The sequence below is a fragment of the Scyliorhinus canicula genome, chromosome 10 (genome assembly GCF_902713615.1).
Source record: "Scyliorhinus canicula chromosome 10, sScyCan1.1, whole genome shotgun sequence".
In the NCBI taxonomy this organism is placed as follows: domain Eukaryota; kingdom Metazoa; phylum Chordata; class Chondrichthyes; order Carcharhiniformes; family Scyliorhinidae; genus Scyliorhinus; species Scyliorhinus canicula.
The window spans coordinates 149312955-149385043 of record NC_052155.1 but is presented as its reverse complement, the minus strand read 5'-3'; positions in this window follow the sequence as shown (position 1 = coordinate 149385043).

Sequence of the window (72089 nt, the reverse complement as noted above, 5' to 3'; positions counted from 1 at the left end):
GGGCGCTGATAGTGGCACATAAAGAGATTAGAATGTGTGAATGGCAGAACAAAGGTGAGCAGTATGTCAAAGGGCAACTAGGACAATTGGCCCAAGTGAAGTGAGGGGAAGGGGAACAATGATGAGGGGAAAACAGATCAATGGGAGAAATGAAAAGAAATTGTTAGAAATAAAAAAAGGGGGTGAAGGTGGAGGACCAGAGGTGTTCTGCAAAGTGGTCACCCAGTCTTATAAAGACAATGAAACCATTGTTGATTGTCGTAAAAACCCATTTGGTCCATTAATGTCCTTTAGGGAAGCAAATCTGCCATTCTTACCTGGTCTGGCCTGCACATGTCACCAAACTCATAGCAATGTGGTTGACTCTTAAATGCCCTCTGAAATGGCCTAGCAAGCCACTCAGTTATATTCAACTGTGACAAAGGAATGAAACCAGGCGCACCACACAGCATCATCCCAGGGATCGACCCAGGCACTGGAAATGACAATAGCAAACCCAGCCCTATCAATCCTGCAATTCTGCAACTCTAGCCTTGGTTCAAACATGGACAAAAGAGCTGAATGCTAGAGGTGAGATGAGAGTGATTGACCTGGGCATCAAGGCAGCCTTTTACAGAATATGGCATCAAGGAGAACACGCAAAAATGGAGTCCATGGAAATCAGAGGGAAATCCTTCACTCTGCTGGTTGGAATCATACCTAGCACAAAGGAGGATGGTTGTGATGGTTAGAGGTAATTCATCTCAAATCCGGGACATCACTGCAGGAGTTCCTCAGGGTAATGTCCTAGGCCCAACCATCTTCAGCTGCTTCATCAATGACCTCCATTCCATCATAAGGTCAGAAGTGGGTATGTTCGCAGATGACTGCACAATGTTCAGCACCATTCACAATTCCTCAGATAATGAAGCAGTCTACGTCCAAATGCAGCAATACCTGGACAATATCCAAGCTTGCGCTGACAAGTGGCAAGTTACATTCGCGCCACACAAGTGTCAGACAATGACCATCTCCTACAAGAGAGGATCTAACCACCGCCCCTGACATTCAATGGCATTACCAAACTTGGCATTAGGGCAGCACGGTAGCATGGTGGTTAGCATACATGCTTCACAGCTCCAGGGTCCCAGGTTCGATTCCCGGCTGGGTCACTGTCTGTGCGGAGTCTGCACGTCCTCCCCGTCTGTGCGTGGGTTTCCTCCGGGTGCTCCGGTTTCCTCCCACAGTCCAAAGATGTGCGGGGTTAGGTGGATTGGCCATGCTAAATTGCCCGTAGTGTCCTAAAAAAAAGTAAGGTTAAGGGGGGGGGGGTTGTTGGGTTACGGGTATAAGGTGGATACGTGGGTTTGAGTAGGGTGATCATTGCTCGACACAACATAGAACATAGAACAGTACAGCACAGAACAGGCCCTTCGGCCCTCAATGTTGTGCCGAGCCATGATCACCCCACTTAAACCCACGTAACCCGCAACCCAACAATCCCCCCATTAACCTTACACTACGGGCAATTTAGCATGGCCAATCCACCTAACCCGCACATCTTTGGACTGTGGGAGGAAACCGGAGCACCCGGAGGAAACCCACGCACACACGAGGAGGACGTGCAGACTCCACACAGACAGTGACCCAGCCGGGAATCGAACCTGGGACCCTGGAGCTGTGAAGCATTGATGCTAACCACCATGCTACCGTGAGGCCCCAAGGGCCAACATCGAGGGCCAAAGGGCCTGTTCTGTGCTGTACTGTTCTATATTCAATACCATCACTGAATCCCTCATAGTCAACGTCCTGGGGGTTACCATTGATCAGAAACTGAACTGGACTAGTCACATTAATACTGTGGCTATAAGAGCCAGTCAGAGGCTAGGAATTCTAAGATGAGTGACTCAGCTCCTGACCCCCAAAAGCCTGTCCACCATCTACAAGGCACAAGTCAGGAGTATAATGGAATACTCTCCAGTTGCCTGGATCAATGTAACTCCAGCAACACACAAGAAGCTCGACACCATCCAGGTCAAAGCAACCCGTTTTATTGTTCCCCCTTCCACAAACATTCAAACCCTCCACGACCTACGAACAGTAGCAGCCGTGTGTACCATCTGCAAGATACACTGCAGTAACTCACCAAGATTCCTTAGTCTGCACCTTCCAAACCCACAACCACTACCATCTAGAAGGACAAGAGCAGCAGCTACCTGGGAGCCCCCCCACCTGGGCGTTCCCCTCCAAATCACTCACCAACCCAACATGGAAATATATCGCCGTTCCTTCACTGTTGCTGGGTCAAAATCCTGGAACTCTCTCCCTAACAGCACAGTAGGTGTACCTCCATTTCAGGCACTGCAGTACGTAAAGAAGGCAACTCATCACCACCTTCTGAAGAGTAACTGATGGACAATAAATGTTGGCCTAACCAGAGACGCCACATCCCGTAACTGAAATATTAAAAAGGAGCTGTTCAGGCAGCACGCTGAGTGTAAAAAAATTTCAAGGCTAACGTCACAGGAAAATGGTAAGCTGATTGGTTGGTGAGTAACTGATATTAGGGACTTCCTTTAAATAGCTGAAACTTAAATAACTGAACAAGATAACAGTTAGTGAATGAAGCTGGAAGGATAAAGGAGTAAAGAAAAAATGTATCTGAGGTGTCTAGAAAGACTACCAGAAAGCGTACTGCAAGTTTATATCTCCTCCAGAAAGCAAAATAGTTGATTGGGTGAGTACAGTTATATATTCTATACTAAGAAGGAGCAGAGAAGAGCCCGAGTTAATATTAGTTGATACCAGTTAATATTATTTGATATTAAAGGATTAATTTGTCTTAAAGGGGTAGGATATGGCAACAGAGCTCCAAGCAGTGGTTTGCTCTTCTTGCTCTATGTGGGAGACCAGAAATATTTCCAGTGTCCGGGACCAGCACATGTGCAGGAAGTGTCTCCAGCTGCAGCTCCTGGAAGCCCGGGTTTCAGAACTGAAGCGACGCCTGGGGCACTGTGGAGCATCCGCGAGGCAAAGAGTATCATGTTTAGCATGGATAGAGAGGTGGTCACACCGCAGGTTCAGACCTCACGGGCAGGAAAGAAATGGGTGACCACCAGGCAGAGCAAGAGGGCTAGCCAGGCAGTTCAGGAATATCCTATGGCTGTTCCCCTGCAAAACAAGTATATCGTTTTGGATATTGCCAGGGAGGATGGCTTCTCAAGGGAAAGCAGCAGCAGCAGCCACGTCTATGGCACCGCACTTGGCTCTGCTGGACAGCAGGGGAGGAAAATGACTAAGTGAGCTTCAGTGGTGGGGGATTCAATAGTGAGGAGAACTGACAGGCATATCTGTGGCTGTGAGCATGACTCCAGAATGGTATGTTGCCTCCGTGGTGCCAGGGTCAAGGATGTCATGGAGCAGCTACAGGGCATTCAAAAAGGGAAGGGTGATCAGCTAAAGGGCATAGTACACGTTGGTACAAATGTGATACAGATGCTTGACTTAAAGATGCATGCCCATTAATCATCCATGAATCAAAAATCATAATGGCAAAATTAAAGAAAAGGGAAAAAAGGGAATAAGCAGGAATGACCCTTAAACTTACAATTTAAATCCCTTAAATTCAATTTATTTGAATTTTTTGAGGAGATGACTAGATGTGTAGATGAGGGTAGTGTGGTTGATGTAGTCTACTTGGACTTTGACAAAGGCCCACATGGGAGGCTGATGAAGAAGGTTAGAGCCCATGGGATCCAGGGCAATTTGGGAAACTGGAACCAAAACTGGCTCAGTAGTAGAAGGCAGAGGATGAGCTGGTTTAGCAGGGACTGAGCAAGATGAGTCTTGCTGATGTCCTGCCTCCTCCACCACTTGCCTTTGTTGAGAGTTCTGAGGTTTTGAGAAACTAGGCAGCCAATCAGAGAAGTTCAAAAATTTCAGGTCCCGTAACACTCAGAAGCATTATATCATTTTCAGAGATCCCACCTTTCAGAAGAAATATGAAACCCTCTTTAAAATCCCATTCTTGAAGAGCAGGAAGTTCTGTTTCGGCCCTGACCAACTTTTATCCCTCAAACAAAATTATTAAAACTGATAACCTGATCATCATCTCATTGCTGTTTGTGAGACACTTGATATGTTTCAAAAGTTGATTAAAGCACTTTAGGACACCTTAAGGTCATGAAAGGTACTAAAAGAATAGCATTTTTTCTACCTTTATTTCATTGAAAGGTTCAAGACATAAAAGAAATGTAATTATCCTTGTTGTTCATGAATCATTCAGCACAAGGATGTTCCTTTCCTTGAGGAATGCTTGTGTCCAATTGACTGCAAAGGTGCTTGATTCAAAAGACTTACCTATGGGAGGCTGCGAACCCATATTTGGAATATTTAGCAATCCTGCCGCTGGATATGCCAACTCACTCAGTGTTTGCTTGATTAAGAAGCCCTAGCCTTGAGCACGATTTAGAAATGACAGGATTGCTTGAAGACCGGGAACATTGTGCACTGTAAATTTATGATTCAATGCAGAATCTAATTGTTCAAAAGCTATTCCTTCAAATTTTTATTTAATAATTGTTCTACAGGTTTTAAACGAGGTCAGAGTTAAAATATCCCATTCTCACTGATGCTGTCCCTTCAGCACAACATAAAATCTACTGGGCTGTTGACATTGTCTTAATAAAAAAAGCAAAAATATACGTACATTCTACTAAAATCGTAAAGTCAACTCTTGAGCCTTTTTTCCACTGTAGTTCTTCATTTAATATTCACCGACCATTAACAAAACTACAATTTCATAGAATCATGGAACTTTACAGCACAGAAGGAGGCTATTTGGCCTGTCAGTGCCTGTGCTGGCTGTGGAAGGAGAAGTCATGCTTTGTCCCATATCCCTACTTTTTGTTGGGAACATTTTAAAACTATTGATGGAATCGGCTTCCTCCATCTTTTATTTTATTTTTAATTTTTAATTTTTAATTTAGAGTACCCAATTCATTTTTCCAATTAAGGGGAAATATTAGTGTGGCCAATCCACATACCCTGTACATATTTGGGTTGTGGGGGCAAAACCCACGCAAACACAGGGAGAATGTGCAAACTCCACACGGACAGTGACCCAGGGCCGCGATCGAACCTGGGACCTCGGCAACATGAGGCTGTGCTAACCACTGTGCCACTGTGCTGCCCTGGGTTCCTCCATCTTTTCAAGTTAGGTCATAAGATCATAAGACATAAGAGCAAGATTAGGCCATTTGGCCCATCGCGTCTGCTCCACCATTCAATCGTCGCTGTCCACCATTCAATCATCGCTGATATGTTTTTCATCCCCATTCTCCTGCCTTCTCCCTATAACCCCTGATCCCCTTATTAATCAAGAGCCTATCTATCTCTGTCTTAAAGACACTCAGTGACTTGGCCTCCACAGTCTTCTGCGGCAAAGAGTTCCACAGATCTACCACCCTCTGGCTGAAGAAATTCCTCTTCATCTCCATTTTAAAGAATCACCCTTTTAGTCTGAGGCTGGGTCCTCGGGTTAAGAACATAAGAACATAAGAACTAGGAGCAGGAGTAGGCCATCTGGCCCCTCGGGCCTGCTCCGCCATTCAATGAGATCATGGCAGATCTTTTGTGGACTCAGCTCCACTTTCCGGCCCGAACACTATAATCCTTAATCCCTTTATTCTTCAAAAAACTATCTACCTCTATCTTAAAAACATTTAATGAAGGAGCCTCAACTGCTTCACTGGGCAAGGAATTCCATGGATTCACAACCCTTTGGGTGAAGAAGTTCCTCTGAAACTCAGTCCTACATCTACTTCCCCTTATTTTGAGGCTATGCCCCCAAGTTCTGCTTTCACCCGCCAGTGGAAACAACCTCCCCGCATCTATCCTATCTATTCCCTTCATAATTTTAAATGTTTCTATAAGATCCCGTCTCATCCTTCTAAATTCCAACGAGTACAGTCCCAGTCTACTCAACCTCTCCTCGTAATCCAACCTTCAGCTCTGGGATTAACCTAGTGAATCTCCTCTGCACACCCTCCAGTGCCAGTATGTCCTTTCTCAGGTAAGGAGACCAAAACTGAACACAATACTCCAGGTGTGTTAACACCTTATACAATTGCAACATAACCTCCCTAGTCTTAAACTCCATCTCTCTAGCAATGAAGGACAAAATTCCATTTGCCTTCTTAATCACCTGTTGCACCTGTAAACCAGCTTTTTGCAACTCATGCACCAGCACAACCAGGTCTCTCTGCACAGCAGCACGTTTTAATATTTTGTCATTTAAATAATAATCCCTTTTGCTGTTATTCCTACCAAAATAAATAACCTCACATTTGTCAACATTGTATTCCATCTGCCAGACCCGAGCCCATTCACTTAACCTATCCAAATCCCTCTGCAGACTTCCGGTATCCTCTGCACTTTTTGCTTTACCACTCATCTTAGTGTTGTCTGAAAACTTGGACACATTGCACTTGGTCACCAACTCCAAATCATCTATGTAAATTGTGAACAATTGTGGGCTCAACACTGATCCCTGAGGGACACCAGTAGCTACTGATTGCCAACCAAAGAGAAACCCATTAATCCCCACTCTTTGCTTTCTATTAATTAACCAATCCTCTATCCATGCTACTACTTTACCCTTAATGCCATGCATCTTTATCTTATGCAGCAACCTTTTGTGTGGCACCTTGTCAAAGGCTTTCTGGAAATCCAGATATACCACATCCATTGGCTCCCCCTTATCTACCGCACTGGTAATGTCCTCAAAAAATTCCACTAAATTAGTAAGGCACGACCTGCCCTTTATGAACCCATGCTGTGTCTGCCCAATGGGACAATTTCTATCCAGATGCCTCGCAATTTCTTCCTTGATGATAGATTCCAGCATCTTCCCTACTACCGAAGTTAAGCTCACTGGCCTATAATTACCCGCTCTCTGCCTACCTCCTTTTTAAAAAAGTGGTGGCACGTTTCCCAATTTCCAATCCGCCGCGACCACCCCAGAGTCGAGTGAATTTTGGTAAATTATCACTAGTGCATTTGCAATTTCCCTAGCCATCTCTTGTGGCACTCTGGGATGCATTCCATCAGGGTCAGGAGACTTGTCTACCTTTAGCACCATTAGCTTGCCCATCACTACCTCTTTAGTGATAGCAATCATCTCAAGGTCCTCACCTGTCATAGCCTCACTTCTATCAGTCGCTGGCATGTTATTTGTGTCTGCCACTGTGAAGACCGACCCAAAAAACCTGTTCAGTACCTCAGCCATTTCCTCATCTCCCATTAGAATATCTCCCTTCTCATCCTCTAAACTTTAGAGTCTAAAGGACCAGTATTTATCTTAGCCACTCTTTTTTGTTTTATATAAAGGTCTAGTTCTCCCACTGCATTCACTCTGTCTAGGTTGAGCATTTAGATTCCGAAAATGTGGACTAAATAGTTGTCCAGTATTTTGGTCATTGTCTAGATTTTGTTAATCAATATACGACATTACTTCTTCTGGTCAGGAATTATTCCAAGGTTATGAATGATGTTTCAATGTACAGACTGAGGAAAATAATGTGAAATCCAATCCCTTTCATGCTGGCCTCAGGAATAGAAAGCTGGTTTCAAGCGCCAGCGTTCAGTATATTAATTGTGAATACTTTGATCTGTTTAAAACCTATTGAGCTGCTGACAAATGCTTCAGGATGAGATGCTATTTGTGGCATTTTTCTCATTTTCCCCCTCGCTCATTGACAGCTCAGAATTCAAAATGATCCTTCAAAGCAAAACACTTAATGACTGCTGCTCTACTAATTAGAACCACTTTAGTTACCCACATGATAACGCAATTCAATAATTTGTTAAAAATGAAGATAACCCATGAATGCATGTTATATTGTTCATCAGCGGTATGCTAGCAATGTTTACCTGTGCTGAAACAAATAAATCAACTCATTAATATTCTTTGGAAGTGTATAATAGTATAAAAAGCTAAAATGACATGATATCTGTAAATGTTTCATTTTAATTAATTATTATTCCAGAATGTTAACAGGAGTGGCTTTAGATATCTTCACTTGTGTTTTGTTTAACACAGGCTAAAGGAAGTAGGTGAGGCGGTGCATGTGAATTGAGCATCTAATCTCGGTAGTCACTCCAATGCAATGCAGAGATAATACTGCATTGACAGAGGTGCTGTCCACTGGGTGGAATGAGGAAACCAAGATCAAGCCTGTCTGTTAGTCCAAAGAAGCGCAGAGCAGTCTTGATAACCTGGAAAACATTTAATGCTTGGCCAATCTGATTAACTGGAGGATTAATTGTTGTTTGGAGGATCTTCCTGTCAATAATCTGACTGCCATGTTTGCCTACACAATTGGAATTCCAATTTTATGAAGTGCTTCAAAAACCTTCTGGGAGGCTCATTCCCGTGCAGTGACATGTATTAATTTATTATTGAAGCACGTGGGGAAGAAATTCATTTGCATAGTGCTACCATGCAGACTTAATCATTTCCCAAGGAGAAAGCAGTGCTATGGCTGCACAGCACTGATATCATCGAAGAACACCACACAGATAGTAGCCCATGTGTTGCCTGCCCTAATTAATTGACATTCGTCTGGTGGAACTATGTAAGTGATTTCTCCCCTGTAATATTTCAATTGCCAACCATTTAAATTATTTGTCCTCTTTAAAAGAAAACTTTCCCACAACTCTTCAACATTTGTTAACTTTAAACCTTAGTAAGTCAGTCCAGTGATTTAAAAAGAAAATATGGTGGGGTTGGACCCAGAGAGTTTTGGAAATCCCTAAAACTCTCCTGCCATAGAGGACTAAACTCCCTTATAATGGGTATAATGATAGTTATGGCTATTGTCACAAGAAAGAGATATTAGGAAATTGGGTCTTGAAATGCTACCCCAATGAAGCAGGCAAATTAGCAATTAAACAGACCGAGGGGAAACAAAAACTTCTCGCATAGAGCCAGAGAGATACATCCACACCTGGCATGGGTTACATTATCCCATTCAGACTTAACATCATTAGTGGGAATACAAAGGGTGGCCCAGTTCAGCAAGAGTGAGTCGCTCAAGATCCATTGTCCTTTAGGACATTCCTGCTGACCAGCTATTAGCCCATTACCGCGTCTGATAGCCTCTTTGTCTATCAATGAGAGGTTAGTTGCTTATCACATCCAAGATGCCAAGAGAGAATATCAAACTAAGCTAGAGTCACAGACAGACTCTCGGCGGTTGTAGCAAGGACTAAATAACATAACGGGCTACAAAGCGAAGCCGAGCAGTATCTCTGGCAGCAGCGCCCCCCCCCCCCCCCCCCCCCCCGATGAACTTAATGCATTCTATGCTCGGTTTGAGCAGGCAACCAACAATCTGCTGTTGAGTGCCCCAGCAGCCCATAATTCACCCATACCCACCATCACAGTTTCCGAAGTCAGATCGGCCTTCCTGAAAGTGAACCCACGGAAGGCGATGGACCCGGAAGGGATCCCTGGTCATGCACTCAGAGCCTGCGCATACCAGCTGGCAGAGGTATTCACAGACATTTTTAACCTATCCCTACTCCACTCCGAGGTCCCCACCTGCTTCAAGAAGACCACCATCATACCGGTACCAAAGAAGAACCAGGCAACATGCTTCAATGACTACCGCCTGATGGCCCTGACATCAGTTGAAATGAAGTGCTTCGAGAGGCTGATCATGAAGCGCATCACCTCCATACTCCCGGAACGCCTTGACCCACTTCAATTCGCATACCGTCGCAACCGGTCCACATCAGACGCCATTTCCCTGGCCCTACACTCATCCCTAGAGCGTCTAGAAAACAAGGACTCCTACATCAGACTCCTATTTATTAACAACAGCTCCGCCTTCAACACCATAATCCCAGCCAAGCTCATATCAAAGCTCCAAAACCTAGGACTTGGCTCTCCACTCTGCAACTGGATCCTTGACTTTCTGACCAACAGACCACAGTCAGTAAGAATGAACACCAACACCCCCTCCACAATAGTCCTCAATACCGGTGCCCCACAAGGCTGTGTACTTAGCCCCCTACTCTACTCCCTGTACACACACGACTGCGTGGCAAAACTTGGTTCCAACTCCATCTACAAGTTTGCTGACGATACGACCATAGTGGGCCGGATCTCGAATAACGATGAGTCCGAATACAGGAGGGAGATAGAGAACCTAGTGGAGTGGTGTAACGACAACAATCTCTCCCTCAATGCCAGAAAAACTAAAGAGCTGGTCATCGACTTCAGGAAGCAAAGTACTGTACACACCCCTGTCAGCATCAACAGAGCCGAGGTGGAGATGGTTAGCAGTTTCAAATTCCTAGGGGTGCACATCACCAAAAATCTATCCTGGTCCACTCACGTCGACACTATCACCAAGAAAGCACAACAGCGCCTATACTTCCTCAGGAAACTAAAGAAATTCGACATGTCCACATTAACCCCTACCAACTTTTACAGATGCACTATAGAAAGCATCCTATCGGGCTGCATCACAGCCTGGTATGGCAACTGCTCGGCCCAGGACCGCAAAGAACTTCAGAGAGTCGTGAATACCGCCCAGTCCATCACACGAACTTGCCTCCCATCCATTGATTCCATCTACACATCCCGGTGCCGGGGGAAAGCGGGCAGCATAATCAAGGTATCCCTCCCACACGGCTTACCCACTTTTCCAACTTCTTCCATCAGGCAGGAGATACAGAAGTCTGAGAACACGCACGAACAGACTCAAAAACAGCTTCTTCCCCACTGTCACCAGACTCCTAAATGACCCTCTTATTGACTGACCTCATTAACACTACACACTGTATACTTTAACCGATGCCAATGCTTACGTAGTTACATTGTATATCTTGTGTTGCCCTATTATGTATTATCATGTATTTTCTTGAATTTTGTTTAATTCCCTTTTCTTCCATGTACTGAATTATCTGTTGAGCTGCTTGCAGAAAAATACTTTTCACTGTACCTCGGTACACGTGACAATAAACAAATCCAATCCAATCCAATCCAATCCAACTAGCATTCCTCTCTTCTTTTGTGTGAGGGGCTAGGCAGAGCTTAGATAGAGGGAGAGGAAATCCTGCTTTGAACAAGTACAGGAGAAAGTTTTGGAAATCAACCGAGCAGGTCATGAAAGTTGTCATGAAAGCTTTGGAAAAAAGGTTCAGAACTAATTTCTCTACCAGAAGAAAAATTGCTTCGTAAATGCAAGTATTGCCTTTGTCTTCCCGTGAAAGTGACATGAGAGTTGTATGTTCTGTTACAGTATTGTTTAATGGGAACTAATTAAGGTTAAGAAACTGCATGCAATCTGTTATTGTTAGGGTTTAAGGTTAAAAGTTTCAATATTTTTTTCTTAGGTTTTAATAAAGTTTGTTTATAACATAACCAAGCTCTATTTCTTATATTATCACTCCTGGAATGAATTGATCTCTCCGCACCACCTTAAAACTTTAAAAGGTTATGGCATCTAGTCCAGTTTCTTCGCTACTATTGAGAGTTGACCAGGCATCAGTAACACTATGGAAGGAGCATTCAATTAACTAATGAGTCCTCCTTCTAATTCAAGCTATTCTTGAAGGAAAGACTCCAAAGCCATAAAATTGATAACTATTTGTCTACTTTTTCCGAGTGTGGATTGGACAGTATTGCCATTTTGGATACATATGGATGAATTGTGTCCCAGGTTGCTCTGGGAGGCACGGGTGGAGATTGCCGGGACTCTGACCTAAATGTTTAATTCCTCCCTAGCCATGGGGAAGGTGCCAGAGCTAATGTGGTCCCACTATTTAAGAAAGGTTGTCGAGAAAAGCCAGGGAAAAACAGACCAGTGAGTCTCACGTCACTGGTTGGGAAACTACTGGAGAAGATTCTATAAGGAGAAAATGTATCATCACCTGGAGAGGCAAGGTTTGATCAGGAATAGTCAGCATGGCTTTGTCAGATGGAGGTCATGCCTCACAAATTTGACTGAATTTTCTGATTATGTAACCAGGTGTGTAGACGAGGGTCATGCAGTTGATGTAGTTTACATGGATTTCAGCAAAGCCTTTGACAAGGTCCCACATGGGAGACGTATTAAAAAGGGAAATGCACATGGGATACAAGTAACTCAACAAGGTGGATTCATAATTGGCTTAGCGGTAGGAGCCAGAGGGTGAAGATAACTTTAGCGTCCAGTAGCCAGTGACCAGTGGTGTATCACAGGGATCCATGCTGTGGCCCCTATTGTTTGTCATTTATATAAATTACATAGATGACTGTGTGGGGAGTAGGATCAGTAAATTTGCGGATGACAGAAAGATTGGCCGGGTGGTTAGCAGTGAGGTTGAGTATCTTGGGTTACAGGAAGATATAGACGGGATGGTCAAAAGGGCAGATGGATTTAACCCTGAAAAGTGTGAGATGATACACTTTGGAAGGAGTAATTTAACAAGGAAGTGCTCAATGAATGGAATGACACTGAGAAGTTCCAAGGAACAAAGGGACCTTGGCACGTTCATCCACAGATCTCTGAAGGCGGAAGGGCAGGTTATTATTGTGGTGAAAAAGGCATATGGGACATACAATTTTATCAATCGGGACATAGATTACAAAAGCAGGGAGGTCAAGTTGGAGCTATATTGGAGCTATATCCACAGCGGGCTATTCTGGTTGCCACACTATTGGAGGGATGTAATTGCGCTGGAGGGGGTGCAGAGAAGATTCACCAGGATGTTGCCTGGGATGGAACATTTACATTCTAAAGTTATAAGGAGAGGTTGGACAGTCTTGGGCTGTTTTCGCTGGAGCAGAGATGAGGGGTGACCTGATTCAAGTGTACAGATTATGAGGGGCATGGATAGGTGGATAGAAAGCAGCTGTTCCCCTTAGTTGAAGGGTCAGTTACAAAGGAACACAAGTTTAAAGTGTGGGGCAGGAGGTTTAGGGGGGATTTGAGGGAAAAACCTTTCACCCAGAGAGTGGTGACGGTCTGGAATGCACTGCCTGGAAAGATGGTGGAGGCGGAATGCCTCACATCCTTTAAAAAGTACCTGGATGAGCACTTGGCACGTCATAACCTTCAAGTCTATTGGCCAAACGCTGGCAAGTGGGATCAGGTGGGCAGGTCAGGGCCTTTCACGCATCGGTGCAGACTCAACGAGCCCAAAGGGCTTCTTCTGCATTGTAGTATTCTGTGATTCTGTGATTAATTAAGGTGGTGTTTGTAAATAAAACAAATCTGATTCAATACACTATGAGCTGTACTCATTTTTTTTGTGACCTCCATTTTCCACGCCATTGTATGCAATATGTTCCCTCTGGGAAATCTGTTTGAAACCTATGGTGCCATCATGGAACGCCAATGTTCATCCCCAACATTTGAAAGAAAAAAAGAAATACTTGCATTTCTTTCAGGCCATTCACACTGGTGTCATGTAGGAAACATGGCCACCAATTTGCACACAGCAAGATCCCACAAACAGCTGTGTGGTGATGACCAAAGACCTGTTTTCGTGCTGGTATTTGAGGATTAATAATTGATTAGGATGACAGGAGAACTTCTCTCCATTTCTCTGAATAATGTGAAGATGGGCAGATCCTCAATTCAACATACTTGGCAAAAGCTGGCACCACAGACAGTGCAGAAATCCATTAGCACCTCATCAAAGGGCCAGCCGAGAATATGTGCTGAAATCCCTGAACTGGGATGTGAACCTTCTGACTCAAGGCAGGAATCAAATTTCAGCTCGAATGAAGCATCGGTCTCAGAGAGAGTGCATTATTCTTCACCACTTAGGCATTAAAACACTTTCTTAATCCTTACATCCTTCAAGTAAATTAAGCATATGACACCTTTCATCTGATCAGACTGTAGAACAGATAGTAAACATAACTCAAAATTGATATCAGGAAGAAATGAGGCATTTCTCTTTCTTTTATGCTATGCGATAAGCAGATTTTTAAAAAAAATTGTTCCGACTTGCCAGCTGGACTGAGTTTTATATTCTGCTTTGGTTGCAGTTATTGAATCAAGATTAATTAGTATCCCGATGAACGATGTTTGTATCCAAAGTAGCAGTTGCTTCACTTGGCAAAGTATTGTTGTTATCTCAGCTACCTCATTTTGAAAAAGAAAACAATACCAGGAAGGGATAGTGGATTGGTAATGATAAGGGTTAATATGTTACATTTTAAACCCAAGGCCCAGATTTCCACTGTGTCGGAGAATGTTTCCATTCCAATGAAAATTGTGGAAGCCTTCGGAAATCCTAAGTGCCCTCACGAACATGGCATTTCCCATTTTCGAGGGGATGGATTGAAGGCCGGCTGAATGCACATTCTCAGAGGCAACTGGCCGTTCAAATCGTAAGTGAAACCTGTTTAGCTCACAGGGCTAATCGCTGGCTTTGAAAGCAGACCAAGGCAGGCCAGCAGCACGGTTCGATTCCCGTAACAGCCTCCCCGAACAGGTGCCGGAATGTGGCGACTAGGGGCTTTTCACAGTAACTTCATTTGAAGCCTACTCGTGACAATAAGCGATTTTCATTTTTCATTTTCATATCGGCATCCCTGTTGTCTGGAACCCCAAGTGTGCAGAGCAGAGCAGGCCTCTTCTGAGTGCATTTGTTGTTGATAGCCATGGAGAGGACAGGTACCCCCATGGAGTAATCTGTAAATTTGTGTTTACTGGCCTAGCTGTGTCTGGAACATAACCCAAGGGAGTGGGAGGGTGGGACTGCTGGTCTGCCATTCAACGTTTTGCTACACCCACTGTCTGTTGCACCCAGTGCAAGGAAAACATTTGGGCTTGGAAAGTGCATGTTGTGCTCCGACTGAGGGAGCATAGAGGATGGGTATGGAAACCACTCGCACCTAGGCCATTGAAGCCAATCAACGTGAGCAGATGGAGCCCAGTGGGAGTGCCAAAGGTCAGGAGGAAGAGGCTGTGGCATGGGCAGCAGCAGGAGGAGAGGGGAAGGACAATCACATTCTACCCGAGGACATCATACCGCAACATAATGGAAAACTGGAGGAGTGCTGGAGGAGGCTCAGATTTAATGATGATGTTGTAGCAGGTATGGTCCAGCAGCAATTAGAGCAACAATCCATTGACCCCCCCATGACCTGCTAAAGGGGTGACATGGTAACACAGTGGTTAGCACAGTTGCTTCTCAGCTCCAGGGTCCCAGATTCGATTCCCTACTTCGTTCACTGTCTGTGCGGAGTTTTCACATCCTCCCCGTGTGTGCGTGGGTTTCCTCCGGGTGCTCCGGTTTCCTCCCACAGTCCAAAGATGTGCAGATTAGGTGGATTGGCCATGCTAAATTGCCCTTAGTATCCAAAAAGATTAGGTGGGGTTACAGGGATGGGGTGGAGGTATGGGTTTAAGTTGTGTGCTCTTTCCAGGGGCTGGTGCAGACTTGCTGGGCCAAATGGCCTTCATCTGCACTGTAAATTCTATGATAATGGCTGTGAAGGTAACCACTAAACATCTAAGCCTCAGCCTCTTGCCAGGGCTGCGGAGACCTAGCTGATACATCCCAGTTAGCAGCACACAGCGCATGAAGGCAGTGACTTATGTCCTGTTTGCTTCTCAGACTCAGTCTTTGGTGTCTCAGACTCAGACAACCAGAGCCTTTGTCCAAATTGCAAGCTTCCCTAAGATACAGAGCATCACCAACTGCACCTATAATTCAATAAATGTCCCAACTCTGCATGTTCCTGAATCCCAAATCCTTTCACTAAATCAATTCCAGGTAGCATGAGACCCAATAAGATGTGGTGAATGCAGGATTTTAGATATATTGGATTTTAAACATTTGGCAATTTCAGGTGTGTTTGTCTGCAGTAGCCATGTTTTTAACAGAAGCTTGTTTTGCAAGACCTGCCCACTGCCACCTCCTAAAGCCCCCGTCAAGTCCCCCCGGAACAAACTGGTGATTATCACAGATCGGTGACCCCACTGAGGCCGCCTCCAATCTCATGTGGTGTCTCCATCATCCCCACGCCCACAGGGCTTGTGGAGTACCGAGCCGGCGGGAATGGCAGGGGCACCGTTAGTAAAGCCTCCAAACTCATACCCTTGCAAGATGCCGCCTCTACTCACTCCCACACTGACCCCTTCCCCACTAACCACTTCCTAACCATCGATATGTTGGTGGCCCAGTACAGTAATAGTTAATAAAATTCAGAAGGGCCATGCCACCCTCCCTGCGCCCCCGTTTCAGCAGTACCTTCTTCACCCTCGGGGTCTTACCAGCCCATACACAACCCATGATTGCCCTGTTCACCTTTCTGAAAAAAGCCTTAGGCGTAAAAATTGGAAGACATTGAAAAACAAACAGCAAGCTCAGGAGGACTGTCATCTTCACAGTCTGTATCCTCCCCGCCAATGACAGCGGGAGCATGTCCCACCTACGGAAGTCTCCTTTCTTTTGCTCGACCACCCTGCCCAGATTTAACTTATGGAGCTGACCCCAGTCCCGATCCACCTGGATCCCCAAATACCTAAAACTCTTTCCTACCACTTTAAACGGTAACTCCCTCAGTCTCCTCTCCTGTATCCAGTCCGTCTATCACCTCCCCAAGACCTATTGGGTCTCCCCAGCCTTCCACCAGCTCCTGATCTACCCTCGGGAACTCCAGCACCCCCCCCCCCCCCCCCATCCCCCAAGAATCGCTTCATACCCTACACCCCGGCACGGGGTTCCAATTTATAAAGTCGGCAATAAAATTCCCGAAGCACAAAATTCACCCCCTCCAGGTCCACAACCACCTTTCCCCTTATATCCTTTACTTTCCCAATTTCTCTCGCAGCCTCCTGTTTCCTCAGCTGATGTGCCAACATCCTGCTGGCTTTTTCCCCATATTCATACATCGCCCCCTTTACCCTCCTCAGCTGCCCCTCCGCCTTACCTGTGGACAGGAGCCCAAATTCCATTTGCAGTCTCTGCCGCTCCTTCAGGAGCCCTTATCCGGAAACTCTGCATATCTCCTGTCCACCTGTAAAATTTCACATACCAGCTTGTCCAACTCCACCTGTTCTGTCTTCTCCTTATGGGCCCGAATTGTGATGAATTCCCCCCTCATAACCGCCTTCAGTGCCTCCCACACCACCCCTGACGAGATCTCACCCATATTATTAATCTTTATATATCTCCGAATGGCTTCCCTCACCTGCTCACACAAACCTGCTCACACACCTCATCCTCCGCTAGCAGCCCAACATTTAACCTCCATTGCAGCGGCTGGGCCTTTCCTTTGCTCACTTGCAGGTCTACCCAGTGTGGGGCGTGGTCTGACACCATAATTACTGCGTATTCAATAACCACCATCTCCGCCAGCAGCGTTTTGTCCAGCACAAAGAAGTCTATCCGGGAATACACCTCATGCACATGGGAGTAGAATGAAAACTCCTTACTCCCTGGCCTCCCGAATCTCCACGGATCCACCCCTCCCATGCGCGCCATAAACCCCCGCAGCTCTTTTGCCATTGCTGACACCTTTCCGGACCTGGAACTTGCCTGGTCCAGTCACGGATCCCGGACCATGTTCCAATCTCTCCCCATAATCAGTGGGTGCGACTCCAGGTCCGGAATCTTCCCTAGCACCCTCCTAACGAACTCAACATCATCCCAGTTTGGAGAATGTATGTTCACGAGCACCACAGCCATTCCCTCCAGCTTCCCGTTAATCATAATAAATCTACCCCGTGTCTGCCTCTATCTTCCCTACCTTGAATGCCACCTTTTTGTTGACCAGAATTGCCACCCCCCTCATTTTAAAGTCCAATCCCGAATGGAACACCTGTCCAACCCATCCCTTCCTCAGTCTGACCTGGTCTCCCAACTTCAAGTGTGTCTCCTGCAACATGGCCACGTCCGCCTTCAGTTGCCTCAAGTGTGCGAACACATGGGCTCTTTTGATCGGCCCATTCAGTCCACGAACGTTCCATGTGACCAACCTGGTCCAGGGGTACCCTACCCACCTCCCCTGTCGATCAGCCATAACCTCTCCTGGGCCAGCCCTTGGCCCATACCCCGCCCTCCGGCAGCTACACTCATCAACTCTTCTCATCCATCACCTTAAAAATCCTCTCCCCGGCAGCAGTCTAACCCCCCCCCCCACCCGACACCCCTCCCCCGCCCATCCCCCCCATAACGATGGTCTTCAGCTCACCCCCCACTTTGCTTCCTTGAACTAGCCCTCCAAGCTAGTTCCAAGCCCTCCAACTAGCCCTCCAAGCTAGGGCACCACGGTAGCATGGTGGTTAGCATCAATGCTTCACAGCTCCAGGGTCCCAGGTTCGATTCCCGGCTGGGTCACTGTCTGTGCGGAGTCTGCACATCCTCCCCGTGTGTGCGTGGGTTTCCTCCGGGTGCTCCGGTTTCCTCCCACAGTCCAAAGATGTGCGGGTTAGGTGGATTGGCCAGGCTAAATTGCCCTTAGTGTCCTAAAAAAAATAATGTTAATGGGGGTTGTTGGGTTACTGGTATAGGATGGATACGTGGGCTTGAATAGGGTGATCGTTGCTCGGCACTACATTGAGGGCCGAAGGGCCTGTTCTGTGCTGTACTGTTCTAATTCTAATTCTAAAAGCTAGCCTGGCAGCCCTGCCCCTGGCACCTAGCTTCCTACCCCCCCACTGGTTCACCTCTCCCCTGCTCTTCATGCAAACTCTCAAAACAATGGCTAGAAGCAAGAACAAACAAACAATTCCTGGCCCGAGGACAAAAGCCCGCCTCTCCTCCCTTAACAAAGTATTATCTATTCAGCTAACTCCACTCAGAACCAAATGAAAAACGGAAAAAGAAAATATATATACAAAGCCTCAAATGTCATTCCGAACATCGCAAATTGAACATTGAAAGTTTAAAGTTTTACAAAACATAGCTCATCGCTCAGTTCCCCACAGTCAAAGCTCAAGGTCTTCATTCTCCCATCAGCTTAATGTCTTTCATAAAGTCCACCACATCCTCCTGCGAGCTAAAGTACAATTCCTGACCCTCATAGGTCACCCATAGATGGGCCGGGTAAAGCTGTCCAAACTTTATTCCTTTTGCATATAGGGCCGACTTGACCTTGTTGAAACTCGCCCTCCTCTTTGTGAGTTCTGCTCCCAAGTCCTGGTACACCCGGATCTCAGAATCTTCCCACATACACCGCCTCGTCTGCCTGGCCCATCTCATAATATGTTCCTTGTCTAGAAACTGATGCCGTCGTACCACCGTCACCCTCGGGGGCTCATGACCCTGGGGCTTACGCGTAACTGTCCTACGGGTCCACCTCCAACGGCTTGGCGAACAAACCTTTCCCCATCAGCTTCTCCAGCACCTTCCCCACATATGCACCAGCATCCGATCCTTCTTTTCCCTCCAACAGACCCATGATCTGGATGTTCTGCCTCCGAGAACGGTTCTCCAGGTCCTCCACCTTCTCCAACAATTGCTTCTGCTGGTCCTGCAGCATCCCTATCTCTGCTGCCATCGAGGTGGACTGCTCCTCATGCTCCCCCGCCAGCTCCTCCAGCCTCTGGGTTGCCTGTCCCTGGGTCGTCAGTCTCGGCGGTCAACCACCACCTTAGGTGAGTCCACCACCCTGGACAGGTCCTCCGCACACTCCTTACGTAGTTGGGAGAACTTCTCATTTAGGAAGCTCACCAACTGGTCCGTCGACCACTGAGCTGGTGGGGCCGGAACCTGCGCATCCGCCATTTCCACACTCAAAATCTGGTCCTCACTCTTCTGATTCCCCCTTTTCCGATTTTTCCTGGGCCGCAGCTCCATAAACTGGGGGCGGGGGGGGGGGGGGGGGGGTCCCTCCTCCTGTTCCTGCTTCTACACCTTTACTTCACAAAATTCCTACAACAATCTGGCGTAAGAGCCACAAACACACCACCATGAGCGAGAGCTGCCACATGCGCGACCTTTCACTCCATGGCCGCCACCGGAAGTCATGGTTTGTGCATCTCTGCATGGGCAGCCATGATCATTGGCAACTGTGGATCAGATGAGGGCTCTGGCGAAAAGGCGAAGGAGACAATCGAAGATATGTGTTCTGAGGAGCTCTTGGTACCTTCATCCTCTTCAGTGACCTGCACAACCCTGGGTTGGCCTTCAGGTAAGGTTGAATGGGCTGACTGCTGGTGTCCAGCAGTCATCCGTTCCAGCAACTACAGGGTTAACAGTGCAAACACCATATTGAAGATACGCAGCTCCTCATGGATTCCATGGATGTCAGTGCTCACACTCTGAGTGGACCAATCCAGGCTACTAAGCACTCTATCCTGACCAAGGTAAGAAGTCTTACAACACCAGGTTAAAGTCCAACAGGTTTGTTTCAAACACGAGCTTTCGGAGCACGGCTCCTTCTTCAGGTGAATGGAAAGGCTTGTTCCAGAAATGTTTATATAGACACAGTCAGAGATGCCCCGGAATGCGAGCACCTGCAGGCAATCAAATCATCAAAGATGCAGAGAGAGAGGTAACTCCAGGTTAAAGAGGTGTGAATTGTCCCAAGCCAGTTCAGTCGGTAGGCCTCTGCAAGTCCAGGCTTGTTGGTGGGGGCCGAATGTAATGCGACATGAATCCCAGATCCCGGTTGAGTCCGCATTCATGCGTGCGGAACTTAGCTATAAGTTTTTGCTCAGCAATTTTGCGTTGTCGCGTCTCCTGAAGGCCTCCTTGTAGAATGCTGACCCGGAGATCAGAGGCTGAATGTCCTTGACTGCTGAAGTGTTCCCCAACTGGAAGGGAACAGTCCTGCCTGTTGATAGTCGCACGATGCCCGTTTATTCGTTGTCGCAGTGTCTGCATGGTCTCGCCAATGTACCACGCTTCGGGACGTGTCCTCCAGCAGCCTCCAACACATCATCAGCGAGGATGGACATCTTGCCAAGGTCATCCCCACACCCCCCACTACTGGCCTTCAAACAACCGCGCAACCTCAAACAAACCATTGTTTGCAGCAAATTACCCAGCCTTCAGAACAGCAACCACAACACCACAAAACCCTGCCAGGGTAATCTCTGCAAGACATGCCAGATCATCGACATGGACACCACCATTACACGTGGAAACACCACCCACCAGGTACGCGGCGCATACTCGTGCGACTCGACCAATGTAGTCTACCTCATACGCTGCAGGAAAGGATGTCCCGAAGCGTGGTACATTGGCGAGACCATGCAGACACTGCGACAACGAATAAACGGGCATCGTGCGACTATCAACAGGCAGGACTGTTCCCTTCCAGTTGGGGAACACTTCAGCAGTCAAGGACATTCAGCCTCTGATCTCCGGGTCAGCATTCTACAAGGAGGCCTTCAGGAGACGCGACAACGCAAAATTGCTGAGCAAAAACTTATAGCTAAGTTCCGCACGCATGAATGCGGACTCAACCGGGATCTGGGATTCATGTCGCATTACATTCGGCCCCCACCAACAAGCCTGGACTTGCAGAGGCCTACCGACTGAACTGGCTTGGGACAATTCACACCTCTTTAACCTGGAGTTACCTCTCTCTCTGCATCTTTGATGATTTGATTGCCTGCAGGTGCTCGCATTCCGGGGCATCTCTGACTGTGTCTATATAAACATTTCTGGAACAAGCCTTTCCATTCACCTGAAGAAGGAGCCGTGCTCCGAAAGCTCGTGTTTGAAACAAACCTGTTGGACTTTAACCTGGTGTTGTAAGACTTCTTACTGTGCTCACCCCAGTCCAACGCCGGCATCTCCACATCATATCCTGACCAAGACACTGCTCTTGCATCCATTCTGATTGCTGTTGTATCTGTCTCTCCATGAGGTTGGCCAATCCCTCATGGCCAGAGCTCATGCAGTTGAGCCCTTGGGACAATATGGAACTCATGATGGCGATGAACTCCTCCATTCACAGTCTTAGAATTCCCACTGCCTCTGGGTACTCCACAAGATATCCACACATCTACTGCTGATTATTTAGATACTGTACCCCATATGTTAGCTTGATATACAGCGCTCTTCACTGCGACTATGCCTCACAGTGGCTGTTCACATCTGCTTTGTAGACAGTTACATGAGCAGTGGACACAAACAAGATTCAAAGTTGAATCAGAGCCATGTGTCAGGTCTCACATCTTTGCTGCAGAATGCAAATACAGCCCTTCCCTTGGGCTTCTGTATGGGTGAGTCCAGCCATACGTCTTGTCGGAAAGCAGAAGGTCATTGAACCTGTTCTGGCACTGCATCCATAATCTCTCATGGTCTTATGTGACGGTCATCGCTGTTAACATCTCAATCCATGCCATTTTGATAGCCAACTGGGTGTTTGATTTCTCTTCTCGGTTAGATCTCCTCTGCTAGTACCTGCAGATCCAGGTCAGAAAAGAGTAGCGCAGCTGGCCCCATCCCTTCCAAAGTAACCCCTCTGTCTGACATTCTGTTAGTGAGAATGTAAGGCGAAAAGGCTCTTGAGTAAATCAGAATACATTGCTCTAATTCAACTTTGCATGCTTACACGCACTGACCATTCACATCATCTCGTCTGTGAGTACTATTAACAGTGCAATTGAAAGAAGGACTCCTCACACACACTTTGTGTCTTGTGTGTGCAGTGCTCAGTGACAACTGGTAACCCTATTGGCTTATTCCATCTTATTCAGGCTGCGATGAAGCAACACAATGCAATTATGAGAAACGTGGCCAAGGGTCCACAGTGGCTGTTTAGCACAGGGCTAAATCACTGGCTTTGAACGCAGACCAAGCGGGCCAGCCTCCCTGAACAGGCGCCGGAATGTGGCGACTAGGGGCTTTTCACAGTAACTTCATTTGAAGCCTACTCGTGACAATAAGCGATTTTCACTTTTTCACAGTGTGCGTGACAATAGGGCAAGTAGATGGTATCATGAGCATGGCAATGCTGTTCATTCATCCATGGAATAGGCAGCTTACTAAATCACTGCATATTATCTGCATCAGGTAGTGGTGGGAAGATGGCACCATCTCCATGGCTGTGTCTTCAGAATCTACTCAGTGGTTTGGGACAGCACTCCTTGATTAGGAACAACAATGACAATCCATCATAGGGAAAGCCCATGATGGGTCATCCCTTCTCGAATAATGTAACAGTTGAATAACATTTACAGCTTTGATCCTCACCTGACAACCCAGTGATGTCTTCTCCATAGCTTGGGGAGCACCATTGAGGACATACTTTTCAGGGCACAATTCAGAAGGGGTGCTTTTTATATGTAGCTGAGTTGTCAGACCCCCACTGGCCCACTTCTGACCCCTCACGACTTGTAGACTTCCCAGCTCGATGTCAAATCCAGCCCGTAACCCTCTCCCCAAGTGAAAATTGGACAGCCAGTTTTAAATGTTGAGTCTGCAGAGATGGGAGAATATTCCAGCATCTGTCCGGGAGCGAAGATCTAGCCCAAGAAAATCAGCACAGTGTGCTTTTCTGTTGGATACAGAGGAATATTCATATTTTCAACTGCAATACATTGTATATATTATTGTTAAATATTTCATTTTCCCACAATTAAAGCCAAACTCAGGCGTTATTTATGGTCTTGACCAAGTTTTCCTTAAAAAGTCCTCTTTAGTTTGCAATTCTCTCTAATTTGGGTTTGGAAGGTGGAGACAAGGCAGTAAGATGCTACAAATATGAGCTGACAAGCATAAGTTTTAAATCCTTTTGATTTATGAGGATTTATCAGTTGGAGCAGACACTCTGGCTTCTTCCTAAGCTGAAGTGAATACATTACAAGAATCATGCAGGGTATGAAGGCATATTATCACAAAATAAGAAGAATCTATGAGATTTGTTTTCATTGGCCTGCACAATCAAGTTCTTGCCTGACATATATCCACAGTAGGGGTATGTTAGCTGCTGTGAATACTTGAGCTACAGGGGCAAAGGCTAGCTCAGGAAAAACTGACCTGAAAATTTTATTTGTGGCGCAATCTGGAAAGTCGATTGGGAAAAAATATCTGCAAGCAGGGTGCCATAAATATAACTCTGCATGCTCCAGAGGGAAAGAATATCCAGAACAACCGATATCTAGGGACCCGGGAGGGAGGGGGCTGCTGGAAGGTGTGCTGAGTGACCCCTCCAGAAGGTTCCCAAACAAGGACTGAACAGGAATTGCCTGGGAAGTTTGGGGGCTGGATTCTCCTTCGGCGGGATCCTCCGTTTTGCCGGCAGTGCACTCACGCCTGTGGATTTCACAATGATGTGGGGGTGCCCAGAATGGGAAACCCCATTGGCCGGCTGCCGGGACAGAGGATCCAGCTGCCGGTGGGGGCGCGCCTCACCAGAAAATGGGTGTGGTGAAGCGGAGATCCCGCCCAAGACCTTTGATGGGCAATTGTTCTGATTTAACAACAAACTGAAACTCCGATAGTACTGACCTCAAACCCCATCATCCTCACTCCACCCCCCCTCAACCACCCCATCAACTTGCCCCTACCCATCTCAGCCAACCCCCATCCGCTAATTACCCCATCAACAAAGCAGACTAAGCAGGCCAGCAGCACGGTTCGATTCCCGTACCAGCCTCCCCGGACAGGCGCCGGAATGTGGCGACTAGGGGCTTTTCACAGTAACTTAATTGAAGCCTACTCGTGACAATAAGCGATTTTCATTTTTCAACAATACTTCTCACCCAACGACCAATCCTACCACCTACTGGCCCCCTGATCACCTCCCCGACACCCGACTACCCACCCGACCTCCTGTGCCGACCCCTCCCCCCCTCCGACTACCCAACATCCCTGAACCTGACCACCCGTTCCCCCCAACCATCCTAACGCCTCACCCATGCGTCTTACACACTTACCTTCTTCTTGGCTCTTCAAAGTGGCCAAGACCTTTAAATTTAGCTGGTTTACAGTCGCTAGTTCAATAAAGCGGTGGTGTGGATTCATTCCCCCGATGCTGCTGCCCTACACTTGAAAGCCTCAGGAACCAAGTACGCTGTACATTTCTCCCGAGGCCTGGGTCAGAGGTCCAGGCAAGAAATGTGCCGCTCCCGACCTGGGTAAATGAAAAGGAGCAGAATGACAATTCAACTCTGATTGCCACTCCATGGAAGTTGTGGCAATTGAGAGCTAACTTAATTAGGAGGGTGCAATGGCATGAGGGGGCTGGTGAGGAGGGGTTTCTCTTTCCCATAGAACCCCGACAGTGCGGAAGGAGGCCATTTGGTCTCCACCGACTCTCTACCTCGGGAGAGGGAAAAGATCAGCTGGACCTACCACACCTCACCATCACAGATCAGATGGTGCTGGATCTGGTTGGTGGGGTCGGAGAGCGTGCAGCCGCAGAGGCCGAGGTCGGCATCAAACCCCCTCCCCACCCGCGGTCTCACCATACACCTTGTCTTATGTCTTGCAGGTTTACCTGCCGACGACGGATCCAGCTGGAGGGCGGACGGTCGAGGCTGGCCTGACCTCAGGGACTAGCTGCTATCCAGATGGGTCTCGGGCTTCTGGCAAAAGTGGTCAGGGATTACATGAAGGGGTGTCAGCCACAATCCACGCTTGCAGGTACAGGTGGAGATGTCCAACCACAGGGCCAGGAGGTGATGTGACAATGGGTGCCACCCTCGCCAACACCACACGAGTGGCATCAGTGGTGGAGGCATTGGGTGCGAGGATATCGGCCATGGGCCAAGTTGTCCAACGCCTGAGGCACTCTGTGCGGGCGGTGACTGAAGCACAGGACAGGGCGGCCATGTCACAGGCAGCTATGTACCAAGGCCACATAGACATTGCTGAGGCACTTCAGAGCTTGGTTCAGTCACTGGCCGGGGCTGGTGTTGGGAGGGAGAGGTTGTTTGCCCTGGCCCCCTAGTCGATGAACCTGGTGCAGATTAGATTGACCCAAACGCGGTGGCCCTGGCGCTCACGTTGTGCAGCCTCCTGTTGTTGCCCGGGCTCTATGTCCCACCCAACTTGGCCCTCCTCTGCATCCTCCTCGACGGATGAGGCCAGCGTTCACCCTCCTCCCCCAGTATGTCGCTCCTCTGCTGAGCAATGTTCTGGAGGATGCAGCAGACCACCTCCTGGGCGATACTGGAGGCATCTGAACTGCAGCTTGATCACACCGATGCACCACTTGATCACACCCCTAGTCATGGCATGGGCACCATTGTAGCAGGACTCCATGTTGGTCTGTGGCCTCCGGATAGGCATCATCTGCAACCATAGTGCATAACCCACCACCTGCCAGAGCACCTTGAAAGTGTTGGACACTGTCGAGTGCGCCAGAATGAGGGCGTCATATACGCTGCCTGGGTATCAAGCGCAGACATGCATGATGTGCATAAGTTTTCACGTACCAACTGCTTGTTTATGGAGTGATGCCCTTTGGGATTTGTGAAGTGTATCCCTCATGTGGTGGTACTCATAGGGTCCTGCTGATCACCCCCTGGACCTGGGGCATTCCGGAGATGGTGGCAAACTTCCCTCCCGGGCAACCTGGAGGCTCTGCGGCCCCTGTCCTACACCCTTCTGTGGGGTCTCCTGTGGGCGCCCTCCTTGGGTGGGTTGCATGATGCCGCCAGCAGGGTGACGCCCTGCTGTGGAGGGGGGGGGGGGGGGGGGGGGGGGGGGAGGGAAATCGGCCGGTGACTCTCTGTGCAACCATGGGCCATGGTGGGTGGTCGGTAGGGTGCACAGCCACGTGGCTGCCTTATAGGCAGCAGCAATGGTGGTCCAGGCCTGGACACCCTGGCTCCACGGCCAATTCCCTGGCCACCCCCCGCTACTCCCCGCAGTCCTGGCAAACAGCTTTGCAGCATGCGGCAGGAATGGCAGCCCACTGCTGCGTCTTTGGGATCATGTCTTACCTTCTCTCTCACCTTCATCAGTCACACCACCTGTTTCCCGATTTCAAATACCACAAGTGAAAGGTGCCGTCGGTGCTTTGCCTGGGGAGGCGGAGAATTGCGGGAGGCCCGGAGAATGTTGGGTCGGGCCCAGTAATGATATGTCAATGGCCTTTACTGTACAATATGCATGACCACGCCGGTGTGGGGCTTGGAACACATTCACGCCGCTGTCAAGGCACCCGAGCCTGGCATTCAGTTGGACTCTCAGCTCCGGCCTCAATTTTCAGCTCACGCATGATTCCAGCATTTTGTGATTCCAGCATCACTGGACAAAGAATCCCACCCAACCCTGGCCAATTACAAGAATATGAAGACAGAGTTAGTGGAAGTGAACTGGGAAATTAGGTTTCAAGGACAAGACAGCAGCAATGCAATGACAGATATTTAAGGAAATATTTCATAACACTCAGTAAAAATACATTCCCGTGAGAAAGAAAGACTCTTGGAGAAAGATGCACCATCTGTGACTAACTAACAAAGTTAAAAATAATGTTAAATCGAAAGGAAAAGCAATTCATACAAAGATTCATTGTTGGTCAGAAGTTTGGACTGAATTTAAAAACCAGCAAGAAGTGGTTAAAAATAAAAGAAGGGACATTTGGCAATAAGCGAAAGGTCTCTAGAAATACAAAACAGATAGTAAGAGTTTCTACAAGTATTTAAAAAGGAAAAGAGTAACTAAAGTTAGCGTTAGTCCTCTGGAGAGTGAGAATGGAGAATTGATGAAGGGTAACAAGGAAATGTGGAAGTGTTGAGCTGATGCTTTGTGTCTGTCTTTACTGTAGATGACACAAATAACATCCCAGAAATACGTGTAAACCAAGAGGTGAAAGGGAAAAAATGAAAATCGCTTATTGTCACAAGTAGGCTTCAAATGAAGTGACTGTGAAAACCCCCTAGTTGCCACATTCCGGCGCCTGTTCAGGGAGGCTGGTACGGGAATTGAACCTTGCTGCTGGCCTGCCTTGGTCTGCTTTCAAAGCCAGCGATTTAGCCCTGTGCTGAATCAGCCCCTAAACAAGGGAGGGAGGAACTTAAAATAATCACCGTCACTGGGGAAAAGGTACTGAGAAATCGACTAGAAATAAAGGCTGACAGATTCTCAGAAACAGATGGCCTGCATCCTAGGGCCTTAAAAGAATTGCTGCTGACATGTCGATGCATTGGCTGCCATCTTCCAAAATTCCTTCAATTCTCTGGAAGTCCCAGTGGATTGGCAAATAGCAAATATATCTCCTTTATTCAAGAAAGGGAGGCAGAAACTACAGGACAGTTAGCCTAGCACCTGTCATTGGGAAATATATTATTAAAGAGGTTAAAGCAGGGCACTTAGAAAATCTTAATACAATCGGGCAGAGTCAAAATGGTTTTGTGAAAGAGAAATTGTGTTTGACTAATTTATTAGAGTTTTTTGTGAAAGCATCAAACAGTGGGGATAGAGGGAAACCTGTAGATGTGGTGTATTTACATTTTTAAAAGGCATTGCATTGAAGGTTACTACACAAAATAAGAGCTCATTGTGTAGGGGGCAAGATATTAGCATGAACAAAGGAGTCATTAGCTAACAGGAAGCAGAGAAGTAGGGATAAGTGGGTCATTCTTGGGTTGGCAAGCTGTGACTAGTGGAGTATCACAGCGATAAGTAATAATAATCTTTATTGGTATCACAAGTAGGCTTACATTAACACTGCAATGAAGTTACTGTGAAACTCCCCTAGTCGACACACTATGGCACCTGTTCGCCTGACAAGCATGTCTTTTGGAACTTGTGGGAGGAAACTGGAGCACCCAAAGGAAACCCATTCAGACAGAACATGCCGACTCCGCATATACAGTGACCAAAGCCAGGAATCGAACCCAGGTCCCCGCTGTTGTGGAGCAATAGTTCTAACCACTGTGCTATCATGCCACCCTTGCTGGTCCCTCAACTATTTACAATCTATCTCAATGGCTTGGTTGCTAAATTTGCCGATGATGCAAATATAATTAGGAAAGGAATTTGCAAAGAGGATATAAGGAGACTGTAAATGGCTGTAGATTGGTTAATTGAGTGGGCAAAGATTTGGTAGATGGAGTATAGAACATAGAACATAGAACAGTACAGCACCGAACAGGCCCTTCGGCCCTCGATGTTGTGCCGAGCAATGATCACCCTACTCAAACCCACGTATCCACCCTATACCCGTAACCCAACAACCCCCCACACCCTTAACCTTACTTTTAAGGACACTACGGGCAATTTAGCATGGCCAATCCACCTAACCCGCACATCTTTGAACTGTGGGAGGAAACCGGAGCACCCGGGGGAAACCCACGCACACACGGGGAGGACGTGCAGACTCCACATAGACAGTGACCCAGCCAGGAACCGAACCTGGGACCCTGGAGCTGTGAAGCATTTATGCTAACCACCATGCTACCGTGCTGCCCTATTTTGGGAAATGTGAACAACCTGTCCACTTTGATCAGAAGAGTAGAGCACATTATTTAAATTGAGAGAGATGGCAGAACTTTGTCCAACAGAGCTGGATGCCCTAGTACACAAATCTGGAAATGTTAATGTGTAGGTAGAACAAGTGATTTGGAAGGCAAATGCGCTGTTGTCATTTATTGCCAGGGTAATTGAATATAAAAGTAGGGAAGTTTTGATATAGTTGTTTCAGATGTTGATGAGACCACATCTGGAGTGCTGTTTCGAACTTTGGTCTCCCTTCTTAAGAAAGGATGTAACATCATCAGAAGCAGTTCAAAGAAGGCTTACTCAACTGATTCCTAGGATGAACGGGTTATCTTTTAAGGAAAGGCTGAATGGGTTGTGCCTCTATTCATTGGAGATCAGAATATTGAGAGGTGATCACAGTGAAACATGTAAGATCCTGAGGGGACTGGACATTGTAGATGCTGAGAGGATATTTTCCCTTTTGGCAGAGTTAAGAGCCTTTAACATCCAGTGGAGTGGCAATTGAGTTGGATCGCCACTCCACTTGGAGTTACTTAACTTGAAACCCAGCCGTTCCTAGCTTGCCTCACCTTCCAACTCAAGCCAGATGAGATGCGTGTAGTGCAGCAGGTTTCCGAGGACTACAGTCAAGGGAGGCTCTGTCGCAGGTAAGTCACATCCCCTTTTGATGGCACTAGCCTCCACACACCAGGTAAGTTTGAAGGTCTTCAGCAAGGCAGGGAGAAGGTAAGTGTATAAGGTGAGAGGGTAGAATTTGGCGGGGGTGGGGGGGGTGGGGGGGGGGGGTTGGGGGGGGAGAGGGGGATGTTCAGATCAAGCCAGGCCTGGATAAGGGGTGATGTCAGGTCAGTCCTGGGGAGGGGGCTCCGAGACAGGTGTGTGAGGGGAGTCGGTCTCGGCCTGGAGGAACATGGATGAGCCAGGCATGATGGAGGGGTGGGCATAGGGTGGTGACAGTGCAGGCGCGGGGAGTCTGGTAGAGGTTGGATAGATGTTTGTTCAGAATGAGTTGAGATGGAGTGGGATAAATTATTGCTTGTTGGTGGGGGTGGGGGGGGGGGGTGCTCTGGGAGGTCAAGGGGTGGTGGGGGGGGAGACAGTGAAGGTAGTCAGGGGTTGAAAAGAATGGGTGGTGGTTGGGCAGGCTAGGGTGTTATCCTGTAGGTGTCGGGGAGAGAGGGCGATAGTTTTGGGGAAGTGGGGGAGTCAGTGGGGTGAGATGAGTAGGGGGTGGGGGGAGCCTCCTGGGTGGTTGTGGGTGCCACATGGCTTCAGTGACATAGTTACCCAGAAGCCAGAAGTGGTTTTAATTCATCTAACTTTTTCTGTGTAACTATACCTGAGAAAGTCGGAACCATCCGAATTTTGCGATTTAGTTCTATTTTTGGATGGTTCCCAGTGCAGGGTAATTACCTGAAGGAAGTTAACTTCCGAGGAACGTCTGGGAAGTAGGGGGTTCACTGCCCATCTTTGGGGTATCTCCCCTATCATAACTTCCAGAAACTGCCTCCCTAACCCCCCCCCCCCCACCCCCCGCACCCTGCCAACTACCTTTCACTGACCACAAAGAAGATGGCCATTAAATGATCAGAGAGCTCAGAAATGTGAATCTGAGGCCTCACTCGATAAATAGCAAGAACAAGGGAGCATACCAGTGAATTGATAAGCAGCAAAAAAAACAATAATTGTATGAGTGCTACTCTGCACTGATAAGCATTAACAATGTCATACCAACAATTAGAAAGCAGCTTCACCAGCAGTTGCCTGTCACCAGGCTCTAGGTTAGACAAGGCAATGAAAACAGGCCTCGAAACAAGGTGCTGTGGCAGTCATCACTTCAGGTAGCAGGCTCCAGGCATGGCAAGGCAACATTATAGGTTTAGGATCAGCAATGATGTGTTTCAAGAAGCAGGTCGCACTCTGATCTGTTCCTGGAACCTGCTGCCTGATGTACGATCTGACAAGCACATTATTTTTCCCGAGCCTGCTACATTGCCTTCCCAAGCCTGGATGGGGGCAACAGCTGCTGTAGTTTACCAGTGGCCTTGTTGTAGTTCCTCATCTTCCTGTTTACTGAACGAGACTTCAGAACCACATTTGCTTCCGCAACCAGGCTCAGGAATTGGAGTGCTTTGGCAGAAAGGCTTCATTTCCTCTCCAGGCGACACTCCAGTGGCTGGGTGCAAATATAGGTGTGACCAATCGAGTGCAGAGGGACCACTGCACCTTATCAGTAATCACCCTGACACTCCCTTTGGATGATATCCTCAGGGAATTTCTGGATGTTGCTCGCGTGTTGGTAAAATCTTGACGAAGTATCCCAGAAAGTATCCTGATTTGTTTCAGGGGTCCATCTGTCAGCTCCAACAACAATGGCCATGAGATGGTGAAATTTCCTTTAACTGGTACCTCTTTAGCCAGCGTTTAAAATTGACACGAGGGCCACATTTTCTCCCAAATGGCTGCTCCCTTAGGAAAGGTGTTATTTGAAATACTTTTACCGGCCAGGGCCTAGAAACTCCAAAGTGTCTTATGAAGTTCACCTGACCTACAACCTTTATGTTGAATTTGGCGAGGATGAGCACAAAAGCTTTCGCAGCAGGTGTGATTCATCAGACTTCCTGGACACTTTAATCCAAACAAGGTTATTCTAAGAAAGTAGTTAACATATAGATATATAAACACAGCAAGAATTTTTATCAATTACAAACATAAAGACACCACACAGCTACAGTAATCTATGTATAACACAATGAATTCCCCCTTAGCTGTTCCAATTCAATGACAAAATCCAATAAACCAAAAACCCCTTTTCAAGGGCATGGCACAGCACACTATATTCTCACTTGATTGGGACTGATCCTTTTCCTGAAATTCTGAGCCAATTCTAAACAGCCGATTCAAACACCTTCTGGAAAACAATTATATCTTTAAAGGTACCAAGGCAGTTAACCACACCCAATGTGTTTTTTACTGGAACAACATTTAAAATGAAAACAGAGAGAAACAGGCAAAACACTTCTTTTCTCTTTCTGCAGTCCACTGGAACCCTCTCTCACCTCACAGCCACAGCCCAGCCCCACCCATAAAATGATATCACTGAAGCCATGTGATAAGATAAAAGCCTTTCTTAAAGGGACACTCACATGACAATACTAACCACCTAAAATGCTGTGCAGTTTCTTTAAAGAGCAGGCGCTTTAAAGGAAATCATCCTTTTAGTTCTGCCTTCAACTCCTTTACCAACAAGCTTCTGGACTGGGTAAAAGTGAGAGAATCCCAATTTGCACATATCTTTGAAGCGGATAAAGAGCAATCTGATGAAACCTGCAGATCGAGCCATGAGCGACTGCCTCCATTTTTCATTCTGCTCAATTTCCGGCAGGCAGCGTGAGTTAAAATCCCCTCCTTGCTGGTTTATGTCTGTAGAAAGAACAGGCTTGATTAGCCAAATTGTCTTTGGTGGCTGCATACATTTTTCTCTTCTTGTGAGAGTAAAATTGGTTTTATTAAAGAATGTGCATCAAATATTCAGATGTTAATTGATATGATTGCTCAGGTAGTCAGGGGAAAGAGTGGGAGCTTTGATAAATCACATGAACAATTTCACTTTATGGCATCTGTATATAGTTGCTGTTTTGCAATAATATGTCGACCCAAATGAATTGCTAAGTACCATTAAAACTTAATTTATTTAGTTCAGAGAAAAAACTTTAATTGGGCTAGTATAATTGCTAAAATATAATGTCAGCTTTTTGATGAAAGAACCGATTAAATATTCATCTAAGGATATATTGTAACAGAAAATTGCCCAGGCTATTTCACAAACTGTTCAAAGAAATCTTTAGATTTTTGGAGTTGACCCAGTTTAGGTCACCATTGTGTGGGACATCTTTAAGATGTACATTAGATACCACACGTCTGCGCACTAATGCATACTAAACTGCTAATTACAACGCAGGCCAGTGTGTTAATGATTTAATGGTCTTTGGTATTACAGTTTGTTCGAGCTAACTATTGTAAGATTTTGCAAGCTGTATAAATTCTGTTGATACTTTTAAGATGGTGATTGCTGCATATGGTTGATTTTAAGCGGCAGAGACAGGATCTGGCCAAAGTGGACTGGGAATAGCTACTGGTAGAAAGATCCACATCAGAACAGTGGGAGTCATTCAACAAAGAAATAGAGAGAGTACAAAATCAACGGCTGGGATTTTCCATCCCACTGCACCCGTTTTCTGGTGTGGCGCGCCCCATTGGCAGTGGGATCCTCTGTCCTCAGCAGCCGGCCAATGGCGTCTCCCATTGTGGGCACCCCCATGCTGTCAGGAAATCCATGGGCGGGAGTGCGCTGCTGGTGAATCGGAGGATCTCGCCGACGGAGAATCCAGCCGGACATGTTCTCTTAAAGGTAAAGGGTGTGACCAAAATGCCCAGGGAACCCTGGATATCGAGGGATATATAGGATTGGGAAAAGAAAAAAAGGGAGGCTGATGTCAAATACAGGTGGCTCAAAACAGTGGACTCACTAAAGGAGTATAGAAAGTGCAAGTGAGTACACTTAAAAAATAAATTAGGAGAACAAAGAGGGTGGGGGGGGGTGTAAAAAACACTGGCAGGCAAACTAAAAGAAAACCCCAAGGTGTTTTCTAAGCTTATTAAGGTTAAAAGGGTAACCAGGGAGAGAGTAGCATCCAACAGGAACCAAAGTGGCAAAGTGTGTGTGATGCTGAAAGAGGTAGATGAGGTATTAAATGGATATATTGCATCTGTGTTCACTATGGAGAAGGACGATTGAGGTATAGGAAGCAGGGAGGGGGGCTGTGATATAATTCAACAGATTAGCATGGGGGAGGGGTGGAGGTGTTAGCGGTTCGAACAGGCTTGAAAGTGGATAAATCCCCATGCCCAGATAGGGAGCACGATTTATCGGCCTCGTCGTGCCCGACTTGGTGACGCGACGGCCTCTCGCAAAATTTGCGACACTGAGACATCTTGCGAGATTCATCTGAACCTCGCGATACATTGCCATCAAATCACGCCCTCAATTGCGGGGGGGGGGGGGGGGGGGGGGCTGGGGGAGAGGCAGGGAAGGGGGTGCGGGGTGACATCAGATGGCCTGGCCCCATCAGGTGGAGATCCTGCGAGACATTGGACATATGGTTGGTGACAGGGAAGGATCATTTTGTCTGGCATGAACAACTCACTTGAGGCAGATCATCTGAGTGAAGGGGCAATGGATCTTCACCTCTGTGACGCGGGCCAACCTCGCTGTCAGTGACTGCTCTCCTCGGCTAATCCGTGATCTCCGGGGCCCGTTCCTCAAAGGGTGTGAGGACTCTGATGCCCGGAACCCCACTGCCCATCTGGGCCCTTTCCTGCCTATTATGGGCTGACGTCTCCTGCGGCGACAGAGAGAAAGCATTATGAGCCCAGAGAGGACGAGATCCAGATTGTGATGTTTCGTGAGGTCTTGTTAGATCTCACGAGATGTCCTGAGCGTAGGTCCCATGAGAGGCCTCTGACAAGACGGTAGCATGGTGGTTAGCATCAATGCTTCACAGCTCCAGGGTCCCAGGTTCGATTCCAGGCTGGGTCACTGTCTGTGTGGAGTCTGCACGTCCTCCCTGTGTGTGCGTGGGTTTCCTCCGGGTGCTCCGGTTTCCTCCCACAGTCCAAAGATGTGCGGGTTAGGTGGATTGGCCACGCTAAATTGCCCGTAGTTTAAGGTTAATGGGGGGATTGTTGGGTTACGGGTATACGGGTTATGTGGGTTTAAGTAGGGTGATCATTGCTCGGCACAACATCGAGGGCCGAAGGGCCTGTTCTGTGCTGTACTGTTCTATAACCACATATAGGAAGGGTGTGTTTGCAGCCGAAAGGGTGCAGAGGGGATTTACCAGGGTGTTTCCAGCGCTGGAGCATTTCAGCTATGAAGAGAGGATGCATAGACTGTTTTTTTTTTTCCCCCTCTGGAGCAGAGAAGGTTGAGGGGAGGGGTGAGGGTGAGAGGGGGGGGGGGGGGGGGGGGGGCTCATCGAGGTGTACATAATTATGAGGGACATAGACAAGATAGATAGGAAGAAACTTTTCCCCTTAGTGGAGACGTGAATAATCAGGGGGCATGGATTTAAGGGATTCAGAGGGGATTGGAGGAAAGGATAGTGAGCATCTGGAACTGACTGCCTTGGTAGAGGCGGGAACCCTCACAACATTTAAGAAGCATTTAAATGAGCACTTGAAATGGTATGTAAGGCTATGGACCAAGTGCTGGAATTAGAATAGAACATAGAACATACAGTGCAGAAGGAGGCCATTCGGCCCATCAAATCTGTACCGACCCAGTTACCTCCCTATCTCCCTAACACAATAACCCCTCCTAACCTTTTTGGTCACTAAGGTCAATTTATCCTGGCCAATCCACCTAACCTGCACGTCTTTGGACTGTGGGAGGAAACCGGAGCATCCGGAGGAAACCCACACAGGCACGGGGGAACGTGCAGACTCCGCACAGACAGTGACACAGCCGGGAATCGAACCTGGTGCTGTGAAGCCACAGTGCTATTCACTTGTGGTACCGTGCTGCCCTAGATAGGTGCTTGATGGCCGGCACAGACACGATGGGTTGAAGGGCCCCTTTCTGTGCTGCAAAATTAGTTTTTTGTCCTGCTCTGGGAGCATGACTGTCAAGGCCAACATTTATTATTCAACCCTGGCTGCCTTGGACAACTGAGTGGCTGGTTCGATCTCTTCAGAGGGCAGTAAGGAGCCAAGCACTGTCGTCTGGTAATTGAGTCCCATGGAGGCCAGACCAGATAAGAATGGAATATTTCCTTCCCGAAAGGACAAACCAGTTGGATTTGAAAATGTCACAGTTCCTTTTACTTGTTGTGCTATGTAATTTGGAATAACACAAGCTGCCATTTGATGCAGTTTTGAGTAAAAGATGCTCCAGACTTTGAAGTGAGTTCAATGTGTTTTATTGAACTATTAGCACAGTTCTCAATGAGTTCGACTCTCTGCTAATCTAAATGTAGTAACTCAGTCTAACTGAACCAGCCTTGCTCTAAGCCACGTGCTGGGTGTAATGCTGAGGATACACCCTGTCTCACTCTGTAGATGTTGGTCTGTGGAAAGAGGCGGGGTGTGAGTGCCTCATCCCTTTTATAGTCAGATACCACCCCTGAATGTCCTGACTGCTCATTGGTCGTGTCCTATTCTATGTGTTCATTAGCTGCATGTTTGCATATCATGACATGTCCCCTTTTTTTATGTTTTGTTGGTGTATGTGAATGTATTTACATGTGAATGAGTCTGTCTAACGTGACTGACGGAGGACAACAGAACAGAGCAAACAAAACAACATTCACAAGTCCAGTCTCTGAGGTTTGCGTCTGATCCTGGTTGACCGCCGGAGAGGTGGCGGAGGGGACGACTGCGCCTTGACAGGCGGGATGGAAGCCTGACTGGTGGCCTCGCGGTGCGAGGTATCAGGAGGTGGCAATTCGACATATGGAAATGGAGAAGAAAGTGGTTGTGGGCAGGCAACTTTGCGCAGTGCCCGTCGATTCCTTCGCACGATGGAGCCATCAGCCATACGTACAACATAAGAGCGGGTTGTGGCCTGTCGAACAATGACAGCCAGGGCAGACCACCCACCATCCGGTATCTTGATCCTAGAACATAGAACATAGAACAGTACAGCACAGAACAGGCCCTTCGGCCCTCGATGTTGTGCCGAGCCATGATCACCCTACTCAAACCCACGTATCCACCCTATACCCGTAACCCAACAACCCCCCCTTAACCTTACTTTTTAGGACACTACGGGCAATTTATCATGGCCAATCCACCTAACCCGCACATCTTTGAAATGTGGGAGGAAACCGGAGCACCCGGAGGAAACCCACGCACACACGGGGAGGACGTGCAGACTCCACACAGACAGTGACCCAGCCGGGAATCGAACCTGGGACCCTGGAGCTGTGAAGCATTTATGCTAACCACCATGCTACCGTCCTGACAGTGTCTGCCGGGGATGGCACAGCCGGATCGGTGGCATGGGCATCATAGCCCTGCTTATGACGGTCTCTGAGCTGCTGCATCTTCTGCAGCACCGGGAGTTGATCCAGGTTGGGCAGGTGTATGGCTGGAAGTGGCGTCCGCAGATCCCTGTTCATCAGGAGTTGAGCTGGCGACATGCCAGTGGACAATGGAGTCGCCCTGTACACGAGCAGTGCAAGGTGTATGCCGGAAGCAGAGTCTCCGGCCTTGCAGATGAGCTGTTTCACAATGTGCCCCTCTTTCTCGACTTTTCCATTGGACTGCGGATAGTGCGGACTGGAGGTGACATGCTGGAAATTGTATGACCTGGCAAAAGTGGACCATTCTCAACTGTTAAACCGTCATTGTCGCTCATGACGGTGATTGGGATGCCATACCTTGAGAACATCTCCTTACAGGCTTTGATGACGGTTCGAGAGGTGAGGTCCGGAGCTTCAGCACCTCAGGGTAATTCAGGAAATAGTCGATGATCAATATGTAGTCGCGACCATTCACACAAAAGAGGTCGATGCCAACCTTGGACCACGGAGAGGTCACTATGTCATGCTGTTGGAGCTTCTCCTTGCTCTGCGCTGCCTGGAACCGCTGACAGGTAGCACAGTTCAGGACCATGCCCGTGATGTCCTGGTTGATGCTGGACCAGTAGACAGCTTGCCGGGCTCTGCATCTGCACTTCTCGGTGCCCAGGTGTCCCTCATGAATCTGGCGCAGCACCAAGCTCTGGAGACTGAGCAGAATGACAATCCTGTCCAGCTTGAGGAGGATACCATAAATCATCATCAGGTCATCCTTCACATTGGATAATTATGAGCACTGCCCTTTCTGCCAGCTATTGGTGAGGTTGTGGATGACACGCTGAATGAGGGGGACTTTGGCTGTCTCATCACGGATGAGAACTACCTTCCCATCTGTCGCTGGGAGAGAGCTAGCACACAGCTGCACCTGCGATTCGATGTGCTGGATGATCTCCAGCGGCTGACAGGGCGAGGTGACGGAGCGGGACAATGCATCAGTGATGATGAGCTCCTTGCCAGGTGTGTAGACCAAGTTGAAGTCATACCTCCTAAGTTTAAGCAGGATTCTCTGCAACCGAGGCCCTTGTGGATGATGTGGACCAGAGGCTATGAACCGTCTCGACAGTGAATGTCAGCAGGCTGTAGACATAATTATGATATTTGAGGATGTGAGAAGACCCAAGCACTCCTTCTCAATCTGTGCATATCTGGTTTCAGTGGGCGTCATTGCCCTTGATGCGTAGGCTACTGGTGCCCAGGATGATGTGTCATCTCATTGAAGCAACACCACACCGATGCCATCCTGACTCGCATCTGTGGATATCTTTGTTTCCCGGTCCGGGTCGAAGAATGCCAGGACTGGTGCACTGCTGAGCTTGGCTTTCAGCTCCAGCCACTCTGTCTGGTTACCACCTTCCAATCAAAGGCAGTTGACTTTTTCACCAAGTTGTGTAGGGCAGTGGTGTGTATGGCCATGTTTGGAATGAACTTGCCCAGAAAATTGACCATACCCAAGAAGCGCAGCACCGCCATTTTGTCCTCAGGGACCTTCATCGTCGCGATAGCCTTGATTTTGTCTGTGTCCGGGCGCACACCATGCTGTGAGATCTGGGAGCCTAGGAACTTGAGCATCGATGTGCTAAAACAACATTTGGACCTGTTAACTTTAGGCCGTTGGCATGTACACGATGGAATGCTTCTGGAGACGGGACACATGCTCTTCAGGGGTCGTGGACCATATGATGATGTCGTCCACGTACACACAAACCCCTTCAATGCCTTCCATCATCTGCTCTATGATGCGATGGAATATCTCCGATGCCAAGATGATGCCAAATGGCATGCGATTGTAGCAGTGTCTGCCAAAAGGCGTGTTGAAGGTGCAGAGCCTTCAGCCGGACTCTTCCAGCTGGATTTTCCAAAATCCCTGTGATGCATCCAATTTGGTGAAGAAGCGTGCGTGTGCCATCTCACCTGTGAGTTCCTCCCGCTTCGGGATGGGGTAGTGTTCCCGCATGATATTCTTATTGAGATCCTTGGGATTAATGCAGATGCGCAGGTCCTCCGAAGGCTTCTTTACTCGCACCATCGAGCTGACCCAGTCAGTCGGTTCGGTGACCTTGGATATGATGCCTTTTTGCTGAAGATCCTTGAGCTGTGCCTTCAGGTGGTCTCTCAGTGGAGCAGGGACACGTTGTGGTGCGTGGACCACTGGCTTGGCATCAGGGCATAGCAGAATCTTGTATCGATACGGCAGCATGCCCATCCCATTGAACACATCTGGATACTGGGCGAGGATGTCGTTGATGCCGGCCTGAAGATCCACATGGGAGGGTGTTGTGGTGTAAACCCTTTGAATGAGGTTCAGCTACTTTCAGGCGTGCGCACCTAGTAGGGATGCCCTGTCCGGCTTAACAATTTCAAAGCGTAACCGTGCTTGTGTGTGTTGGTTGGCTACATGCAGATGGCAGGATCCCAGTGCCGTGATGGCATTCCCGTTGTAATCCAGGAGCTTGCTGGCAGCTGGAAGGACCGTGAAGGGCTTCTTAATGCATCTGAAGCCTGCCTGTGAGAGGAGGTTGGCAGAGGGACCTGTATCCAGCTCGAACTGGATGGGGCAGTGATTAACCTTCATCACTGCTCATCATTCATCCTCAGAATCCACAGCTAGGATTGACTGGACTTGTGATGAGTCTGGTGTGGCATATTCACACATTGTAATAATGCCCACACGGTAGGCGTTGTCTAGGCATTCAGCATCTGGATCCGTTGCACTGCCGGGATCAGAATCCTGTAGGTGTTGTTGGACACTCCGGATGCGCCGCCGTCGGAATTGGGAGCGCTGGCTCCTGACTGGCGGTGCAGATCTGCAAAGGGCTGCATAGTGGCCTGGCTTCCCGCAGTTTAAACAGCGTCTGCCTCTTGCAGGGCAATGTTTCTTTAAATGGGCGGTGCCACAGTTCGAACACGTCATGACGTCAGCGTCCTGACGCCCCGTGCGTCGTTGCACATGCGCAGTGCGGTTCTCAGGTGTCTGCGCAGTGCGGGTTTCGGCCGCTTCGTTATCCTGTTCGCATCGTGTATGCGGTGGGCCCCGGGAAGAGCGCACGAAATGGGCGCTTTCGTCAATTTTGAGGCGCTGCATCCGGGAGATGGCCGGCACCCTCTCCGCCTCATGGGAGGCTAGTTTATCATTTACTGCTGTTTTGTACTGGGAATAGCGATTTTCAGCGTGCTCATACACTGTGCATGTTTCAATCGCGACTGGCAGGGTCGTATGCTTGATCTTCAGTAACTGGTCTCTCAGAGAATCAGAGTGAACTCCAAAAACGATTTGGTCTCTGATCATGGAGTCAGTGATATCACCAAAGTTGCAGGATTGTGCTAGCAGTCTAAGGTTAGTTAAATATGAGTTGAAGGATTCGTCTTTACCTTGCAATTGCTGCTTGAATATGTAGCGCTCGAAGATTTCATTGGTGACCACCTCACAGTGGCTGTCAAACTTGTTCAGGATGGTCTGAAACTTTGTCTTGTCCTGGTCTTCGGCGAAGTGAAAGGAGTTGAATATTTCCAAGGTGTGATCCCCCACTGTGGTGAGGAAAAGAGCTATCTTCCGGGCATCAGTCGCACCATTAAGGTCTGATGCTTTGACGTAAAGCTGAAATTTCTGCTTGAGTATCCGCCAGTTGGCACTGAGATTGCCGGAGGTCCTGAGCTGGTGAGGAGCCGGAATCTTTTCCATTGTGCCGGTATACATTCGCTGGTCATCACGGATCTTGCTGAGTTGAATTAACTAGATTGAACAGACTCCTGGTATCAGGTTGTGTTATGTAATTTGGAATAACTCAAGCTGCCACTTGATGCAGTTTTGAGTAAAAGATGCTCCAGACTTTGAAGTGAGTTTAATGTGTTTTATTGAACTATTAGCACAGTTCTCAATGAGTTCGACTCTCTGCTAATCTATGTGTTCATTAGCTGCATGTTTGCATATCGTGACATTACTGACCCCAACTTTATATTTTCAGATTTGTAAAACTGAAGTCAAATTCTCAAACGACTATGATGGGATCTGACTTGAACTTTACCGGGTTGAATTTTAGCAGCCGTGGAGGGCTGGTAAATTGGCTGCAGAATGTGTCAGAATGGAACACCAGCGTGTTCCCGCTGTCAGTGTGCCAGCGGGCATGGGTTGTGTGGAGCTTGAGTGCCTTGTTACCCATAAGGAGGTGAGAGTGGCTGAAGCAATTCGGAGACAGCTATGTTTTGCCACAGGAAGGGAGAATAGCAGTAAAGAGCAGGAGGGAGAAACCGGAGATACTGCCAAGTGGGGGAACTCCCCATCGGCAGATTTTGGCATGGGTCTCTCCAATGTGTAAAGCATAACTGCAGATTTAGGGTTTAGATTTAGATTTAGAACAGTACAGCACAGAACAGGCCCTTCGGCCCTCGATGTTGTGCCGAGCAATGATCACCCCACTCAAACTCACGTATCCACCCTATACCCGTAACCCAACAACTCCCCCTTAACCTTACTTTTTAGGACACTACGGGCAATTTAGCATGGCCAATTCACCTAACCTGCACATCTTTGGACTGTGGGAGGAAACCGGAGCACCCGGAGGAAACCCACGCACACACGGGGAGGACGTGCAGACTCCGCACAGACAGTGACCCAGCCGGGAACCGAACCTGGGACCCTGGAGCTGTGAAGCATTGATGCTAACCACTATGCTACCGTGCTGCCCCAAAGGTATTGAAACACTTTGAGATCTTAGCGCAGCGTTTAGCAATGGCTCTCCTTCACATCATTGGGTTGTGGGGGTAAGACCCATGCAGACTGGGGAGAATGTGCAAACTCCACACAGATAGTGACCCGGTGCTGGGATTGAACCCAGGTCATTGGCGCTGTAGTAGTGCAGTAGTGCTAACCACTGCACCGCCGTACTGCCCCCAGGTTCATGAGGGTGAATGGGAAAGCAGACAAGGAGTGTGGACACTATCATGATTGGAGATTCATAGTCGCAGATGGTGCTATCCTGTTGAAAGTGTTTACTGACAATGACCCTGCTGTAATGGAGTGTCTACAAAGGCTATGGCTGCCCAAGCAGGTGGTGCTGGAGCTGCACACAATGCTGGAGGAGGATCCAAGGACTGTGGCAGTGTGCGTCACTATGGTCCTCAACTTCTCAGCCTCAGAGTGGTTAATGGATCCTATGGAGACCTCTGTGGAGTCTCCTAGTCAGTGGCCCATCACTACATCAAGATGGTCATGGATGCCTTTTACCATTGGGAAGACCAATCCAGACACTTTTGCACAGATCAGATCAGTCTGACCATGACCGTTTGAGGATATTGCTGGATTCACCCAGGTGTAGCGGGTAATCAATGACATCAATGGCATGCACATTGCCATCAAGGCTTCTGCATAGCAACTAGGAGCCTTCATCAACTGGAAGGGTTTACACCTTCTGTCTGTACAGCTAGTATGTGACAACTAAAAATGGTTCCTACTGGTGTGTGCAAGGTTTTCAGGAAGCCATCATGACTCTTACACTCTGGGACACCCCCAGGTGTATCACCTTTTCAGGCCACCCGAGCACCTCCGTGGATGAATACTGGGTGACAAGGGCCACGCTCTGAAACATGCCTCCTTACACCTGTAGGACATTCTGACCCAGGCAGAGAGGATAGCTGCAAGCTGTGCTACACAATCCCAACAGCAGAGTAGAGAGTCAAGGATAGGTGCTCCTATCAGTAACAGGTCAAACCGGCGGGTAGTTGCAACTGCCGTAATTTAGACCTAGGTAACATTTTCATCTCTGCCCACTTCTCACGTCCCTACTCTTTCCCACCAGTTGTGGTCTGTGCGTACATAATGGTGAATAGTTATTTCCAGGGCTCCAGAACAGGATCCTCAGCTGCTGTCAGGACAATGCCGGTGGAGCTACTGGAGAGGTTTTTCCAGCAGTTACTTGTGGGTTTTTCACCTTGGAAGATTTGAAAGCTTAAGTACATGCCATTGTAACTCCTGCATTTATGGCCTGTTGCTCCTTAGTGCTGTTCCTATCGCTTCTTTATGAATAATACATTCCCTCTTTAAGCTCCTGTTGTAAGTCATTGACAAGTGACATTACTGCCCAATCTTTCACCTCCAATTTGATAAACTGCATATTGGGATTGTGTTTCACACTGGCAGTTCACCAATACACGATAACAAGATTATACCCTGAAAATGGCAACAGTTCTACTCTGAATCCTCTGGGCAGCCACTGAGCCTCTTGCCTGCTCAATGTCATTAAAAAAAGTCTGCCCATTATCTCATTTTTATTTTGGGAAGTTTACTATAGTCAAACTGGCCATGAGCTCCTACTGTATACAGTGGCCATTGGTGCAGTCTAACAGCCATGCCGTGCCCGACTCGGGACATGATGTTGCCGGTAAATCCCGCGAGGGGCCGCTCACAGCGTTTACCCAGCTCGCCATGCCTCGTGACATCTAAAGGGATCTCACAAGACGTCGCTATCTGTGTCCCGCCCCTAATCCGCAGGGCCTGAATTTGCATATTTAAGTGTGAAGTTAGGCACACTTAAATATGTCTCAACTGGAACTAACCAGCCCCTGGGATCTAATGGCCTCACCGAGGAGATCTCAGCCGGGCCCATTTAGCACTGGTCGCCACAAACAGGAACCGGGCGGAACGACACTTGGCGAGGTCTGCCAGACGATCGGAAGCCCCTGGGTGGTGGGCCTCTGGGCAAGGTGGCACCCTACCACTGCTGATGCCAACCTGGCACTATTGATGCCAGCCTGACACCCTGGCAGTGTCACCTGGGAACGCTGGCAATTCCACCTGGGTGCTAACCTGGCACTGGCAGGGGAACTGCAAGGGCGCCACGCTGCCAATGCTAAGGTGGCATTTTGCCTGCGCCGGGGATCAGGCCCAGGGGTGCCCTGCCCTTATGAGGTGGGTGCAGGTAATTTGGGGGAGGATCTGGGGGTGGCATTGGGAGATCGTGAGATCGGGGCACCATTTAAAAATGACTCAGTGCAGGAAATGAAGCCCCATCAAGGCCCGAAAGAAACAACAGAATCCCGCTCGATAGCGGGGTCGTTAGCACGATACAAACGCCAGGAAACACCCCACTAAACCCGGGACTCTGTTTTTGTTTTGTTATATCACGCCCTACATTTCAAAAATTATTTCATTGACTGAAAAGCACTTTAGGATCACCTGAGATTGTGAATGGCACTATATAAATGTAAGTCTTTCCTTCTGTCATTCTTAATGACAGTGGATCAAAAAACATATACTGAAATTATGAGGAAATATTTTGATTTACTCTAGCCTCCATTTTACGTACGCAGGTTTTTGACAATACACTGAGGCTATTTTTTCATCTTTGGCTGCATTCACATTCCACAATGTGTGTAACTGTCTTTTGGAATAACTGAGCAAGACACTCAGTTGTATTAAATCAAAGAACAAAGAACAAAGAAATGCACAGCACAGGAACAGGCCCTTCGGCCCTCCAAGCCTGCGCCAACCATGCTGCCTGTCTAACCTAAAATATGAAAAAACGAATAAGAATAGAGTTGGACAGCCAACCGGTATTGGCCGAGGCACAGGATATGATGACACATCCAGCTCATTGTCCCTGCTCACTGATATCTGGAGATTTCTGGAAGAGCTGACAGTCGGCAAATTGTCCAGTAGAGCCAATGTCCTGGACTCCTCCATCACCATGGTGATGGTGTCACAGTGGAACACACTCAGGAAGGAGTATTCCTGGGAGCTCAGAACATTGATTCTGGACCCATGAAGTCTCAGGAACTCAGACCAAGTGTGAGAGGGAATAAAATCTCCCGCTAATTACTAACTACAGCCTTTCCCCAACTGGTGAATCACTAATGTTAATCATAGCACACATTTGACTGAGCTACTGCGTCTTGAAGGACACATGGCAGCAAGGCCATTCGATCTATTGCATTCCAGACCTTAATTGGGAGAATATCGGATTAGATTAAGCAGCTCAAAGCTGGATATCCATGAGGCGCTGAGGGCCATCTGATCTGCAGCAGCCGAATTGTGTTCCCCCACAATCAGTAATCTCCTGACCTGCCATATCCCTTACTCTACCATTCCCATCAAGCCAGAGCAACAAGCCTGATTCAATGATGAGTGTAGGAGCGCGCCCCAGGAACAGCACTACACATATCTGTGGTAAACCACTGTTACAGCTGTATTAGGTGATGTAAGGTAGGACCTGTACTACAGGTTCGCCGGTAGCCCCTGCCTGCTGGCTCCGCCCAGTAGGAGGAGCATGTCCTCTATTCAGCAGCCATTTCGCCAGCTGCTGTGGGAGGCCACACATCTTACTGCAATAAAGCCACAGTTGTATCCAACCTTAGTCTTTGTACAATTGATCGTGCATCAATTTACTGCAGGAAGATTTTCGAAAAGATGGACCTCCGAATCAAACCACATTGCCTGCAGCTGGATCCGCAATCAAGCGATGCCAAACAGGACTTTAGTCACTGGCTAGCTTGCTTCGAGGCCTATATCAACTCAGCGACCACCCCTCCGATGGAGGCTCAGAAGATACAGATCCTGTACTCAAGATTGAGCTCCAACGTGTTTCCACTGATCCAGGACACCCCGAATTACACAGGCGCCATGGCGCTCCTCAAAGAAAACTACGCACAGAAAACAATAAGATCTTGCGGTGGCGAATTGAGTTCTCCACCTATAATTACGAGATTTTGTATCGCCCCGGCAAACTCAACGAGCCCCCAGACGCCCTAACGAGCCCCCAGACGCCCTATCCCGAGGTACATGTGCCAGCGCACAAGTAGACCGCCTCCGGGCCCTACACGACAGCCTTTGTCACCCAGGGGTCACATGATTGTACCATCTTGTCAAGGCACGCAATCTGCCCTACTCCATCGAGGAAGTACGGACAGTCAGCAGGGATTGCCAGGTCTGTGCGGAGTGCAAGCCGCACTTCTACCGGCCGGACCGTGTGCGCCTGGTGAAGGTCTCCCGCCCCTTTGAGCGCCTCAGCGTGGATTTCAAAGGACCCCCTCCCCTCCACCGACCGAAACACGTATATTCTCAGTGTGGTCCAGATTCCCCTTCGCCATCCCATGCCCCGATAATGTAGAAGTGGATTTCATTTGGAACTTCGCTGATAGGGTTAATATAACAGTTCTGAAAAGCTCGGTGAAAGAGATGTCAACAGGTCAAGGGATGAAATAAAGGGAGTGTGGCTTTGGTACTATTTAATGTTCTGACCCGCATCTGTGAAAGCAGAGAGGTCAAAAAGTCAAAGAATGGAATGAATGGGAAGCTTACTTTATTGCAGAGATAACGCACTTAAGCTCGTTTGACCAGTTGAAACAAATAAACATTGAAATGTAAAAGGAAGGGCCTTGGAATGAGATAAGCCAGATGGCCATGGGATACAAAAACCTTTGTATTAATATTAATAGTGACTTGTGCTAATGATTATGTCAAAAATAACCTCCCGACCTCGAAGAATAATTCCATATATGTACATGTTCTGGATCCTTGCCAAATCATAGGTGTATCTAGGAATTTAAGGGGACCACCCCTAAGCTGTAAAATGTATAAAAATACAGTCCTTATTCTGGGATTTTGGCACTTCTCGAAGGTAGTTACCCGACTGCTTAGAGATTTGTCCCGGCCTTAAATAAACGAATATTCGTTACTGACGTGTTCGAGTGTTTTACTTCTGGACTGACGATCAGATACGTGAAAGCGCAATTCACATTTGGCGGCACGGACGGGGTTCTCCAGAGGGGTCTGCGCAACTAACCGGCGTAATCGACTGAGCTCGTTCAAAGTAGAGGACGAATTTGGCCCCCAACGTGAGTAAAAATTTGTTTTCCACCTTGGTATTCGCCTACTACCAGTTTGATCGTTGCTCAGCCTTGCCGTTGGTTTGTCGAGAAGCCTCTGCGAGATCCAGGTCAGTCCAGCGAACCCGTTTTAAAGAGGGTAAGTGAGTGAACCCTGCGGTTATCGTCTCTAGGGGCAGCCTGGGACTGCCGCCGTGATTCCAGGCAGCGTTCGCTGGAGTTACGGACGGGGTGGCCAGGACTGCTAGGGGCAGCCTGAGACTGTCGCCGTGATTCCAGGCAGCGTTCTCTGTAGTTACGGGCGGGGTTATCAGGACTGCTAGGGGCAGCCTGGGACTGCCGCCGTGATTCCAGGCAGCGTTCGCTGGAGTTACGGGCGGGGTTGCCAGGACTGCTAGGGGCAGCCTGAGACTGCCGCCGTGATTCCAGGCAGCGTTCGCTGGAGTTACGGGCGGAGTTCTCAGGACTGCTAGGGGACGATTCCGGGCTGTGGGCTCCGGACGGGACTGCCGCCGTGATTCCAGGCAGCGTTCTCTGGAATTTACGGGCGGGGTTCTCGGAGCCTATCCCCCGGTGTAACCCATACCTTCACTGAAGAATTTTACCTACTTACCCCTTAATAGCATTGGTGTCCTGGGTCCTGTGTTATTAAGGAAGTGAAGTAAGCTAATAACCACTTAAAATCTGGTCTTCTTGAGTTGTATTAGCTGTTTAAACTCGGCTGCTTTCCTTGTCTTTCTCCAGCAGGCTGTGTCTCTCTCTCTCTCTCTCTCTCCTGTTGCTGTTGCAGAGTGCTGGTGCTTCTGCTCCCTGGGTTTATATTCTCTTTCGAAGAGTTATTAAGTTTTAACGACTGTATTGTATATGGGCTTGTTTCACTTTGATAGTTTAAAAGTATCTTTGATGTAAACATCTTACTACAACTCGCTATTCATTTCAGGCATATCGTCTCCTCTCAGATTTGATTTAAAAAATGCTTTTGTTTCAATAGTTAACTTTTATTTCTGTGATTTCAAATCGTTTAATTTTCCAATTGTCCCCAGTTCATAACTTTGCCTTTGATTTTGACTTAAATGATGTTTCTCGTAGCCAGGTCATCTCCAATTTTCTTTTAATTAACTTGATGTTCGTAGAATTTTACCCCTTAAATTGACACTAAATTCGACTGAGCATCTTCCATTCTTTCCAGCTGTTTACTAAGAGAGTTTATTTCAATTAAGGTGTGAAACTTTGCTCTTAGCTGTATGCTAAAATTTAACTTGGTTGTGACTTGAAAGACTTGCCTGTTTTAAACATTCGTCACTTAATGCAATTGAAACTCTCATCCATGCTTTTCAGATGCTTCCTGAGATAGTTACATTCCATGAAGGTGTGAGCCATTGTTTTAGCTTACCACATGAAGCCTGTGTGCCTGCTGAAACCTGCTTGTGAGCAAGAATCTGCATTTTATAACCCTGCTCTTTGCAGCTGCTATTAACCTTTTGTGGGATCTTTCCCTGTACCCTCTTAAACCAGATATTGCCAGACTTTCATGTTTCAAATGACACATTTTTCTGTATTATCAAGAACCCACCGCAAAGAAATTAATTGCCTTGTGGAGGGAATACTGTCAGTTAATGAAAGATGCATCTATACTGGCTAGCTGGCAGGCAAATGCCTCAAAATTGGGTATTGGCCTCACCAAAGGGGGAATTGTTAAAACAGTAGAGGGCTTACAAAGGGAATGTCAAGAATATAAGAAACGTAAGAATGCTAGTCCTACCCCGGCGCCGGTCAGCAATGCGAAGCAAGGTTGGGAGGAGGGGGACGATGGGGATGAGGAACATCTGTTCAATTGCGGGGGACGTCAGAAGCCCCCACAGCCCCCACAGCCTCCACAGCCCCCACAGCCCCCACAGCCTCCACAGCCCCCACAGCCCCCACAGCCACCTCCGCCACCGCCCCTGGAATGTGATCAGTATTATGAGTAACTCAGTATGTTCAGAACTACATTGGTCTCAGAATAAACAGATAAAGAATTTGTGCTGGGCAGTTTCGAAACTGCTGCGTTGAAATTGACACTGCATGGCTCCGCAGGGTCCTAGTGCCCGCTGATCACAAACAGTCACTACCAGAACCGCCTCAAGGAGGCACTCCTCCAGGCCCCTGCCCTTGGTCGACCCTTATATGATCGCCCTTTTCAGCTCTATTGCACAGTCCTTGCCGACTGCGCCACAGCTGTCCTGACCCAACGCCACGGCGACCGCTGTCGCCCGGTTGCATACTACTCCTCTAAACTCGATCCGGTAGCCCTTGGCTATCCTATCTGTACCCAAATTCTTGCAGCTATCTACAACAGCCTGCAATCGGCTGCTAATATTACCCTCCAACAAGATATCACTGTCTATAGTTCCCATTCTGTTACGGCCCTTTTGGGACAGCTACAGACTCAGCATCTCACGATGGCTCGTCAGGACAAATATGAGATTGCTCTCCTTAATAACCCGAAGATCCAGTTTGCCCACTGCACCACTATCAACCCTGCTGACTTTTTGACGCATCCTCCCACAGACATGCTCGACCCAACTCATGACTGTCTGCAACTGTTGCAAGAAGTCTCCTCGGTTCGAGACGACCTCTCCGATATACCCCTCCCAAGTGCAGATTGTTCCTTTTTCACCGATGGAAGTTCTTCCGTCGGCGAAAGGGGGGATAGACAATCTGGCTATGCAATCATCGATCAAGATGGTGACGTAGTAGAAGCAGCAGCATTTGAAGTTCCCTTTTCTGCCCAACAGGCAGAATTGTTTGCATTAATACGAGCATGCATATTGGCACAGGGGAGGAAGGTTAATATTTATACAGATTCCCGATACGCCTTCGGGGTAGTACATGATTTCGGGCAATTATGGAAAAACAGAGGATTTCTAACCTCCGCTGGTACACCCATCTCACACCAGCAGTTAGTAACCCAGTTATTGCAGGCCCTTATGCTCCCAGACAAGATAGCGGTGATAAAATGCGCAGCGCATACAAAAGGCACGGGACTGGTGGAAACGGGCAACAGGAGAGCGGACGAGAAGGCAAAGGAAATTTCTAAATCTGGCAAACTAATGGTGCCTAGAATGATGAGGCAGACTAAAACCCCCCCGGAAAAGTCTCCCTCTGAAAAACCTATGCCAACCATTGCTGACATAATCCAAATGCAGGAGGACGCTCCTGCAGCTGCTGTAAATATGTGGAAAAACTTAGGATGTATATATGATAATGAAAATAAGCTGTGGGTCACCCCGGTAGGACAAACATGTATGACCGATGCATTAGCAGCCTGGGTGACCGAATGTGTACACTTTGCAACTCACTGTGGAGCTCGTGACACAGGGGACATATTGTTAAAAAGCTGGTGGCACCCACGACTGCAAGAAATGGTCCAACAAATTAGCAGTCGGTGCCTAATCTGTCAACAGCACAACCCCGGTAAGGCCGTCCCCTGTGATCCTGGCACAACCCCCTTACCTGAGGGTCCATTTGAGACCCTACAAATGGATTACATTGAGTTGGAAAGATGCAAATGCTATAAATATGTGTTAGTCATTGTGGACACTTTTAGCAAATGGATCGAGGCCTACCCGACTACGGATAACAAGGCCTCGACAGTAGTTAAGGTGTTAATGCGAGAAATTGTTCCGCGATTTGGAATTCCAGCCCGGCTGAGCTCTGACAATGGTCCCCACTTCATAGGTCAAATCAATAAGGAATTCTGTGCTCTGCTTGGAATAAAGCAACAGTTTCATTGTGCCTACAGACCACAAGCCGCTGGAGTGGTGGAAAGGGCTAATCAGACTCTAAAGACTAAACTCGCTAAACTACAAGCAGACACTGGGGCCACTTGGCTCAAACTCCTGCCTTTAGCACTCTTCCAGCTACGTGCCACCCAGGAAGAAGTCCCATCCATTACTCATGACGTCTCCATCAACCCTGGGGATTATGTCCTAATTCGAAATTGGACACGTAAAGGTTTGGAACCTCGATGGGATGGTCCCCTACAGGTTCTACTCACTACCCCCACTGCAGTAAAAGTGGAGGGCCGGAACGCATGGGTACATATGCACCATTGTAAGTTAATTAAGTATCCATGATGTTCTAAACTTTTCCTTTAAGTCCTAGGAACACGAGTACCAGGATGAGGCCCCTCTTCGCCGTCACAATACTCGCCACCCTGCTCTCTCTCGCTGCATCCGAAAGAAGGAGATGCCTGTACGGAAGCCGACACCCACCCATGTGCCGGGAAGGAACCCCACGATGTGGAACAACGACAGATCTCCGATGGATCACCACCGCTATCAGAAACTGCCCGACCACCGTTCCTCCCGACGACCAGAAGCGCCGATTCCTGATTACGTACATGGTTCTAATGTACGATCGCCGCACATGCAGGTGGAACCACCGGTGCATTGATAAGGACAGGGTACAAATTTTACCACCAAGGACTACTCACCCCTACTCGCCTTCCAGAAGGAAGCGGGCAACGCACCATGTAACGGCAAATTCATTTCTGTTTATGTCCTATGTCTATGCTAAGAAAGTGGGTGTCTCCTCTTGCTGGGTATGTACACAGGTCCCGACCCATGCCCATGGAGGTGTTCCCTTGATATCTGTTCCTTTCTCGATCGAACAGACGGCTGAATGGGTTATATTCCAGACAGTTCAGAGAATATCACGCGTCTGGTAACCCATATCAGAGATGGAGTACAGCGCTTGCGACTCGCCGGTCAGGCTGACTGGTGGAGCTGGATGTGGTCCAATTCTTGGGCCACTTACCTATTCCATGGGCTCATTATCTTCGTTACCATCTGTTTGTTGCTCTGTATCATAGCTACTGGTGTGAAATGCCTATGCAACCGTTTGGGTGCCACTGCATTACCACAGATGCTTCAGAGATCCGCCCTAGACGAAAAAGAAAAACTGGTTCCACCTACCCCTGACCTATATGAGGAAGTGGCATCCTGCCGGAGCCTAGTAGAGGAGGAGTACCTCCGCCTCGCTCTCATTTCCATCTAAAGTATCCTGAGTGTTATGTGATCAAGGAATGATCAAAGGGGGGAATGTAGAAGTGGATTTCATTTGGAACTTGGCTGATAGGGTTAATATAACAGTTCTGAAAAGCTCGGTGAAAGAGATGTCAACAGGTCAAGGGATGAAATAAAGGGAGTGTGGCTTTGGTACTATTTAATGTTCTGACCCGCATCTGTGAAAGCAGAGAGGTCAAAAAGTCAAAGAATGGAATGAATGGGAAGCTTACTTTATTGCAGAGATAACGCACTTAAGCTCGTTTGACCAGTTGAAACAAATAAACATTGAAATGTAAAAGGAAGGGCCTTGGAATGAGATAAGCCAGATGGCCATGGGATACAAAAACCTTTGTATTAATATTAATAGTGACTTGTGCTAATGATTATGTCAAAAATAACCTCCCGACCTCGAAGAATAATTCCATATATGTACATGTTCTGGATCCTTGCCAAATCATAGGTGTATCTAGGAATTTAAGGGGACCACCCCTAAGCTGTAAAATGTATAAAAATACAGTCCTTATTCTGGGATTTTGGCACTTCTCGAAGGTAGTTACCCGACTGCTTAGAGATTTGTCCCGGCCGTAAATAAACGAATATTCGTTACTGACGTGTTCGAGTGTTTTACTTCTGGACTGACGATCAGATACGTGAAAGCGCAATTCACAATATGACGTCTGCCACTGTCATCAAAGCCCTAAACACAATCTTCGCTCTGTTCGGTTTCCCCGCCTACATCCACAGTGACAGGGGAACCTCATTCATGAGTGAAGAGCTGCGTCAGTTCCTGCTTAGCAGGGGTATCACCTCCAGCAGGACGACCAGCTATAATTCCCGGGGAAACGGGCAGGTAGAGAGGGAGAATGGGACGGTATAGAGGGCTCTCCAACTGGCCCTACGGTCCAGGAACCTCCCAGCCTCACGCTGGCAGGAGGTCCTCCCTGATGCACTACACTCCATCTGGTCTCTACTGTGCATCGCTACAACTAACACACCCCATGAACGTCTTTTTGCCTTCCCCAGGAAGTCCACATCCGGGATGTCGCTCCCCACTTGGCTCGCAGCTCCAGGATCTGTCCTGCTCCGTAGGCACGTCCGACTCCACAAGGCGGACCTGTTGGTGGATAGAATGCACTTGCTCCATGCCAAATCCCAGTATGCCTATGTGGCGTACCCCGACGGCCGCCAAGATACTGTCTCCCTCAGGGACCTGGCACCAGCAGGTTCCACCCATATACACTTCTCCGGCCCGGCGCCACCCTCCCCTCCCCTAGCGCTCCCAACATTAACCCCAACAGAACCATCCCTCCTTCCCCTGCCCACACCAGAGGATGAAGAGGATTTCAACACATTCCTGGAGTCATCCAACATCAGGCCAGCGCTACGTCGCTCCCAGCGGAATGTGAAGGCACCAGACCGGTTGAATCTCTAACTGGCACCGGACTTCCAAAGGACATTTTTTTTTCCTTTCCCTGATAAAACACTGTACATAAATTCTCTACTGTATATAGTTCTCCACCACCCCCGCCGGACTCATTTTTAACAAGGGGTGAATGTGGTAAACCACTGTTACACCTATATTAGGTGATGTAAGGTAGGACCTGTACTACAGGTTTGCTGGTAGCCCCTGCCTGCTGGCTCCGCCCAGTAGGAGGAGCGTGTCCTCTATTCAGCAGCCATTTCGCCAGCTGCTGTGGGAGGCCACACATCTTACTGCAATAAAGCCACAGTTGTATCCAACCTTAGTCTTTGTACAATTGATCGTGCATCAATATCTAAAACTGACATGCCAGGCTACACCACAGGCCTATATGGATGCTAAAAAGTGGAATCGGCCGGCTAATGACAGAGCTCAGTGATCCCACAACTCGCCAATTAGATTGAAGCTCTTCAGCCTTGTCACATCTAGTCATGAATGGTGGTCGACAATTAAACAACTAATGAGAGAGGGAGGGTCCATGAAAACCCCGTCCACAATGATGAGGGGCCCAGCAGTTCAGTGTAAAAGACAATTGTCGGGGTTTTGCACCTGCGTTAACCATGAGTGCAAATGGAAACATGGGCATAAACTAACCCGAGACTCAAAATACAAGGGGCGGGATTCTCCGGTCGCCCAGCTGCATTTTACTGCCCGGCACGCCCTCGCTGTCAGCGGGATCCTCCATTCGGAGGGGGATGATCTGGCCTGATAAGGGGGGTAAGGACATTCAAGGAGAGGGCAATGAAGCCAGTCACAGATCTCACCCATCCTGAGGCTGGAACTCCAGCTGAAGGGCCTGTGCAATCTTAAAGTGCCTGGCTGGGTCTGCCAGTGATGTTATCTGTTCCTGTGAAGTTTAATATGTAGGCGCCATAGCAATTAGTTCATCCATGCCTGCCACATGAGGATGTTTCAGGTTGAAAGACGACCTATTTGGCCATATTATGATTGAACCTATCCTTGACCATCAAATCCTGGGGTGGGACTTGAACCCAGAGTTTCTAGTTTGGAGGCAGAAACTCTACCCATTTTGTTCCAAGATCGCCACAAAAGCATGTTTATGGGCGCATTGATACTTTTGATTTGTCTCCCAAGTGGTACTGAGGTTGGCCATTGTCTCAGGTTTAAAAAAAAACCTAAAAGAAAAATGGTGAAGCTTGGAACGGGAGACAACACAAGACATACATTTATTTAAAGGATTGCTTATTGAATTGTAAGCTGTGTTTAAAAAAAACACTTCTTCATGGGAAAGGTATGAAATATGATCAAGTTGGAAACAAAATTCCTAGTTTAGGACTTCAGCCTACTATCTTCTAACTGTGAGGCAAGAGCTTTAACCAATTGAGGCACAAGTACAAGGATCCAATTATTCCAAATTTACCCAATTGGGATGTTCGCTGGTGCCACTGATTGGCGCTCACAATTATCAGCCACGAACTGTAATTATATTTTACAGTAGTTAAGATCCAAGTTCTCCATCCATTACCCTCACTGTACAGCCAATATGCCGTACCTGCTGAGGTTATTAATGAAGGCCCTGCCTTCTCAACCTTGTCCCTTGCCTGAGGTGTGGAGATCCTCAGGTTAAATCACCACCAGTCAGCTCTCCCCCTGCTTCAAAGGAGAAAGCAGACTATTGTCTTCTGGGACCATGGTGACTTTACATTACAGCCAGTATGAGATTTCCCTATAGTTACGTCCCACATCCTGTTTCAAAATGGAACTAGCTTTCGAGACTCTTTGGGCGCCATTCTCTGGCCATGTTTCATTCAAGTTGGATTGGATTGGATTTGTTTATTGTCACGTGTACCGAGGTACAGTGAAAAGTATTTTTCTGCAAGCAGCTCAACAGATCATTCAGTACATGGGAAGAAAAGGGAATTGAACAGAATTCAAGAAAATACATGAGAATACACAATAGGGCAACACAAGATATACAATGTAACTACATAAGCATTGGCATCGGATGAAGCAGACAGGGTGTAGTATTAATGAGGACAGTCCATAAAAGGGTCATTTAGGAGTCTGGTGACAGTGGGGAAGAAGCTGGGGAAGAAGCTGTTTTTGAGTCTGTTTTGAGTGAAAGCGCAATGAGGCCGGTGAATAGTGGGAGAGGCCAAGAACGAGAACCACGCGTGTTCCAAACCGTTTGCGATGCAACCAGCCCACTTCAGTAGGCGAAATCAGATCCCGCCATAGCGTGGCGAGAAACCGATTATCACCATACAATTAATAGGCCCCCCACGATCCAACGGCCCAGGTGATACACCCTCTCCCCCTAACACACACCCCACTCCTTACTCCCCCCCCCCCACACATAACCCCTCCCCCAACCCATTTCCATCTCAGTGATCCTTGACGTGCATGGCCTTCCTTTCTCTCCCGCTACGTCGACTGTATCACCAGGATTTACATCGGAGGTGGAGGCAGCCAGCTTCTTACCTCATCCCTGGTCTTCGATGCCCCTGACGGGTGACCTCTGGGGACTCTAGGGCCGAAGGGCACTGACGCATTTGATGGTAGCCACCCTGTTCTGGGTGCTGGCTAATGTTGCCGCCCCATTGGATGGGTCCGGGTTGGCACTCAGCACCCCCTCTTCCCGGTCGGTGCCGAAGGGCCCTGTGGTTCACCTTGGGATGGAGGGGCAGCTGGATTGAGCTCCAACTGCCCTGCGTCATGTGGCTCTGCCAATCTGGCACCTCCCCATTGTCTGCACCATGGTGTCGACGCCATCAGCGATGCTCCTCAGTGATTGGGCCATGCTCTGCAGCGCCTTGGCAATGCCCACCTACGACTGGGACAAGCCATTCCCATCTGAGACCGGGACATGTCCCTCAGCGCCTCATCAAGGTCAGCCTGGTACTGAGTCACGTCCTCCAGCGAGTTGGATATTCTGCCGAAGACCTCAGCCATGGCCGTCACCGACAGCACAATGTCTTGGACACCCCCAATCATGCTGCTGACGTTGTGCACCAAGCTCTCCACAATGGTTGCCACCCTGATAGTGTTGGCCACGGTACCATGCATTGGTGGCGACATCTCCAGCACTCGTATCTTCTGGGACTCCTCCAATCGGCTATGGACCTTCTGGAGTGTCGCTGACATCGCCCTGTCACTGTCCCGGCCACTCCCTAACGTCTCCATCAGCTCTGGGATAGCATATTCCATAAGCTCAGTATCGCGCTGACACCCAGCTGGCTCCTGGGATCCAGCAGACCTCAGACCGTTGTCTCATCTGGGGGTTCCTGCCTCCATCTGATGTGCATCAGCAGCTGTGTGGTGCTCACCAGATTGTGCCCAAGAAGCCTGACCACTAACATTTCCCATCGAGGAGTGTATCTCTGTGCTGGTGGAGGGTGGGGATGACAGCTGTGATGCATCGATTGTGGTATCCTCGGAGCTCTCCCCCGAGGTGGTCTCATGGGAGGCAGTGGGGGATACAATCCCGGATAGGCCGGCACGTCGGCTGGAGGACTTGCGGGAGAATGAACGTGTCATCAGTGGGAGGGATAGGTCAGTCTGTACGGCATTAACAACACACATTTGACACATCCTCCAGGTGGGATCCAGTGGTTCACCTCTGCAGCAAGCACCAAACTCCGCATTGGTGACTGCTCTGTCTTCGGCCTCCCCTGTAACCTCCAGGGCCCGTTTCTCGAAGGTCATGAAGTATCTTGTGCCAGGCACCCATCCACCAGTCTGGGCCCTCTCCCAGTGATTATGGCACAGCTTAGATCGAGAGGGCATCTTTAGCCGCATGTGCGGTTCATAGTGGTGGGTTGTGTTGGTGCGAAGGATTGTTTGGGGGGTGTTGGAGGAGGGTTGGGATGAAGGAAGTGTGGGTGAAGGGAGGGTTGGGATGAAGGAAGTGTGGGTGAAGGGAGGGTTGGGGTGAAGGGAGGGTTAGGGTGAAGGGAGGGTTGGGGTGAAGGCAGGGTTGGGGGATGAAGGGAGCGGGGGTGGATGAAGGGAGGGGGTAAAGGGTGGAACGGTGGGTTCGGGGGCAAATGGAGGATGTGGGGGAGGGACTGGTCACATGGGGGTGGGAAGGTTTCAGGGTGGGTGGTGTCAAATCATGCGTGCGGCGCAGTGTAGGTCATTGACTTCCTTGCTGCATTGAAGACTAGTCATCCTCGTCACGCTTCCCAAGCTGATGCCTGCTGCTACTTTATCCCAGGCAGCACCAGCTCTGCCCTATGGCTCATCCTCCAGAGCCCTCAGTGGAAAAGGACATCCCTCCTGGCCTCCAATGCATCCAGGATCCTCCCCAGCTCTGTGTCTCCAACTCTTGGAGCCGGCCGTGGCAGCGCTATGGTCATGTGTTGAATTGGGTGTGCAAGAGCTGTTTAAGTGCTTCTTGACCTTGTTAGCGGGGCAGGCGAGAGTGGTCCCGGCGAATCAGCTGTTGAGCCTTCATTTGTGGCGTGAAACCAGTGGGGCCTCGTTAAGTGGACCAATTAACATTGAATAGTGTTGCCTGCCTCGCCAGGCCGAGCGCCGGGAAGCTTGCCGCAGTTCCCGCTCGTTACAACACTGAGAAATCGTTCCAGAGAATTGCGCCCTATTAGTCTTAATGCACGATATAGCTCCAAATGTCAGTAAATCCAAACTCTACAATGAGCTCCTCCTTCCGTAAATCCAAGGCTTGCCCTCAGTAAATGCTGAGGGGGCTCCCAGATGTACTGAAACCAAGACAAGGGCCAAACGTTTTGTGTGCAGCAAGCCGCCCAGCTCCAAGATGTGTTGTTGCAGTGCCGTCCTTGCAGACTATTCTGCTTATCTCTGCAGGTGCTGTAACTCCTTACTTCAGATTGCCAAAGAGGGTCTGTGTCTCTCGTGCAGGATGAATGGCTCTCACAAGGGTGTAGCCACTGGGTTATTGGGGTGAGATCAGGCTACCCCAAATGACTGGGCTGCATGGTGGCCTGACAGGAGATGGAGGCAATGCCATCATCCAGCCTTTATATGACAGATGGCAGGGCAAGCAGCTAAGAATTGAGAGCCGAGAGGCACAAAGAGGCTACGACAAGTGTTTTTTAATACATAACATAGGTGCCCACATACTAGCAAGTGCTCAAAATGTACACGTGCCAAACATCACCCTTGCCCATTCTGTGATACTATAGTTTATTTACCTTCCTCACCCTTTCGCTATGTCTTGGTACCTTCCCAGGATCCACAGCTAAGGTAGAGGTGGCCTGCTGCCCACCATGCCTTGTTGCCCGAGACTACCTTGGCAGGCACCCACTTGAGGGCTGTGACCTGGAGGGTCCTGGCCTGCTTTCAGGCAGCACGGGAACAGTGTTGTCACCTTCCCTGGTGTGCGGGGCTGGATCTGTGTTGGTCACAGGAAGAGTGGAGTCAGATGGGCTGGACACCCTCAGGGTCTCCTGGATGGAAGACCTCGGACTATGCACCATCTAATCCTCCCCTCTTTGGATTCTAGGGGTGGCCATATTGAGGGCAGTTACTCATACCTCCGTCCTTTTGCTGAAGTAGGATCTCGAACTGAATGTCCTGGCAGAAATCAAATTGAGCATTGGTGATGCTGAGTAAGCTTTGGGAGTAGCTTGGTGGGCCAGTTCAGGGGTTGATTAGATTTGTCTTTCTTTTTGTGGACGCATGGGCAATGTATATCCATAGGGGAGGTAGGTCCATGATTGCCCTTGAACTGAGTGACTTGCTCCGCTACTTGAGAGGGCAATTTAGAGTCAACCACATTGTTGTGGGTCTGGAGTCACATGTAGGCCAGACCAGGTAAGGACGCAGATTTCCTTCCCTAAAGGTCATTAATGAACCAAAGGAATGTTTAAGACAATCACTAATAGTTTCATGATGTGGAGATGCCGGCGTTGGACTGGGGTGAGCACAGTAAGAAGTCTTACAACACCAGGTTAAAGTCCAACAGGTTTGTTTCAAACACGAGCTTTCGGAGCACGGCTCCTTCTTCAGGTGAATGGCCATTCACCTGAAGAAGGAGCCGTGCTCCGAAAGCTCGTGTTTGAAACAAACCTGTTGGACTTTAACCTGGTGTTGTAAGACTTCTTACAATAGTTTCATGGTCATCATTCGACTTTTAATTACAGTGTTTTATTGAATTCAAATTTCCCCATGATAGGGTTCAAACTCGGGTCTCTGGATTACCAGTCCAGTGACAATGCCACTATGTCACTGCCTCCAGTGTTCCAGTGCATCTATAATACTGCCACCTATCTGACTGTAGAAAATTGCCCACATTTGTCTTGTCCACAAAAATAAAGACATATTGATCAGGCCAATTACTGTCCCATCAAGCTGCTCCCAGTGACTTGCTCAGCAATATTTGCTCAGTTTGGTTTCTGCCAGGGCATTTAGTTCGAGATCTCATTACAACTTTGGTCTAACCATGGACAAAAGAGCTGAATTCTAGAATGGAGGTAGGATTAATTTCCCTCAATATCATGGCAGCATTTGACTGAATGTTCTATCAAGGTGCCTACATTGAACCCAATAGGAAAGAGGGAGGAAAACCGTCTGCTTGTCGGAGAAATACCTGGCACAATACTTGTGGCTGTTACAGACCAACCATCTCAGCCCTGGGACATTGCTGCAGGAACTTCAGGATTGTGTCTTAGGCCCAACCACTTCAGCTGTTTTATCAGTGACCTTACTTCCATCCTAAGTTCAGATGAGGAGACATTTGTTGTTTATTGCTTAACGTTCAGTTCCATTTGCAACTGATAATGACGCAATTCATGACTGCACGTCCCAAGACTATCAGAGGTGGCCTGATGTGTGGAATGAATATGACTTGCTACTTAAATGACAGGCAGCCACCATCTCCAACAAGAGAGAATTGAATCATCTTACCTTGTCAATCAATGGTATTATCACCACCAAAACCCCACCGTCAACACCCTGGGGATTATCATTGACCAACAATCGAATCGGACCAGCCATTTTCATACTGTGGCAAAAAGAGCAGGCGAGAAGTTGGCTATTCTGTGGCAAGGAACTCGCCATCTGGCTCCCCAAGCTTTCTACACCATCAACAAGATGCAAGTCAGGGTGTGGTGGAATACTCTCCATGGTTTGGAGGAATGCAGCGGCAACAACAATCAGGGTGTTTGACAGCCTCCAGGACAAAACAGCACTCAGAGTGTGTGGCACAGTAGCACAGTGGTTTGACTGTTGCTTCACAGCTTCAGGGTCCCAGGTTCTATTCCCGGCTTGGGTGACTGTGCGGAGTCTGCACGTTCTCCCCCTGTCTACGTGGGTTTCCTCCGTGTGCTCCGGTTTTCTCCCACAATCCAAAGATGTGCAGGTTAGGTACATTAGCCATTCTAAATTGCCCTTAGCGTCCAAAAAGGATGGTGGAATTACTGGGTTACGGGGATAGGGTGGAGGTGTGGCCTTAAGTAGGGTGCTCTTTCCAAGAGCCAGTGCAAACGCGATGGGCTGAATGGCCCCCTCTACATTGTCAATTCTATGATTCTTTGATGAACACCAAAATGGGGATTCTTGTATTTGTGTGAAACTGAGATCTGAAAAAGATGCTGAATTCCATGTAGCTTTTAGCATGATCTATATGAGGTTCTACAAATTATTAGAAATTTGCTGATTTACATTATTATCTTTTACTTCTGTGACAGATAGTTATAGCTGCTCACTGTGTGTACTGATAATTGAGGACATCTTCTCAAGTGCAAGTCCAACAAACAGCCCTTCTGTTGAGGCATTGGAGACATCTGGTAAACCTTGGTGATACCATCTGTAACTAAAGCTTCGGAGCCAAGTTGGCGCTTACTTAAGGAAAGGCTTTGTTACTGAGGGACTTTCTTGAATATCGCAAATCAGCTGGAGTGCAATCTCAGATAGCAATAAAATCATAAGTCCTTTTACGTCATGGCTGTGCTGCTTCTGCCAGTATGCCAAGCTCCCCATGAGTCTGTTTTATTGCTTAATGATTGTCCAAGTACTTCTCTGAAACAAGGTCATAGTAAATATCTTTCACCGTTCGCAAAATGGTTTATTTAAAAAAGAATAATTGGAATATTGACATTTGTAGGTGTATGATTAATAACCTAGCACTCTTAATTATTGATCGTTATTGCCACTACAGCAAGTGTGATTCACAAAGTGCATATTTTAAAAGGTACAAAAGTATGTGAATTGAATTAATTGTACCAGCTGCAGTTTTTCAAAAAAACAAATATCTCCAATTAGCATGTATCTTATATGTTCCAAATTGGTCTTAAGTGTCTCCTGCAGCAATTAGGTCTAAAATTCTGTTTTGATACGGAATGCATATTTCTCCTCCTGAGCTGATTTATATAATTTCAGACTTTCTGAGGGTGCTCAAGCATTTTGAAACGAAAAATGAAAAATGAAAATGAAATGGAAATTGCTTATTGTCACAAGTAGGCTTCAAATGAAGTTACTGTGAAAAGCCCCTAGTTGCCACATTCTGGCGCCTGTTCGGGGAGGCTGGTATGGGAATTGAACCCATGCTGCTGGCCTGCCTTGGTCTGCTTTAAAAGCCAGCTATTTAGCCCAGTGTGCTAAACCAGCCTCATTTTAACATGCAATTGAATTAATCCATCAGATTGCCTTTTGTGCCTTTCAATGCCTTCATTAAAGTGTTTACTTGAAGGTCGTAGAATCATCCAAAAGCCTGGCTGTTTTTTCCCCCATGCAGAGCTGTGGTACTGTGAGCTGCATTTGGATTGTGCAGTTCAACCAGGACTTTTTTTTCTAATTTCCCAGCATGCATCAGTAACGTTCAGTTCGCTATGCCAATGCTGCTTTCTGTCAACCAGCTTTTCTTCGAATAATTTTGAAAAGCAAGAGGACAAATTTTAAATGGCTGACTGAGGTAGAATTTATATTGAGTGCATTTTCTTTGAAGCAAAAGACTGTGCATAGGCGCATACGATGTTCTGTTGGCACAGCTGCTTTTCCTTTGTGATTTATAAAATTTAGATTCCGCAGTTTTCTCAGGATGGGAGAACCTGTTCTGATGCGAGGTTCAGTTTTCAAAGCAATCGGTTGAATGTTGAATCCAACAAATTATCCAACCTGTTTTGACAGTCGGGAAAATTAATCACAAATCCCTTTATACGTAAGAGAGAGACAGACAGGAAGTCAGTTTTCGATTTTGAAAGCAAATGAACCCTTTTTGTGGGAAATAATAGGAATGGAGGGGAGGATAGAAGTGGGAGGATGGAGGTTGAGAAGAACTATGGAGGTGTGTGGGCAAGGGTTTGAGAGTGAGGTGAAGTGACTGCGGTGTAAGGATTCAAGGCTATGCAGGGTAGTTCAATGGAAAATAGGTAAGGATGATGATGTGAGTTAAATGGATGGGAGGGGAGGGGTGATGGAAGGAGACAAAAGCGGTCAGGTATGTACTGGCAATGAGAAAATGAAGGAAAGCATCAGTGACTGGCAGGGGGCTGGGGGCCTCCAAGGGCAACAATTTCTTACTGACCTAATCCCAAATGCAACCAAAGCTGTGGATACGTCCTTTCTATTCCACACTGCACATTCATAATCATGTCACCTAACACCATCATTTAAAAGAAAGAATGCGAGGCTGAGAGAAAAGCAAAAAGATTTAAATGCAGTGAAAAGAAAGTGAAAAGAAGAGAAACAGTGTGGCGGAATAATAATAATAATCTTTATTGTCACAAGTAGGCTTACATTAACACTGCCACGACATTACTGTGAAAAGCCCTAGTTGCCACATTCCGGCACCTGTTCAGATAAACAGAGGGAGAATTCAGAATGTCCAAATTACCTAACAGCACGTCCATAAGACCATAAGACAGAGGATCAGAATTAGGCCACTTGGCCCATCGAGTCTGCTCCGCCATTCAATAATGGCTGACATTTTCTCATCCCCATTCTCCTGCCTTCTCACCATAACCCCTGATCCCCTTAATAATCAAGAACCTATCCAAGGTTAAAGACACTCAGTGAATTGACCTCCACAGCCTTCTGCGGCAAAGAGTTCCGCAGATTCACCACCCTCTGGCTGAAAAAATTCCTCCTCACCTGTGTTTTAAAGGATCGTCCCTTTAATCTGAGATGGTGTCGTTTGGGACTCGTGGGAGGAAACTGAAGCACTCGGAGCAAATCCAGGCAGACACAGGGAGAATGTACAGATTCCGCACAGACAGTGACCCAAGCCGGGAATCGAACCTGGGACTCTGGCCCTGTGAAGCAACAGTGATAACCACTGTGCTACTGTGCCACCCAAGAGAGAAGAGTGGGATTTTCTTGTCCTGTTGGAGGTTTTAGCTGCTCGCCAAATTTTCTGGTCCCTCCCACTACGATTCCCGCTGCTGGCCGGAGTGGAAAATCTTGGTCTAAGGCAACAAAGGTAAGAGTTACTGTGTCCTCTGGAGCAGACTGGGAGGCCGGGCTACTTGTAAAATGTTGTGGGAAGGTAGGGGGTGGAATGCCGGCCGCGTCAGCTTTCAACAGTCCCCCACTCCCACAGCCTTTCGGACCTGTCGTCAGGATGCACACTGCCAGAACAACACTCCAGTCATCGTGTGAAACACCAGAGGTGAACGACTAGTCATAAACTCATCTTAAAAGTTCGGCATCCCAGTGTACTTTCCATTTGTCATCATTTTTCCTGCATCATGGTTTGATCACAACTGGTGTGGCAGTTTTCTTATTCCTGTTGTCACAAATTCCATGGAAAAATAATTATATGTTAAGGATACTTACCTTTGGAGTATGGTCCTCCTGGGGGAAGCGCGGTGGCACAGTGGTCAGCACTGCTGCATCACGGTGCCGAGGAGCCAGGTTTGATTCCGTCCCCAGGTCACTGTGCGTGTGGAGATTTAACATTCTCCCCGTGTCTGCGTGGGTTCCACCCCCACAACCCAAAGATGTGCAGGGTAGGTGGATTGGCCACGCTAAATTGCCACTTAATTGGAAAAAAAGCACGGTCTTCTGAACAGTAAGTAGCATTATTCGCTGCTTCTTTCCAGCTCATCTGGCCCCTAATGATGCTCCTCCCCTTGCCATTTTTTTATATTTAGAACCTGTTGCTTCCCCCTTCCCACCCTGTTTGATCTTGTAGACTAAACTTGCCATGTCGCGGCTTGCCTCCTTTAGCACATTGCTGGGTCTTTTGTTGCTTTTCAGGAGGTGGCATATATAAGATGAGGCATTACCCTTTTCTGCTACTTGTCTATCTCTTCCCCATCTAACTGATGAGGAAAAGATCTTCCTGCCCCTCACTTACGTGCGCCCTTCCCTGCTCATGTAAGCCAAGTACATTGTTGCCAATCTGCTTATTCACCTGTCCAAACTGTTCCTTGTCTCACCTGCTGCTAATTCACCACAGCTTGCCTACTCCTCAAGTAGACTTAACAGCTTGTCTGCTCACTCCACCTAGCCTGAATCTTCCCTGACCTTCTCGTCTCTTTGCCTCCTGTCTTCTCATAATAATCACTTATTGTCACAAGTCGGCTTTAATTAAGTTACTGTGAAAAGCCCCTTCTCAACTCATTCCTCAATTCCAAAAAAAATGCAAATAAGTGAGCCCAAAAGGTACATTATAAAGAAGTCATTTATTCTTCTCTTTATTTTACATGGAAGCTTCCGAACCTCTCATCTTTTTCACTGTGCGATTGTTGTTTTTATTCCTTCGTGTGATGTGAGTCTCCTACATGGACTGCAGCTGTTGAAGAAGTGGACTCACTACCGCCTGCTCAAAGGGCAATTAAGGATGGGGGGGGGGGGGGGGGGGGGGCAATAAGTGCTGGCCGAGCCAGCAATGCTCATTTCCCACACACAAAGAAATACTTCAAAGAATTAGTGATAATACTAAAACAGCGAAAGAAACACTGCGCAATGATATGAAAATATGATGATTGTAAAATGTACGAGAAGGTGCAGTACAGTCATACATAGGTTTGCACGAAATGTCAATAAATATGTATATTGACAACAAGTAATAATTCACAGAGGATTCAGGCTTCTGAGTGAAGAATAGAAATTTGCACAATAAACCAGATGAGAAGTTTGGAAGGCTCCTTGTAAAATAGAGAAGAAAAGCATGAATGACTTATTTATAGGACTATAAATAGACCCCAGATTTAATGGCTAGGAGAATGTTGACTGAAGAAAACAGCTGATATTATGGGGGCAGGGAGTATGTGGGAAATTGGAAACAATTACAGGCAGCAGGCTCTATGTGAAAGGCACTGAGAGATGTCAGTACAAGGCAAGTAATCATGATAAGGATTCCACCAGCAGCAGTTGTGTGCTGATGTTTTTGTGGACTCAGCTCTACTTACCCGCCCGCTCACCATAACCCTTAATTCCTTTACTGTTCAAGAATCTATCTATCTTTGCCTTAAAAACATTCAACGAGGTAGCCGCAACTGCTTCACTGGGCAAGGAATTCCACAAATTCACAATCCTTTGGGTGAAGAAGTTCCTCCTCAACTCAGTCCTAAATCTGTTCCCCCTTATTTAGAGGTTATGCCCCCTAGTTCTAGTTTCACCTGTCAGTGGAAACAACCTCCCTGCTTCTAACTTATCTATTCCCTTCATAACTTTAAATGTTTCTATCAGGCACCCCTCAATCTTCTGAATTCCAATGAGCATAGTCCCAGTCTACTCAGTCTCTCCTCATAAGTCAATCCTCTCAACAGCGGAATCAACCTAGTGAATCTCCCCATTGCCGACTGCCAGGACGGAGAATCCCGCTGCTGGTTGCAGCATAAGGAAGATACTCTAGGCAGGAGGGCACTTCCGGTGGACAGCAGGCCTCCCTCACACTCCGCCTTTCTGATGAGTGTCTGCAAACCGAGGGGTGGATAGAGGAACCCCCCCCCCTCCCCCCCTCTTCCCCCCCCCCCCCCCCCCCCCCCACCTCACCATTCAGGCCTGGACAGAGGTAGCAATGAGATCAGCGGGCATGATTTGGTCCAGGGAACGTGGATCCAGTGCTGGAAAGGGTTCAATAACCTTTTGCACCCAGCATGGGAGAGTTCTGAGTGGGCATTTTCCAATGTGGGGGACTGAGGAAGGGTGCCTGTTCGTAGTTGGGATTAAGCATGTGGGATTCAGAGAGTTTCAGAACACACCTTTGCCCATAACTGTTAAGGCTGGAGAGCAGATCCGAAGCCCTGGGTCCATCAAAGAGTTAGGTGTCCAAAGGGTTAGGACGCATACGCCTGTCGGGGGTAATCTAGGGTACGGGCAGCATGGTATGTTGCTGGAGGTGGAGGTTTGAGCACTCAATGGAACTCTGAACCTACTTTACCAGCGGAGGTGGTAGAGGTGGGCACGATAGCATCATTTAAGAGGCATCTAGACAGGTATATGAATGGGCGGGAACAGAGGGAAGTAGACCTCGGAAAATAGGAGACAGGTTTCGATAAAGGATCTGGATCGGCGCAGGCTGGGAGGGCCGAAGGGCCTGTTCCTATGCTGTAATTTTCTTTGTTCTTTGTACTTCAGGAAAAATGTAACTACAGAAACAAGGAGAAATTTGCCACTGGTGGCGGGTGCCTAACCTGACAATCCTCATCTCCCCCCATCCCCACTCTGAGCTGTGTGTGCGGAGGGGAGGTCATCAGGTCGCTGAGAGACTGGTGTCTTTGAGGAATGTAAGAGCCCAGTGGGCTGAAGCAAGACAGGCTGAGAGTGAGGGTGTGTCATCCCTCATAAGGGCTTCAATGATGCACCAAGCACTGAACCATTATGGTGCCATTGATGCCAATCACATTGGGCAGCAGGTTGCAGAAATTGGCTGTGTGTGAAATGACTAATAGTTATGACCAATTGTTTTCATCTCGCAGTTGAACCATCCATCAGAACCAACCAGGAGGCCAATGACCCTCCATTGGCACCGGAGCAGGCGACCATGGAAGGTGCACCCATGGCACACTCTCTCAGCACTAAGCACCAGCACAGATACTGGAATGTCAATGGGCAAAAGAGCGTTGGCTCAGTAGGTAGTGCACAGTGGGCACATCATTTTCGCTGGAGCAGGTGGTGGAGGCATAGGATGCTCAGGGTGTCGGCAGTCGGGAGAAGTGCTGGAGACCAGGACCATGCTGAGTCCGAGACAGATGAGGACCCTCTGGAGTCATCAATCAGGTGGCAAATGCTGGATGTTCTGCAGGATGCACGGGGAGATGTGACGGGACACCCTGAGGGTCTCTGTCATGGAGAAGTCCTTGCAGAGCATGAGCACTGTGTTGCCCCTTAGCTTTGAGTGCACAGCCTCACCCTTGAGACTCTCATGGAGAAGCAGCTTCAGAATTGGAATGAGGCGTGCCTGGGGTTACATTCAGAATGTCACTGTCAGTGTGGGAGAAGGATGTGGCACCCAGTCTCTCTAATGGGTGCCCACCTTTCACTTTCACTGGCGAGTAGGGAGGTTCAGACACACCTCACAATGGCAGACGAGCTGACTGCCATATGTATGGGCTCCTCACACTGTGCCCCGAATGATGGAAGCAGCTCCTCCCCCTCTCTGCCAGTCACCGTGCCATCCTCCGATTCCGCAGTGACTGAGAGGTGCCCAGCTATGTCGATGAGAGCACCCTCTAATCTTGGTAGTGGATGACTACCAAGGTCATCTGTGCCAACAGGGCACCGCAGTCAGAAACCTGCCTCTAATGCCACTGTCAGCAATAGCGGGGCACCAAGATGTTTCACCCTCAAATGTAAGCTTCTTTTTTAAAATAAATTTAGAGTACCCAATTATTAATTTTTTTCCAATTAAGGGGGAATTTAGCGTGGCCAATCCACCTAACCTGCACATCTTTTGGGTTGTGGGGGTGAAACTCACGCAGACCTGGAGAGAATGTGCAAACTCCACACGGACAGTGACCCAGGTCCAGGATTCGAACCTGGGTCCTCAGCGCCGTAGTCCCAGTGCTGCCCATCAAATGCAAGCACAGTGATCACAGCAATGGGTTTGCACTGGAGGCCTATGTTTTTTTTACAGTTTCAATTGAATGATTCACATCCATGTGACAAAGATAAATGACTATTGCTCACAAACCCTGAGTCTCATGTGTATTTAATGGGTGTTTGCCTCAGCAGTGCCTGGTGAAAGACGTTTGGGGCAGCAATCTTCATTACGAAGGCAGGGGTGCGACATTGGACTCATGCCATGGTTTTGCGTGAAATGTTTGGGGAAGAGGTGGTGCCCATGGACTCAGACGGAAGGCAGACCTTGGCAGCCCAGCTGAAGGAACACTGAATCAAGCTTTCCCTGGTGTTCCTGCCTCCCTCAAAGTTTTCTCATGTCAGTCTCTTCCCATCTGAGTCTTCATTGGAATTCTGCTAGAGGTAGGTGCGTCGGCCTCAGTGTCTTCCAGGTCAAGTGGTTCCCCCCGAGAGAGAGCAAGATTTTGCAAATCACAGGAGCCAACGACAATGAGCAAAACTCACTCTGGCAGATATTACAAGGTGACCCTGGAACAGTCCAGGCATCAGAACATCATTTTCAACAGACCTATTGTCCTCTTCACCATCCCCCTCGTGTATCCATGGCAACAATTGTATCTCTCCTCAGCCTCTGCCCACGTGTTGCTGAGAGGCATCATTAGCCACTTTCAAAGGAGAACCTTTATCGACATTCAACAATTTGTCAAAGTGAGCTGGAGACTTAGGCACTTGTAAGTGATGTAGAATGTAAGCATCATGGGAGCTGCCTGGTACCTGGTACAGACCTAGAGAATCTGGGTCCTGTGGTCACAAACTATCTGCACATTCATGGTGTGAAATACCTCCGTGTTGACAAACCTGCTCGGCTGGCCGACTGGCATCTTGGTGGCCACATAGGGTAATCAATGGCACCCTGGATGTGTCTGTGAAGCATGAAGTGTGGTGCTGGCCTTCTATGGGCCATCTTCTTGGTTGGAATGAGAGTGTGTGGGGAGCAGAGTGCTTATAGCAGCTCCAGATTGTCAAGATGCACAGCACCAATTCCGGTCCCAGTGAATCTGACGTCAGCGGGAATGAGAATTGCTGTAGATTCACATGGGCAGAGTGCTGGCCATCAGCATGCCCTGAATTACTCCACAAACAGTGCCCCCAACGAGAACCTGAACCACATGCAATTCAGTCCTGGCATCAACACTTAGTGCAGGATTCTCCGCTTGCCGACGCCGAAATCGCAATCGGAGATCAGCCGGATAATACTTTTTTACGCCGAAATCGGGGTGGTGCCATTTTTCGGGTGCTCCACCCCCTCCAAAACAGCGTCATGTACGTCGCACGCCGTTGGGACGGCCTCAGGACGTCACCTGAGGCCCTCCCCCGATGCTCTGCCGCCAATGGGTTGACTTCCGACGGCATGAGGCACATGTCCTCTCAACCTGGCGTGGTGGCTACGGACTGTGTCCAGCCCCGCCACAGTCAGGAGGGGGGAGCCATTCCGCTGGCAAGGGGTTCTTCGCGGGGGCTGGGGGGGCTGGTGGGGCTGGTGGGTGGTGGCCCGGGGGTGGCGAGGGATTACAGGGGGGCAGTATTTGGCAGGCTGGATCCGTGCACGGCCGGCGCCATGTTATATGGCACTGCCGCGGCAGGCCGCTTCCATGTGCGTGCGCGGCCACGGACCCAGCCATTCTGCATCCATATTGGCAGGTAAAGCAGGGGGATTTACGTGGTGCGGCTGCTAGCCCCCCACTGGGCGGAGTATCGGTGCAGGAGCAGCGCCGACTTGGATTCTGATCCTATACCGAGGATAATGTCTGACTCCGAGCTGTGCCTGTTGATTCCTCTGTAGACCTCGCAGCCATATTGCTCCATACTTGATTAACCTCCTCTTTAGCCACATTTTCAAGCTCAGTGATGCCTTTTTCGGCGCACTCCATCACCTGAGCGACCTCGATCGCTTTTTGCAACATAATTGTGACCCTCGCCAGAAGCCTCTTCTGGATACCAAGGTTATGGGTGTCATGTTCTGTAGACTGGCCGAAGTGAATGGTGAAGTACAGAATATTTAGTTTAAATAATTTCTTATGAAACAACTGCGTGATAAAGATAACAACGATAAATAAAATAATAAACTACTAACATTAATTAACTATTGTAGAGCTATTGCAAAATACATCTATCCTCCAACACAACCTGAGCCACAGCTGATTTGCACAGGATTTGTGCTCTCACTGGACGCGCAAATGATAGAAAAATTCAGCTTCCCTTGCCATGCAAATTTATGCATGGGATGGAATTCAAGGGACTCCTGAAGGAATCGTGCTGTCGGGCTTCATTTTGTGCGGGCAGTCCGATAGTGAAGTCCCACATCCGGCCAACCCTCCTGCACTGTAAATCAGACCTACAACACTGCCCCCCCCCCCCCCTCCCCCACCGTATCGCATAGCAGTCACCACCCATGGACGTTCTGGGTATTCCCCCTTCCCAAGTACAGGGATGACCTGACCCGCCCCCTCCAGATCCCCTAAATAGGGAGAATCCCCAAGAGACCCCCTCACTAAAGCTAAGTACATTCCAGTCACACCCCGTCACGCTTGAGTGAATTTGAAGTGCTGAACTAGCAATTGGCAGCACATAACTCTCTTTGGTCTTCGATATGGTTGATGTTTCATTGTGGTTTCAGCACTTAGGTTTACTCCTCCATGAAGAAGATGACTGAAGCAAGGTTCACAGCTGGTTTGTGAAAGCTGTTAATCAAACCAGAATTGAATGAATGGCTTGCTGATAAAGGATCTGAGCGGTTTAGACCCGGATATCAACTTTACTCTTTCCAGGACAGGTGGTGATTCCAGGTAACTGTAATGTTTTTCACTGTCCTGTCTGGACTGCTCTCCAGCTTCTAGACAGGTATCTCATTTCTTGGGGGTCTGTGGGGTGGTCCCTATAGTTAGGGGGCCCCTGTGGGGTTTTCTTTAATTTGTGGGTCCCGATGGGGGTCTCCCTATTTAGGTGGTTTCAGGAGAGTCCCTCTAGTTATGTGATCTCTGATAGACGGTTCTTCTAGTTAGGGAATCTCTTTGGAGGAGTCCTTTAATTATTGGGGTCCCTAGGGTGTCTCTCTCCATTTAGGGGGTCTCTGCAGGGGGTCTCTTTAGTTAGGGTGCCCTGGGGAGTGAGGCTCCCTAGTTAGGGGGTCCCTGGGGGGAGGGGGGCGTCTTTCATTTTAGGAGTTCTCTGGGATGGATGATGGGTGGGGTGGGAGGCTGGACATCGAATGGGCTTTGGGGCAACCCCCTTAAGGAGTTACTCCATTGGCCCAATGCGAGGTCCACCACGTCCGGTTCATGTTTG